Source organism: Danio rerio, chromosome 2 (assembly GCF_052040795.2).
Source record: "Danio rerio strain M-AB ecotype USA chromosome 2, GRCz13ab, whole genome shotgun sequence".
In the NCBI taxonomy this organism is placed as follows: domain Eukaryota; kingdom Metazoa; phylum Chordata; class Actinopteri; order Cypriniformes; family Danionidae; genus Danio; species Danio rerio.
In genome coordinates this window covers 63817008-63867598 of record NC_141022.1, presented here as the reverse complement: position 1 = coordinate 63867598, position 50591 = coordinate 63817008, and the positions used below count along the sequence as shown (strand labels likewise).

General features: G+C 45.8%; 1 protein-coding gene and 2 long non-coding RNA genes across 5 annotated transcripts; all 3 read right to left on the bottom strand.

Moving 5' to 3' along the window:
- Nucleotides 1–12370: 12370 nt before the first annotated feature.
- Nucleotides 12371–35370, bottom strand: LOC147846616 (uncharacterized). The gene is made up of 28 exons (XM_087240210.2): nucleotides 35121–35370; nucleotides 34293–34568; nucleotides 33465–33740; nucleotides 32637–32912; nucleotides 31809–32084; nucleotides 30981–31256; nucleotides 30153–30428; nucleotides 29325–29600; nucleotides 28497–28772; nucleotides 27669–27944; nucleotides 26841–27116; nucleotides 26013–26288; nucleotides 25185–25460; nucleotides 24357–24632; nucleotides 23529–23804; nucleotides 22701–22976; nucleotides 21873–22148; nucleotides 21045–21320; nucleotides 20217–20492; nucleotides 19389–19664; nucleotides 18561–18836; nucleotides 17733–18008; nucleotides 16905–17180; nucleotides 16077–16352; nucleotides 15249–15524; nucleotides 14421–14696; nucleotides 13593–13868; nucleotides 12371–13040 (listed from the first exon to the last, which is right to left on the bottom strand). The coding sequence occupies exons 1-28, from the start codon at nucleotides 35260–35262 to the stop codon at nucleotides 12730–12732; spliced, it is 7629 nt and encodes a 2542-aa protein (XP_087096336.1). The 5' UTR covers nucleotides 35263–35370; the 3' UTR covers nucleotides 12371–12729.
- A 1280-nt stretch (nucleotides 35371–36650) lies between these two features.
- LOC147846615 (uncharacterized) lies at nucleotides 36651–37407 on the bottom strand. 2 transcript variants are annotated; one of them, XR_015478013.1, is made up of 2 exons: nucleotides 37269–37407; nucleotides 36651–36934 (listed from the first exon to the last, which is right to left on the bottom strand). It is a non-coding gene; the product is annotated as an uncharacterized LOC147846615 (long non-coding RNA). The 2 variants fall into 2 exon arrangements; XR_015478014.1 differs by having other exon boundaries at nucleotides 36651–36920.
- A 6337-nt stretch (nucleotides 37408–43744) lies between these two features.
- LOC147846614 (uncharacterized) lies at nucleotides 43745–44515 on the bottom strand. Of its 2 annotated transcripts, none has more exons than XR_015478017.1 (2): nucleotides 44377–44515; nucleotides 43745–44042 (listed from the first exon to the last, which is right to left on the bottom strand). It is a non-coding gene; the product is annotated as an uncharacterized LOC147846614 (long non-coding RNA). The 2 variants fall into 2 exon arrangements; XR_015478018.1 differs by having other exon boundaries at nucleotides 43745–44028.
- Between the last annotated feature and the right edge of the window lie 6076 nt (nucleotides 44516–50591).

The following is a 50591-nucleotide window of genomic DNA, read 5'->3' as shown; positions in this document are numbered from 1 at the left end:
CCTCTAAACCCAACCCGGGTGACCTTTCACACCTAAAAACTTAACCCAAGTGCCTAGAGCCCTAAGACCAGGGACCCTAAGACCCCGAACCCTACCCAAACACTGAATTAGCGCTACACACATACCTAAAACTTGGTGGGTAATTTTTTCACAGCAACTTAGTTGTGTTGCGGGCTGACGCTGGCCTTTCTCGATGTCGTTCGGATCCGTTCGGCCGACTCGGACGCCGCGGGCGTGGCGGGCAGTTGATGTCGATGGACCGTGCATAACCGGGGATGGACTCAGTCCAACCTCTGGATTTTTCTTCACCCTAACCCAGCCAGTGCCTCCAGCTCTGCACCTCGCCTGCTGCGGACGGGAACGCCGGCGGATCCATCGATGTCGGGGAAATGAGTCTCCAACTCGGAGCATTTAACAAATTGATGTCAAAAAGTACACAACAAGACAATAGAAAATGTAACGCTAAGTTTATGACGCACCACAAAGTGCCGATATTCAGTTTTGGGAAACATCGAGAAAAACCGAAACATCGAGAAAGTGTGAAAACAGAGAGAGAGAGTGTTAGGAAGCCACGCCCACTGAGAAGTCTATATAAATGAGCTGATGTGAAGTATTCCAGCCATTCAGTTGCTCAAACTAGCCTGAGGAAGGAAAAGAAACTCCGAAACGTCGCGATAAGGTTTGAGCAGTACATTTAGGGCCTCCATTTCAAAACGCAAATGGGAGAGAGCCACATTATTTAATCTCAGGGGAAAATAAAATAAATGTATTAAGTCCACAAAGACAAAACTTTATTATTTACAGAAAATGACCGCACTCTTCAACACACCTCTAAACCCAACCCGGGTGACCTTTCACACCTAAAAACTTAACCCAAGTGCCTAGAGCCCTAAGACCAGGGACCCTAAGACCCCGAACCCTACCCAAACACTGAATTAGCGCTACACACATACCTAAAACTTGGTGGGTAATTTTTTCACAGCAACTTAGTTGTGTTGCGGGCTGACGCTGGCCTTTCTCGATGTCGTTCGGATCCGTTCGGCCGACTCGGACGCCGCGGGCGTGGCGGGCAGTTGATGTCGATGGACCGTGCATAACCGGGGATGGACTCAGTCCAACCTCTGGATTTTTCTTCACCCTAACCCAGCCAGTGCCTCCAGCTCTGCACCTCGCCTGCTGCGGACGGGAACGCCGGCGGATCCATCGATGTCGGGGAAATGAGTCTCCAACTCGGAGCATTTAACAAATTGATGTCAAAAAGTACACAACAAGACAATAGAAAATGTAACGCTAAGTTTATGACGCACCACAAAGTGCCGATATTCAGTTTTGGGAAACATCGAGAAAAACCGAAACATCGAGAAAGTGTGAAAACAGAGAGAGAGAGTGTTAGGAAGCCACGCCCACTGAGAAGTCTATATAAATGAGCTGATGTGAAGTATTCCAGCCATTCAGTTGCTCAAACTAGCCTGAGGAAGGAAAAGAAACTCCGAAACGTCGCGATAAGGTTTGAGCAGTACATTTAGGGCCTCCATTTCAAAACGCAAATGGGAGAGAGCCACATTATTTAATCTCAGGGGAAAATAAAATAAATGTATTAAGTCCACAAAGACAAAACTTTATTATTTACAGAAAATGACCGCACTCTTCAACACACCTCTAAACCCAACCCGGGTGACCTTTCACACCTAAAAACTTAACCCAAGTGCCTAGAGCCCTAAGACCAGGGACCCTAAGACCCCGAACCCTACCCAAACACTGAATTAGCGCTACACACATACCTAAAACTTGGTGGGTAATTTTTTCACAGCAACTTAGTTGTGTTGCGGGCTGACGCTGGCCTTTCTCGATGTCGTTCGGATCCGTTCGGCCGACTCGGACGCCGCGGGCGTGGCGGGCAGTTGATGTCGATGGACCGTGCATAACCGGGGATGGACTCAGTCCAACCTCTGGATTTTTCTTCACCCTAACCCAGCCAGTGCCTCCAGCTCTGCACCTCGCCTGCTGCGGACGGGAACGCCGGCGGATCCATCGATGTCGGGGAAATGAGTCTCCAACTCGGAGCATTTAACAAATTGATGTCAAAAAGTACACAACAAGACAATAGAAAATGTAACGCTAAGTTTATGACGCACCACAAAGTGCCGATATTCAGTTTTGGGAAACATCGAGAAAAACCGAAACATCGAGAAAGTGTGAAAACAGAGAGAGAGAGTGTTAGGAAGCCACGCCCACTGAGAAGTCTATATAAATGAGCTGATGTGAAGTATTCCAGCCATTCAGTTGCTCAAACTAGCCTGAGGAAGGAAAAGAAACTCCGAAACGTCGCGATAAGGTTTGAGCAGTACATTTAGGGCCTCCATTTCAAAACGCAAATGGGAGAGAGCCACATTATTTAATCTCAGGGGAAAATAAAATAAATGTATTAAGTCCACAAAGACAAAACTTTATTATTTACAGAAAATGACCGCACTCTTCAACACACCTCTAAACCCAACCCGGGTGACCTTTCACACCTAAAAACTTAACCCAAGTGCCTAGAGCCCTAAGACCAGGGACCCTAAGACCCCGAACCCTACCCAAACACTGAATTAGCGCTACACACATACCTAAAACTTGGTGGGTAATTTTTTCACAGCAACTTAGTTGTGTTGCGGGCTGACGCTGGCCTTTCTCGATGTCGTTCGGATCCGTTCGGCCGACTCGGACGCCGCGGGCGTGGCGGGCAGTTGATGTCGATGGACCGTGCATAACCGGGGATGGACTCAGTCCAACCTCTGGATTTTTCTTCACCCTAACCCAGCCAGTGCCTCCAGCTCTGCACCTCGCCTGCTGCGGACGGGAACGCCGGCGGATCCATCGATGTCGGGGAAATGAGTCTCCAACTCGGAGCATTTAACAAATTGATGTCAAAAAGTACACAACAAGACAATAGAAAATGTAACGCTAAGTTTATGACGCACCACAAAGTGCCGATATTCAGTTTTGGGAAACATCGAGAAAAACCGAAACATCGAGAAAGTGTGAAAACAGAGAGAGAGAGTGTTAGGAAGCCACGCCCACTGAGAAGTCTATATAAATGAGCTGATGTGAAGTATTCCAGCCATTCAGTTGCTCAAACTAGCCTGAGGAAGGAAAAGAAACTCCGAAACGTCGCGATAAGGTTTGAGCAGTACATTTAGGGCCTCCATTTCAAAACGCAAATGGGAGAGAGCCACATTATTTAATCTCAGGGGAAAATAAAATAAATGTATTAAGTCCACAAAGACAAAACTTTATTATTTACAGAAAATGACCGCACTCTTCAACACACCTCTAAACCCAACCCGGGTGACCTTTCACACCTAAAAACTTAACCCAAGTGCCTAGAGCCCTAAGACCAGGGACCCTAAGACCCCGAACCCTACCCAAACACTGAATTAGCGCTACACACATACCTAAAACTTGGTGGGTAATTTTTTCACAGCAACTTAGTTGTGTTGCGGGCTGACGCTGGCCTTTCTCGATGTCGTTCGGATCCGTTCGGCCGACTCGGACGCCGCGGGCGTGGCGGGCAGTTGATGTCGATGGACCGTGCATAACCGGGGATGGACTCAGTCCAACCTCTGGATTTTTCTTCACCCTAACCCAGCCAGTGCCTCCAGCTCTGCACCTCGCCTGCTGCGGACGGGAACGCCGGCGGATCCATCGATGTCGGGGAAATGAGTCTCCAACTCGGAGCATTTAACAAATTGATGTCAAAAAGTACACAACAAGACAATAGAAAATGTAACGCTAAGTTTATGACGCACCACAAAGTGCCGATATTCAGTTTTGGGAAACATCGAGAAAAACCGAAACATCGAGAAAGTGTGAAAACAGAGAGAGAGAGTGTTAGGAAGCCACGCCCACTGAGAAGTCTATATAAATGAGCTGATGTGAAGTATTCCAGCCATTCAGTTGCTCAAACTAGCCTGAGGAAGGAAAAGAAACTCCGAAACGTCGCGATAAGGTTTGAGCAGTACATTTAGGGCCTCCATTTCAAAACGCAAATGGGAGAGAGCCACATTATTTAATCTCAGGGGAAAATAAAATAAATGTATTAAGTCCACAAAGACAAAACTTTATTATTTACAGAAAATGACCGCACTCTTCAACACACCTCTAAACCCAACCCGGGTGACCTTTCACACCTAAAAACTTAACCCAAGTGCCTAGAGCCCTAAGACCAGGGACCCTAAGACCCCGAACCCTACCCAAACACTGAATTAGCGCTACACACATACCTAAAACTTGGTGGGTAATTTTTTCACAGCAACTTAGTTGTGTTGCGGGCTGACGCTGGCCTTTCTCGATGTCGTTCGGATCCGTTCGGCCGACTCGGACGCCGCGGGCGTGGCGGGCAGTTGATGTCGATGGACCGTGCATAACCGGGGATGGACTCAGTCCAACCTCTGGATTTTTCTTCACCCTAACCCAGCCAGTGCCTCCAGCTCTGCACCTCGCCTGCTGCGGACGGGAACGCCGGCGGATCCATCGATGTCGGGGAAATGAGTCTCCAACTCGGAGCATTTAACAAATTGATGTCAAAAAGTACACAACAAGACAATAGAAAATGTAACGCTAAGTTTATGACGCACCACAAAGTGCCGATATTCAGTTTTGGGAAACATCGAGAAAAACCGAAACATCGAGAAAGTGTGAAAACAGAGAGAGAGAGTGTTAGGAAGCCACGCCCACTGAGAAGTCTATATAAATGAGCTGATGTGAAGTATTCCAGCCATTCAGTTGCTCAAACTAGCCTGAGGAAGGAAAAGAAACTCCGAAACGTCGCGATAAGGTTTGAGCAGTACATTTAGGGCCTCCATTTCAAAACGCAAATGGGAGAGAGCCACATTATTTAATCTCAGGGGAAAATAAAATAAATGTATTAAGTCCACAAAGACAAAACTTTATTATTTACAGAAAATGACCGCACTCTTCAACACACCTCTAAACCCAACCCGGGTGACCTTTCACACCTAAAAACTTAACCCAAGTGCCTAGAGCCCTAAGACCAGGGACCCTAAGACCCCGAACCCTACCCAAACACTGAATTAGCGCTACACACATACCTAAAACTTGGTGGGTAATTTTTTCACAGCAACTTAGTTGTGTTGCGGGCTGACGCTGGCCTTTCTCGATGTCGTTCGGATCCGTTCGGCCGACTCGGACGCCGCGGGCGTGGCGGGCAGTTGATGTCGATGGACCGTGCATAACCGGGGATGGACTCAGTCCAACCTCTGGATTTTTCTTCACCCTAACCCAGCCAGTGCCTCCAGCTCTGCACCTCGCCTGCTGCGGACGGGAACGCCGGCGGATCCATCGATGTCGGGGAAATGAGTCTCCAACTCGGAGCATTTAACAAATTGATGTCAAAAAGTACACAACAAGACAATAGAAAATGTAACGCTAAGTTTATGACGCACCACAAAGTGCCGATATTCAGTTTTGGGAAACATCGAGAAAAACCGAAACATCGAGAAAGTGTGAAAACAGAGAGAGAGAGTGTTAGGAAGCCACGCCCACTGAGAAGTCTATATAAATGAGCTGATGTGAAGTATTCCAGCCATTCAGTTGCTCAAACTAGCCTGAGGAAGGAAAAGAAACTCCGAAACGTCGCGATAAGGTTTGAGCAGTACATTTAGGGCCTCCATTTCAAAACGCAAATGGGAGAGAGCCACATTATTTAATCTCAGGGGAAAATAAAATAAATGTATTAAGTCCACAAAGACAAAACTTTATTATTTACAGAAAATGACCGCACTCTTCAACACACCTCTAAACCCAACCCGGGTGACCTTTCACACCTAAAAACTTAACCCAAGTGCCTAGAGCCCTAAGACCAGGGACCCTAAGACCCCGAACCCTACCCAAACACTGAATTAGCGCTACACACATACCTAAAACTTGGTGGGTAATTTTTTCACAGCAACTTAGTTGTGTTGCGGGCTGACGCTGGCCTTTCTCGATGTCGTTCGGATCCGTTCGGCCGACTCGGACGCCGCGGGCGTGGCGGGCAGTTGATGTCGATGGACCGTGCATAACCGGGGATGGACTCAGTCCAACCTCTGGATTTTTCTTCACCCTAACCCAGCCAGTGCCTCCAGCTCTGCACCTCGCCTGCTGCGGACGGGAACGCCGGCGGATCCATCGATGTCGGGGAAATGAGTCTCCAACTCGGAGCATTTAACAAATTGATGTCAAAAAGTACACAACAAGACAATAGAAAATGTAACGCTAAGTTTATGACGCACCACAAAGTGCCGATATTCAGTTTTGGGAAACATCGAGAAAAACCGAAACATCGAGAAAGTGTGAAAACAGAGAGAGAGAGTGTTAGGAAGCCACGCCCACTGAGAAGTCTATATAAATGAGCTGATGTGAAGTATTCCAGCCATTCAGTTGCTCAAACTAGCCTGAGGAAGGAAAAGAAACTCCGAAACGTCGCGATAAGGTTTGAGCAGTACATTTAGGGCCTCCATTTCAAAACGCAAATGGGAGAGAGCCACATTATTTAATCTCAGGGGAAAATAAAATAAATGTATTAAGTCCACAAAGACAAAACTTTATTATTTACAGAAAATGACCGCACTCTTCAACACACCTCTAAACCCAACCCGGGTGACCTTTCACACCTAAAAACTTAACCCAAGTGCCTAGAGCCCTAAGACCAGGGACCCTAAGACCCCGAACCCTACCCAAACACTGAATTAGCGCTACACACATACCTAAAACTTGGTGGGTAATTTTTTCACAGCAACTTAGTTGTGTTGCGGGCTGACGCTGGCCTTTCTCGATGTCGTTCGGATCCGTTCGGCCGACTCGGACGCCGCGGGCGTGGCGGGCAGTTGATGTCGATGGACCGTGCATAACCGGGGATGGACTCAGTCCAACCTCTGGATTTTTCTTCACCCTAACCCAGCCAGTGCCTCCAGCTCTGCACCTCGCCTGCTGCGGACGGGAACGCCGGCGGATCCATCGATGTCGGGGAAATGAGTCTCCAACTCGGAGCATTTAACAAATTGATGTCAAAAAGTACACAACAAGACAATAGAAAATGTAACGCTAAGTTTATGACGCACCACAAAGTGCCGATATTCAGTTTTGGGAAACATCGAGAAAAACCGAAACATCGAGAAAGTGTGAAAACAGAGAGAGAGAGTGTTAGGAAGCCACGCCCACTGAGAAGTCTATATAAATGAGCTGATGTGAAGTATTCCAGCCATTCAGTTGCTCAAACTAGCCTGAGGAAGGAAAAGAAACTCCGAAACGTCGCGATAAGGTTTGAGCAGTACATTTAGGGCCTCCATTTCAAAACGCAAATGGGAGAGAGCCACATTATTTAATCTCAGGGGAAAATAAAATAAATGTATTAAGTCCACAAAGACAAAACTTTATTATTTACAGAAAATGACCGCACTCTTCAACACACCTCTAAACCCAACCCGGGTGACCTTTCACACCTAAAAACTTAACCCAAGTGCCTAGAGCCCTAAGACCAGGGACCCTAAGACCCCGAACCCTACCCAAACACTGAATTAGCGCTACACACATACCTAAAACTTGGTGGGTAATTTTTTCACAGCAACTTAGTTGTGTTGCGGGCTGACGCTGGCCTTTCTCGATGTCGTTCGGATCCGTTCGGCCGACTCGGACGCCGCGGGCGTGGCGGGCAGTTGATGTCGATGGACCGTGCATAACCGGGGATGGACTCAGTCCAACCTCTGGATTTTTCTTCACCCTAACCCAGCCAGTGCCTCCAGCTCTGCACCTCGCCTGCTGCGGACGGGAACGCCGGCGGATCCATCGATGTCGGGGAAATGAGTCTCCAACTCGGAGCATTTAACAAATTGATGTCAAAAAGTACACAACAAGACAATAGAAAATGTAACGCTAAGTTTATGACGCACCACAAAGTGCCGATATTCAGTTTTGGGAAACATCGAGAAAAACCGAAACATCGAGAAAGTGTGAAAACAGAGAGAGAGAGTGTTAGGAAGCCACGCCCACTGAGAAGTCTATATAAATGAGCTGATGTGAAGTATTCCAGCCATTCAGTTGCTCAAACTAGCCTGAGGAAGGAAAAGAAACTCCGAAACGTCGCGATAAGGTTTGAGCAGTACATTTAGGGCCTCCATTTCAAAACGCAAATGGGAGAGAGCCACATTATTTAATCTCAGGGGAAAATAAAATAAATGTATTAAGTCCACAAAGACAAAACTTTATTATTTACAGAAAATGACCGCACTCTTCAACACACCTCTAAACCCAACCCGGGTGACCTTTCACACCTAAAAACTTAACCCAAGTGCCTAGAGCCCTAAGACCAGGGACCCTAAGACCCCGAACCCTACCCAAACACTGAATTAGCGCTACACACATACCTAAAACTTGGTGGGTAATTTTTTCACAGCAACTTAGTTGTGTTGCGGGCTGACGCTGGCCTTTCTCGATGTCGTTCGGATCCGTTCGGCCGACTCGGACGCCGCGGGCGTGGCGGGCAGTTGATGTCGATGGACCGTGCATAACCGGGGATGGACTCAGTCCAACCTCTGGATTTTTCTTCACCCTAACCCAGCCAGTGCCTCCAGCTCTGCACCTCGCCTGCTGCGGACGGGAACGCCGGCGGATCCATCGATGTCGGGGAAATGAGTCTCCAACTCGGAGCATTTAACAAATTGATGTCAAAAAGTACACAACAAGACAATAGAAAATGTAACGCTAAGTTTATGACGCACCACAAAGTGCCGATATTCAGTTTTGGGAAACATCGAGAAAAACCGAAACATCGAGAAAGTGTGAAAACAGAGAGAGAGAGTGTTAGGAAGCCACGCCCACTGAGAAGTCTATATAAATGAGCTGATGTGAAGTATTCCAGCCATTCAGTTGCTCAAACTAGCCTGAGGAAGGAAAAGAAACTCCGAAACGTCGCGATAAGGTTTGAGCAGTACATTTAGGGCCTCCATTTCAAAACGCAAATGGGAGAGAGCCACATTATTTAATCTCAGGGGAAAATAAAATAAATGTATTAAGTCCACAAAGACAAAACTTTATTATTTACAGAAAATGACCGCACTCTTCAACACACCTCTAAACCCAACCCGGGTGACCTTTCACACCTAAAAACTTAACCCAAGTGCCTAGAGCCCTAAGACCAGGGACCCTAAGACCCCGAACCCTACCCAAACACTGAATTAGCGCTACACACATACCTAAAACTTGGTGGGTAATTTTTTCACAGCAACTTAGTTGTGTTGCGGGCTGACGCTGGCCTTTCTCGATGTCGTTCGGATCCGTTCGGCCGACTCGGACGCCGCGGGCGTGGCGGGCAGTTGATGTCGATGGACCGTGCATAACCGGGGATGGACTCAGTCCAACCTCTGGATTTTTCTTCACCCTAACCCAGCCAGTGCCTCCAGCTCTGCACCTCGCCTGCTGCGGACGGGAACGCCGGCGGATCCATCGATGTCGGGGAAATGAGTCTCCAACTCGGAGCATTTAACAAATTGATGTCAAAAAGTACACAACAAGACAATAGAAAATGTAACGCTAAGTTTATGACGCACCACAAAGTGCCGATATTCAGTTTTGGGAAACATCGAGAAAAACCGAAACATCGAGAAAGTGTGAAAACAGAGAGAGAGAGTGTTAGGAAGCCACGCCCACTGAGAAGTCTATATAAATGAGCTGATGTGAAGTATTCCAGCCATTCAGTTGCTCAAACTAGCCTGAGGAAGGAAAAGAAACTCCGAAACGTCGCGATAAGGTTTGAGCAGTACATTTAGGGCCTCCATTTCAAAACGCAAATGGGAGAGAGCCACATTATTTAATCTCAGGGGAAAATAAAATAAATGTATTAAGTCCACAAAGACAAAACTTTATTATTTACAGAAAATGACCGCACTCTTCAACACACCTCTAAACCCAACCCGGGTGACCTTTCACACCTAAAAACTTAACCCAAGTGCCTAGAGCCCTAAGACCAGGGACCCTAAGACCCCGAACCCTACCCAAACACTGAATTAGCGCTACACACATACCTAAAACTTGGTGGGTAATTTTTTCACAGCAACTTAGTTGTGTTGCGGGCTGACGCTGGCCTTTCTCGATGTCGTTCGGATCCGTTCGGCCGACTCGGACGCCGCGGGCGTGGCGGGCAGTTGATGTCGATGGACCGTGCATAACCGGGGATGGACTCAGTCCAACCTCTGGATTTTTCTTCACCCTAACCCAGCCAGTGCCTCCAGCTCTGCACCTCGCCTGCTGCGGACGGGAACGCCGGCGGATCCATCGATGTCGGGGAAATGAGTCTCCAACTCGGAGCATTTAACAAATTGATGTCAAAAAGTACACAACAAGACAATAGAAAATGTAACGCTAAGTTTATGACGCACCACAAAGTGCCGATATTCAGTTTTGGGAAACATCGAGAAAAACCGAAACATCGAGAAAGTGTGAAAACAGAGAGAGAGAGTGTTAGGAAGCCACGCCCACTGAGAAGTCTATATAAATGAGCTGATGTGAAGTATTCCAGCCATTCAGTTGCTCAAACTAGCCTGAGGAAGGAAAAGAAACTCCGAAACGTCGCGATAAGGTTTGAGCAGTACATTTAGGGCCTCCATTTCAAAACGCAAATGGGAGAGAGCCACATTATTTAATCTCAGGGGAAAATAAAATAAATGTATTAAGTCCACAAAGACAAAACTTTATTATTTACAGAAAATGACCGCACTCTTCAACACACCTCTAAACCCAACCCGGGTGACCTTTCACACCTAAAAACTTAACCCAAGTGCCTAGAGCCCTAAGACCAGGGACCCTAAGACCCCGAACCCTACCCAAACACTGAATTAGCGCTACACACATACCTAAAACTTGGTGGGTAATTTTTTCACAGCAACTTAGTTGTGTTGCGGGCTGACGCTGGCCTTTCTCGATGTCGTTCGGATCCGTTCGGCCGACTCGGACGCCGCGGGCGTGGCGGGCAGTTGATGTCGATGGACCGTGCATAACCGGGGATGGACTCAGTCCAACCTCTGGATTTTTCTTCACCCTAACCCAGCCAGTGCCTCCAGCTCTGCACCTCGCCTGCTGCGGACGGGAACGCCGGCGGATCCATCGATGTCGGGGAAATGAGTCTCCAACTCGGAGCATTTAACAAATTGATGTCAAAAAGTACACAACAAGACAATAGAAAATGTAACGCTAAGTTTATGACGCACCACAAAGTGCCGATATTCAGTTTTGGGAAACATCGAGAAAAACCGAAACATCGAGAAAGTGTGAAAACAGAGAGAGAGAGTGTTAGGAAGCCACGCCCACTGAGAAGTCTATATAAATGAGCTGATGTGAAGTATTCCAGCCATTCAGTTGCTCAAACTAGCCTGAGGAAGGAAAAGAAACTCCGAAACGTCGCGATAAGGTTTGAGCAGTACATTTAGGGCCTCCATTTCAAAACGCAAATGGGAGAGAGCCACATTATTTAATCTCAGGGGAAAATAAAATAAATGTATTAAGTCCACAAAGACAAAACTTTATTATTTACAGAAAATGACCGCACTCTTCAACACACCTCTAAACCCAACCCGGGTGACCTTTCACACCTAAAAACTTAACCCAAGTGCCTAGAGCCCTAAGACCAGGGACCCTAAGACCCCGAACCCTACCCAAACACTGAATTAGCGCTACACACATACCTAAAACTTGGTGGGTAATTTTTTCACAGCAACTTAGTTGTGTTGCGGGCTGACGCTGGCCTTTCTCGATGTCGTTCGGATCCGTTCGGCCGACTCGGACGCCGCGGGCGTGGCGGGCAGTTGATGTCGATGGACCGTGCATAACCGGGGATGGACTCAGTCCAACCTCTGGATTTTTCTTCACCTACCCCAAATGCTGAATTAGCGCTATACACATACCTAAAACTGGGTGGGTAATTTTTTCACAGCAATTTGGTTGTGTTGCGGGCTGACGCTGGCCTTTCTCGATGTCGTTCGGATCCGTTCGGCCGACCCGGACGCCGCGGGCGTGGCGGGCAGTTGATGTCGATGGACCGTGCATAACCGGGGATGGACTCAGTCCAACCTCTGGATTTTTCTTCACCCTAACCCAGCCAGTGCCTCCAGCTCTGCACCTCGCCTGCTGCGGACGGGAACGCCGGCGGATCCATCGATGTCGGGGAAATGAGTCTCCAGCTTGGAACATTTAATAAATTGGTGTCAAGAAGTACACAACAGGACAGCAGAAAGTGTAACGCTAAGTTTATGACGCACCACAAAGTGCCGATATTCAGTTTTGGGAAACATCGAGAAAAATCGAAACATCGAGAAAGTGTGAAAACAGAGAGAGAGAGTGTTAGGAAGCCACGCCCACTGAGAAGTCTATATAAATGAGCTGATGTGAAGTATTCCAGCCATTCAGTTGCTCAAACTAGCCTGAGGAAGGAAAAGAAACTCCGAAACGTCGCGATCAGGTTTGAGTAGTATATTTAGTGCCTCCATTTCAAAACGCAAATGGGAGAGAGCCGCATTATTTAATCTCATGGGAAAGTAAAATAAATGTATTAAGTCCACAAAAACAAAACTTTATTATTTACAAACATCGACTGCACTCTTCAACACACCTCTAAACCCAACCCGGGTGACCTTTCACACCTAAAACTTAACCCAAGTGCCTAGAGCCCTAAGATCAGGGACCCTAAGACCCCGAACCCTACCCCAAATGCTGAATTAGCGCTATACACATACCTAAAACTGGGTGGGTAATTTTTTCACAGCAATTTGGTTGTGTTGCGGGCTGACGCTGGCCTTTCTCGATGTCGTTCGGATCCGTTCGGCCGACCCGGACGCCGCGGGCGTGGCGGGCAGTTGATGTCGATGGACCGTGCATAACCGGGGATGGACTCAGTCCAACCTCTGGATTTTTCTTCACCCTAACCCAGCCAGTGCCTCCAGCTCTGCACCTCGCCTGCTGCGGACGGGAACGCCGGCGGATCCATCGATGTCGGGGAAATGAGTCTCCAGCTTGGAACATTTAATAAATTGGTGTCAAGAAGTACACAACAGGACAGCAGAAAGTGTAACGCTAAGTTTATGACGCACCACAAAGTGCCGATATTCAGTTTTGGGAAACATCGAGAAAAATCGAAACATCGAGAAAGTGTGAAAACAGAGAGAGAGAGTGTTAGGAAGCCACGCCCACTGAGAAGTCTATATAAATGAGCTGATGTGAAGTATTCCAGCCATTCAGTTGCTCAAACTAGCCTGAGGAAGGAAAAGAAACTCCGAAACGTCGCGATCAGGTTTGAGTAGTATATTTAGTGCCTCCATTTCAAAACGCAAATGGGAGAGAGCCGCATTATTTAATCTCATGGGAAAGTAAAATAAATGTATTAAGTCCACAAAAACAAAACTTTATTATTTACAAACATCGACTGCACTCTTCAACACACCTCTAAACCCAACCCGGGTGACCTTTCACACCTAAAACTTAACCCAAGTGCCTAGAGCCCTAAGATCAGGGACCCTAAGACCCCGAACCCTACCCCAAATGCTGAATTAGCGCTATACACATACCTAAAACTGGGTGGGTAATTTTTTCACAGCAATTTGGTTGTGTTGCGGGCTGACGCTGGCCTTTCTCGATGTCGTTCGGATCCGTTCGGCCGACCCGGACGCCGCGGGCGTGGCGGGCAGTTGATGTCGATGGACCGTGCATAACCGGGGATGGACTCAGTCCAACCTCTGGATTTTTCTTCACCCTAACCCAGCCAGTGCCTCCAGCTCTGCACCTCGCCTGCTGCGGACGGGAACGCCGGCGGATCCATCGATGTCGGGGAAATGAGTCTCCAGCTTGGAACATTTAATAAATTGGTGTCAAGAAGTACACAACAGGACAGCAGAAAGTGTAACGCTAAGTTTATGACGCACCACAAAGTGCCGATATTCAGTTTTGGGAAACATCGAGAAAAATCGAAACATCGAGAAAGTGTGAAAACAGAGAGAGAGAGTGTTAGGAAGCCACGCCCACTGAGAAGTCTATATAAATGAGCTGATGTGAAGTATTCCAGCCATTCAGTTGCTCAAACTAGCCTGAGGAAGGAAAAGAAACTCCGAAACGTCGCGATCAGGTTTGAGTAGTATATTTAGTGCCTCCATTTCAAAACGCAAATGGGAGAGAGCCGCATTATTTAATCTCATGGGAAAGTAAAATAAATGTATTAAGTCCACAAAAACAAAACTTTATTATTTACAAACATCGACTGCACTCTTCAACACACCTCTAAACCCAACCCGGGTGACCTTTCACACCTAAAACTTAACCCAAGTGCCTAGAGCCCTAAGATCAGGGACCCTAAGACCCCGAACCCTACCCCAAATGCTGAATTAGCGCTATACACATACCTAAAACTGGGTGGGTAATTTTTTCACAGCAATTTGGTTGTGTTGCGGGCTGACGCTGGCCTTTCTCGATGTCGTTCGGATCCGTTCGGCCGACCCGGACGCCGCGGGCGTGGCGGGCAGTTGATGTCGATGGACCGTGCATAACCGGGGATGGACTCAGTCCAACCTCTGGATTTTTCTTCACCCTAACCCAGCCAGTGCCTCCAGCTCTGCACCTCGCCTGCTGCGGACGGGAACGCCGGCGGATCCATCGATGTCGGGGAAATGAGTCTCCAGCTTGGAACATTTAATAAATTGGTGTCAAGAAGTACACAACAGGACAGCAGAAAGTGTAACGCTAAGTTTATGACGCACCACAAAGTGCCGATATTCAGTTTTGGGAAACATCGAGAAAAATCGAAACATCGAGAAAGTGTGAAAACAGAGAGAGAGAGTGTTAGGAAGCCACGCCCACTGAGAAGTCTATATAAATGAGCTGATGTGAAGTATTCCAGCCATTCAGTTGCTCAAACTAGCCTGAGGAAGGAAAAGAAACTCCGAAACGTCGCGATCAGGTTTGAGTAGTATATTTAGTGCCTCCATTTCAAAACGCAAATGGGAGAGAGCCGCATTATTTAATCTCATGGGAAAGTAAAATAAATGTATTAAGTCCACAAAAACAAAACTTTATTATTTACAAACATCGACTGCACTCTTCAACACACCTCTAAACCCAACCCGGGTGACCTTTCACACCTAAAACTTAACCCAAGTGCCTAGAGCCCTAAGATCAGGGACCCTAAGACCCCGAACCCTACCCCAAATGCTGAATTAGCGCTATACACATACCTAAAACTGGGTGGGTAATTTTTTCACAGCAATTTGGTTGTGTTGCGGGCTGACGCTGGCCTTTCTCGATGTCGTTCGGATCCGTTCGGCCGACCCGGACGCCGCGGGCGTGGCGGGCAGTTGATGTCGATGGACCGTGCATAACCGGGGATGGACTCAGTCCAACCTCTGGATTTTTCTTCACCCTAACCCAGCCAGTGCCTCCAGCTCTGCACCTCGCCTGCTGCGGACGGGAACGCCGGCGGATCCATCGATGTCGGGGAAATGAGTCTCCAGCTTGGAACATTTAATAAATTGGTGTCAAGAAGTACACAACAGGACAGCAGAAAGTGTAACGCTAAGTTTATGACGCACCACAAAGTGCCGATATTCAGTTTTGGGAAACATCGAGAAAAATCGAAACATCGAGAAAGTGTGAAAACAGAGAGAGAGAGTGTTAGGAAGCCACGCCCACTGAGAAGTCTATATAAATGAGCTGATGTGAAGTATTCCAGCCATTCAGTTGCTCAAACTAGCCTGAGGAAGGAAAAGAAACTCCGAAACGTCGCGATCAGGTTTGAGTAGTATATTTAGTGCCTCCATTTCAAAACGCAAATGGGAGAGAGCCGCATTATTTAATCTCATGGGAAAGTAAAATAAATGTATTAAGTCCACAAAAACAAAACTTTATTATTTACAAACATCGACTGCACTCTTCAACACACCTCTAAACCCAACCCGGGTGACCTTTCACACCTAAAACTTAACCCAAGTGCCTAGAGCCCTAAGATCAGGGACCCTAAGACCCCGAACCCTACCCCAAATGCTGAATTAGCGCTATACACATACCTAAAACTGGGTGGGTAATTTTTTCACAGCAATTTGGTTGTGTTGCGGGCTGACGCTGGCCTTTCTCGATGTCGTTCGGATCCGTTCGGCCGACCCGGACGCCGCGGGCGTGGCGGGCAGTTGATGTCGATGGACCGTGCATAACCGGGGATGGACTCAGTCCAACCTCTGGATTTTTCTTCACCCTAACCCAGCCAGTGCCTCCAGCTCTGCACCTCGCCTGCTGCGGACGGGAACGCCGGCGGATCCATCGATGTCGGGGAAATGAGTCTCCAGCTTGGAACATTTAATAAATTGGTGTCAAGAAGTACACAACAGGACAGCAGAAAGTGTAACGCTAAGTTTATGACGCACCACAAAGTGCCGATATTCAGTTTTGGGAAACATCGAGAAAAATCGAAACATCGAGAAAGTGTGAAAACAGAGAGAGAGAGTGTTAGGAAGCCACGCCCACTGAGAAGTCTATATAAATGAGCTGATGTGAAGTATTCCAGCCATTCAGTTGCTCAAACTAGCCTGAGGAAGGAAAAGAAACTCCGAAACGTCGCGATCAGGTTTGAGTAGTATATTTAGTGCCTCCATTTCAAAACGCAAATGGGAGAGAGCCGCATTATTTAATCTCATGGGAAAGTAAAATAAATGTATTAAGTCCACAAAAACAAAACTTTATTATTTACAAACATCGACTGCACTCTTCAACACACCTCTAAACCCAACCCGGGTGACCTTTCACACCTAAAACTTAACCCAAGTGCCTAGAGCCCTAAGATCAGGGACCCTAAGACCCCGAACCCTACCCCAAATGCTGAATTAGCGCTATACACATACCTAAAACTGGGTGGGTAATTTTTTCACAGCAATTTGGTTGTGTTGCGGGCTGACGCTGGCCTTTCTCGATGTCGTTCGGATCCGTTCGGCCGACCCGGACGCCGCGGGCGTGGCGGGCAGTTGATGTCGATGGACCGTGCATAACCGGGGATGGACTCAGTCCAACCTCTGGATTTTTCTTCACCCTAACCCAGCCAGTGCCTCCAGCTCTGCACCTCGCCTGCTGCGGACGGGAACGCCGGCGGATCCATCGATGTCGGGGAAATGAGTCTCCAGCTTGGAACATTTAATAAATTGGTGTCAAGAAGTACACAACAGGACAGCAGAAAGTGTAACGCTAAGTTTATGACGCACCACAAAGTGCCGATATTCAGTTTTGGGAAACATCGAGAAAAATCGAAACATCGAGAAAGTGTGAAAACAGAGAGAGAGAGTGTTAGGAAGCCACGCCCACTGAGAAGTCTATATAAATGAGCTGATGTGAAGTATTCCAGCCATTCAGTTGCTCAAACTAGCCTGAGGAAGGAAAAGAAACTCCGAAACGTCGCGATCAGGTTTGAGTAGTATATTTAGTGCCTCCATTTCAAAACGCAAATGGGAGAGAGCCGCATTATTTAATCTCATGGGAAAGTAAAATAAATGTATTAAGTCCACAAAAACAAAACTTTATTATTTACAAACATCGACTGCACTCTTCAACACACCTCTAAACCCAACCCGGGTGACCTTTCACACCTAAAACTTAACCCAAGTGCCTAGAGCCCTAAGATCAGGGACCCTAAGACCCCGAACCCTACCCCAAATGCTGAATTAGCGCTATACACATACCTAAAACTGGGTGGGTAATTTTTTCACAGCAATTTGGTTGTGTTGCGGGCTGACGCTGGCCTTTCTCGATGTCGTTCGGATCCGTTCGGCCGACCCGGACGCCGCGGGCGTGGCGGGCAGTTGATGTCGATGGACCGTGCATAACCGGGGATGGACTCAGTCCAACCTCTGGATTTTTCTTCACCCTAACCCAGCCAGTGCCTCCAGCTCTGCACCTCGCCTGCTGCGGACGGGAACGCCGGCGGATCCATCGATGTCGGGGAAATGAGTCTCCAGCTTGGAACATTTAATAAATTGGTGTCAAGAAGTACACAACAGGACAGCAGAAAGTGTAACGCTAAGTTTATGACGCACCACAAAGTGCCGATATTCAGTTTTGGGAAACATCGAGAAAAATCGAAACATCGAGAAAGTGTGAAAACAGAGAGAGAGAGTGTTAGGAAGCCACGCCCACTGAGAAGTCTATATAAATGAGCTGATGTGAAGTATTCCAGCCATTCAGTTGCTCAAACTAGCCTGAGGAAGGAAAAGAAACTCCGAAACGTCGCGATCAGGTTTGAGTAGTATATTTAGTGCCTCCATTTCAAAACGCAAATGGGAGAGAGCCGCATTATTTAATCTCATGGGAAAGTAAAATAAATGTATTAAGTCCACAAAAACAAAACTTTATTATTTACAAACATCGACTGCACTCTTCAACACACCTCTAAACCCAACCCGGGTGACCTTTCACACCTAAAACTTAACCCAAGTGCCTAGAGCCCTAAGATCAGGGACCCTAAGACCCCGAACCCTACCCCAAATGCTGAATTAGCGCTATACACATACCTAAAACTGGGTGGGTAATTTTTTCACAGCAATTTGGTTGTGTTGCGGGCTGACGCTGGCCTTTCTCGATGTCGTTCGGATCCGTTCGGCCGACCCGGACGCCGCGGGCGTGGCGGGCAGTTGATGTCGATGGACCGTGCATAACCGGGGATGGACTCAGTCCAACCTCTGGATTTTTCTTCACCCTAACCCAGCCAGTGCCTCCAGCTCTGCACCTCGCCTGCTGCGGACGGGAACGCCGGCGGATCCATCGATGTCGGGGAAATGAGTCTCCAGCTTGGAACATTTAATAAATTGGTGTCAAGAAGTACACAACAGGACAGCAGAAAGTGTAACGCTAAGTTTATGACGCACCACAAAGTGCCGATATTCAGTTTTGGGAAACATCGAGAAAAATCGAAACATCGAGAAAGTGTGAAAACAGAGAGAGAGAGTGTTAGGAAGCCACGCCCACTGAGAAGTCTATATAAATGAGCTGATGTGAAGTATTCCAGCCATTCAGTTGCTCAAACTAGCCTGAGGAAGGAAAAGAAACTCCGAAACGTCGCGATCAGGTTTGAGTAGTATATTTAGTGCCTCCATTTCAAAACGCAAATGGGAGAGAGCCGCATTATTTAATCTCATGGGAAAGTAAAATAAATGTATTAAGTCCACAAAAACAAAACTTTATTATTTACAAACATCGACTGCACTCTTCAACACACCTCTAAACCCAACCCGGGTGACCTTTCACACCTAAAACTTAACCCAAGTGCCTAGAGCCCTAAGATCAGGGACCCTAAGACCCCGAACCCTACCCCAAATGCTGAATTAGCGCTATACACATACCTAAAACTGGGTGGGTAATTTTTTCACAGCAATTTGGTTGTGTTGCGGGCTGACGCTGGCCTTTCTCGATGTCGTTCGGATCCGTTCGGCCGACCCGGACGCCGCGGGCGTGGCGGGCAGTTGATGTCGATGGACCGTGCATAACCGGGGATGGACTCAGTCCAACCTCTGGATTTTTCTTCACCCTAACCCAGCCAGTGCCTCCAGCTCTGCACCTCGCCTGCTGCGGACGGGAACGCCGGCGGATCCATCGATGTCGGGGAAATGAGTCTCCAGCTTGGAACATTTAATAAATTGGTGTCAAGAAGTACACAACAGGACAGCAGAAAGTGTAACGCTAAGTTTATGACGCACCACAAAGTGCCGATATTCAGTTTTGGGAAACATCGAGAAAAATCGAAACATCGAGAAAGTGTGAAAACAGAGAGAGAGAGTGTTAGGAAGCCACGCCCACTGAGAAGTCTATATAAATGAGCTGATGTGAAGTATTCCAGCCATTCAGTTGCTCAAACTAGCCTGAGGAAGGAAAAGAAACTCCGAAACGTCGCGATCAGGTTTGAGTAGTATATTTAGTGCCTCCATTTCAAAACGCAAATGGGAGAGAGCCGCATTATTTAATCTCATGGGAAAGTAAAATAAATGTATTAAGTCCACAAAAACAAAACTTTATTATTTACAAACATCGACTGCACTCTTCAACACACCTCTAAACCCAACCCGGGTGACCTTTCACACCTAAAACTTAACCCAAGTGCCTAGAGCCCTAAGATCAGGGACCCTAAGACCCCGAACCCTACCCCAAATGCTGAATTAGCGCTATACACATACCTAAAACTGGGTGGGTAATTTTTTCACAGCAATTTGGTTGTGTTGCGGGCTGACGCTGGCCTTTCTCGATGTCGTTCGGATCCGTTCGGCCGACCCGGACGCCGCGGGCGTGGCGGGCAGTTGATGTCGATGGACCGTGCATAACCGGGGATGGACTCAGTCCAACCTCTGGATTTTTCTTCACCCTAACCCAGCCAGTGCCTCCAGCTCTGCACCTCGCCTGCTGCGGACGGGAACGCCGGCGGATCCATCGATGTCGGGGAAATGAGTCTCCAGCTTGGAACATTTAATAAATTGGTGTCAAGAAGTACACAACAGGACAGCAGAAAGTGTAACGCTAAGTTTATGACGCACCACAAAGTGCCGATATTCAGTTTTGGGAAACATCGAGAAAAATCGAAACATCGAGAAAGTGTGAAAACAGAGAGAGAGAGTGTTAGGAAGCCACGCCCACTGAGAAGTCTATATAAATGAGCTGATGTGAAGTATTCCAGCCATTCAGTTGCTCAAACTAGCCTGAGGAAGGAAAAGAAATTCCGAAACGTCGCGATCAGGTTTGAGTAGTATATTTAGTGCCTCCATTTCAAAACGCAAATGGGAGAGAGCCGCATTATTTAATCTCATGGGAAAGTAAAATAAATGTATTAAGTCCACAAAAACAAAACTTTATTATTTACAAACATCGACTGCACTCTTCAACACACCTCTAAACCCAACCCGGGTGACCTTTCACACCTAAAACTTAACCCAAGTGCCTAGAGCCCTAAGATCAGGGACCCTAAGACCCCGAACCCTACCCCAAATGCTGAATTAGCGCTATACACATACCTAAAACTGGGTGGGTAATTTTTTCACAGCAATTTGGTTGTGTTGCGGGCTGACGCTGGCCTTTCTCGATGTCGTTCGGATCCGTTCGGCCGACCCGGACGCCGCGGGCGTGGCGGGCAGTTGATGTCGATGGACCGTGCATAACCGGGGATGGACTCAGTCCAACCTCTGGATTTTTCTTCACCCTAACCCAGCCAGTGCCTCCAGCTCTGCACCTCGCCTGCTGCGGACGGGAACGCCGGCGGATCCATCGATGTCGGGGAAATGAGTCTCCAGCTTGGAACATTTAATAAATTGGTGTCAAGAAGTACACAACAGGACAGCAGAAAGTGTAACGCTAAGTTTATGACGCACCACAAAGTGCCGATATTCAGTTTTGGGAAACATCGAGAAAAATCGAAACATCGAGAAAGTGTGAAAACAGAGAGAGAGAGTGTTAGGAAGCCACGCCCACTGAGAAGTCTATATAAATGAGCTGATGTGAAGTATTCCAGCCATTCAGTTGCTCAAACTAGCCTGAGGAAGGAAAAGAAACTCCGAAACGTCGCGATCAGGTTTGAGTAGTATATTTAGTGCCTCCATTTCAAAACGCAAATGGGAGAGAGCCGCATTATTTAATCTCATGGGAAAGTAAAATAAATGTATTAAGTCCACAAAAACAAAACTTTATTATTTACAAACATCGACTGCACTCTTCAACACACCTCTAAACCCAACCCGGGTGACCTTTCACACCTAAAACTTAACCCAAGTGCCTAGAGCCCTAAGATCAGGGACCCTAAGACCCCGAACCCTACCCCAAATGCTGAATTAGCGCTATACACATACCTAAAACTGGGTGGGTAATTTTTTCACAGCAATTTGGTTGTGTTGCGGGCTGACGCTGGCCTTTCTCGATGTCGTTCGGATCCGTTCGGCCGACCCGGACGCCGCGGGCGTGGCGGGCAGTTGATGTCGATGGACCGTGCATAACCGGGGATGGACTCAGTCCAACCTCTGGATTTTTCTTCACCCTAACCCAGCCAGTGCCTCCAGCTCTGCACCTCGCCTGCTGCGGACGGGAACGCCGGCGGATCCATCGATGTCGGGGAAATGAGTCTCCAGCTTGGAACATTTAATAAATTGGTGTCAAGAAGTACACAACAGGACAGCAGAAAGTGTAACGCTAAGTTTATGACGCACCACAAAGTGCCGATATTCAGTTTTGGGAAACATCGAGAAAAATCGAAACATCGAGAAAGTGTGAAAACAGAGAGAGAGAGTGTTAGGAAGCCACGCCCACTGAGAAGTCTATATAAATGAGCTGATGTGAAGTATTCCAGCCATTCAGTTGCTCAAACTAGCCTGAGGAAGGAAAAGAAACTCCGAAACGTCGCGATCAGGTTTGAGTAGTATATTTAGTGCCTCCATTTCAAAACGCAAATGGGAGAGAGCCGCATTATTTAATCTCATGGGAAAGTAAAATAAATGTATTAAGTCCACAAAAACAAAACTTTATTATTTACAAACATCGACTGCACTCTTCAACACACCTCTAAACCCAACCCGGGTGACCTTTCACACCTAAAACTTAACCCAAGTGCCTAGAGCCCTAAGATCAGGGACCCTAAGACCCCGAACCCTACCCCAAATGCTGAATTAGCGCTATACACATACCTAAAACTGGGTGGGTAATTTTTTCACAGCAATTTGGTTGTGTTGCGGGCTGACGCTGGCCTTTCTCGATGTCGTTCGGATCCGTTCGGCCGACCCGGACGCCGCGGGCGTGGCGGGCAGTTGATGTCGATGGACCGTGCATAACCGGGGATGGACTCAGTCCAACCTCTGGATTTTTCTTCACCCTAACCCAGCCAGTGCCTCCAGCTCTGCACCTCGCCTGCTGCGGACGGGAACGCCGGCGGATCCATCGATGTCGGGGAAATGAGTCTCCAGCTTGGAACATTTAATAAATTGGTGTCAAGAAGTACACAACAGGACAGCAGAAAGTGTAACGCTAAGTTTATGACGCACCACAAAGTGCCGATATTCAGTTTTGGGAAACATCGAGAAAAATCGAAACATCGAGAAAGTGTGAAAACAGAGAGAGAGAGTGTTAGGAAGCCACGCCCACTGAGAAGTCTATATAAATGAGCTGATGTGAAGTATTCCAGCCATTCAGTTGCTCAAACTAGCCTGAGGAAGGAAAAGAAACTCCGAAACGTCGCGATCAGGTTTGAGTAGTATATTTAGTGCCTCCATTTCAAAACGCAAATGGGAGAGAGCCGCATTATTTAATCTCATGGGAAAGTAAAATAAATGTATTAAGTCCACAAAAACAAAACTTTATTATTTACAAACATCGACTGCACTCTTCAACACACCTCTAAACCCAACCCGGGTGACCTTTCACACCTAAAACTTAACCCAAGTGCCTAGAGCCCTAAGATCAGGGACCCTAAGACCCCGAACCCTACCCCAAATGCTGAATTAGCGCTATACACATACCTAAAACTGGGTGGGTAATTTTTTCACAGCAATTTGGTTGTGTTGCGGGCTGACGCTGGCCTTTCTCGATGTCGTTCGGATCCGTTCGGCCGACCCGGACGCCGCGGGCGTGGCGGGCAGTTGATGTCGATGGACCGTGCATAACCGGGGATGGACTCAGTCCAACCTCTGGATTTTTCTTCACCCTAACCCAGCCAGTGCCTCCAGCTCTGCACCTCGCCTGCTGCGGACGGGAACGCCGGCGGATCCATCGATGTCGGGGAAATGAGTCTCCAGCTTGGAACATTTAATAAATTGGTGTCAAGAAGTACACAACAGGACAGCAGAAAGTGTAACGCTAAGTTTATGACGCACCACAAAGTGCCGATATTCAGTTTTGGGAAACATCGAGAAAAATCGAAACATCGAGAAAGTGTGAAAACAGAGAGAGAGAGTGTTAGGAAGCCACGCCCACTGAGAAGTCTATATAAATGAGCTGATGTGAAGTATTCCAGCCATTCAGTTGCTCAAACTAGCCTGAGGAAGGAAAAGAAACTCCGAAACGTCGCGATCAGGTTTGAGTAGTATATTTAGTGCCTCCATTTCAAAACGCAAATGGGAGAGAGCCGCATTATTTAATCTCATGGGAAAGTAAAATAAATGTATTAAGTCCACAAAAACAAAACTTTATTATTTACAAACATCGACTGCACTCTTCAACACACCTCTAAACCCAACCCGGGTGACCTTTCACACCTAAAACTTAACCCAAGTGCCTAGAGCCCTAAGATCAGGGACCCTAAGACCCCGAACCCTACCCCAAATGCTGAATTAGCGCTATACACATACCTAAAACTGGGTGGGTAATTTTTTCACAGCAATTTGGTTGTGTTGCGGGCTGACGCTGGCCTTTCTCGATGTCGTTCGGATCCGTTCGGCCGACCCGGACGCCGCGGGCGTGGCGGGCAGTTGATGTCGATGGACCGTGCATAACCGGGGATGGACTCAGTCCAACCTCTGGATTTTTCTTCACCCTAACCCAGCCAGTGCCTCCAGCTCTGCACCTCGCCTGCTGCGGACGGGAACGCCGGCGGATCCATCGATGTCGGGGAAATGAGTCTCCAGCTTGGAACATTTAATAAATTGGTGTCAAGAAGTACACAACAGGACAGCAGAAAGTGTAACGCTAAGTTTATGACGCACCACAAAGTGCCGATATTCAGTTTTGGGAAACATCGAGAAAAATCGAAACATCGAGAAAGTGTGAAAACAGAGAGAGAGAGTGTTAGGAAGCCACGCCCACTGAGAAGTCTATATAAATGAGCTGATGTGAAGTATTCCAGCCATTCAGTTGCTCAAACTAGCCTGAGGAAGGAAAAGAAACTCCGAAACGTCGCGATCAGGTTTGAGTAGTATATTTAGTGCCTCCATTTCAAAACGCAAATGGGAGAGAGCCGCATTATTTAATCTCATGGGAAAGTAAAATAAATGTATTAAGTCCACAAAAACAAAACTTTATTATTTACAAACATCGACTGCACTCTTCAACACACCTCTAAACCCAACCCGGGTGACCTTTCACACCTAAAACTTAACCCAAGTGCCTAGAGCCCTAAGATCAGGGACCCTAAGACCCCGAACCCTACCCCAAATGCTGAATTAGCGCTATACACATACCTAAAACTGGGTGGGTAATTTTTTCACAGCAATTTGGTTGTGTTGCGGGCTGACGCTGGCCTTTCTCGATGTCGTTCGGATCCGTTCGGCCGACCCGGACGCCGCGGGCGTGGCGGGCAGTTGATGTCGATGGACCGTGCATAACCGGGGATGGACTCAGTCCAACCTCTGGATTTTTCTTCACCCTAACCCAGCCAGTGCCTCCAGCTCTGCACCTCGCCTGCTGCGGACGGGAACGCCGGCGGATCCATCGATGTCGGGGAAATGAGTCTCCAGCTTGGAACATTTAATAAATTGGTGTCAAGAAGTACACAACAGGACAGCAGAAAGTGTAACGCTAAGTTTATGACGCACCACAAAGTGCCGATATTCAGTTTTGGGAAACATCGAGAAAAATCGAAACATCGAGAAAGTGTGAAAACAGAGAGAGAGAGTGTTAGGAAGCCACGCCCACTGAGAAGTCTATATAAATGAGCTGATGTGAAGTATTCCAGCCATTCAGTTGCTCAAACTAGCCTGAGGAAGGAAAAGAAACTCCGAAACGTCGCGATCAGGTTTGAGTAGTATATTTAGTGCCTCCATTTCAAAACGCAAATGGGAGAGAGCCGCATTATTTAATCTCATGGGAAAGTAAAATAAATGTATTAAGTCCACAAAAACAAAACTTTATTATTTACAAACATCGACTGCACTCTTCAACACACCTCTAAACCCAACCCGGGTGACCTTTCACACCTAAAACTTAACCCAAGTGCCTAGAGCCCTAAGATCAGGGACCCTAAGACCCCGAACCCTACCCCAAATGCTGAATTAGCGCTATACACATACCTAAAACTGGGTGGGTAATTTTTTCACAGCAATTTGGTTGTGTTGCGGGCTGACGCTGGCCTTTCTCGATGTCGTTCGGATCCGTTCGGCCGACCCGGACGCCGCGGGCGTGGCGGGCAGTTGATGTCGATGGACCGTGCATAACCGGGGATGGACTCAGTCCAACCTCTGGATTTTTCTTCACCCTAACCCAGCCAGTGCCTCCAGCTCTGCACCTCGCCTGCTGCGGACGGGAACGCCGGCGGATCCATCGATGTCGGGGAAATGAGTCTCCAGCTTGGAACATTTAATAAATTGGTGTCAAGAAGTACACAACAGGACAGCAGAAAGTGTAACGCTAAGTTTATGACGCACCACAAAGTGCCGATATTCAGTTTTGGGAAACATCGAGAAAAATCGAAACATCGAGAAAGTGTGAAAACAGAGAGAGAGAGTGTTAGGAAGCCACGCCCACTGAGAAGTCTATATAAATGAGCTGATGTGAAGTATTCCAGCCATTCAGTTGCTCAAACTAGCCTGAGGAAGGAAAAGAAACTCCGAAACGTCGCGATCAGGTTTGAGTAGTATATTTAGTGCCTCCATTTCAAAACGCAAATGGGAGAGAGCCGCATTATTTAATCTCATGGGAAAGTAAAATAAATGTATTAAGTCCACAAAAACAAAACTTTATTATTTACAAACATCGACTGCACTCTTCAACACACCTCTAAACCCAACCCGGGTGACCTTTCACACCTAAAACTTAACCCAAGTGCCTAGAGCCCTAAGATCAGGGACCCTAAGACCCCGAACCCTACCCCAAATGCTGAATTAGCGCTATACACATACCTAAAACTGGGTGGGTAATTTTTTCACAGCAATTTGGTTGTGTTGCGGGCTGACGCTGGCCTTTCTCGATGTCGTTCGGATCCGTTCGGCCGACCCGGACGCCGCGGGCGTGGCGGGCAGTTGATGTCGATGGACCGTGCATAACCGGGGATGGACTCAGTCCAACCTCTGGATTTTTCTTCACCCTAACCCAGCCAGTGCCTCCAGCTCTGCACCTCGCCTGCTGCGGACGGGAACGCCGGCGGATCCATCGATGTCGGGGAAATGAGTCTCCAGCTTGGAACATTTAATAAATTGGTGTCAAGAAGTACACAACAGGACAGCAGAAAGTGTAACGCTAAGTTTATGACGCACCACAAAGTGCCGATATTCAGTTTTGGGAAACATCGAGAAAAATCGAAACATCGAGAAAGTGTGAAAACAGAGAGAGAGAGTGTTAGGAAGCCACGCCCACTGAGAAGTCTATATAAATGAGCTGATGTGAAGTATTCCAGCCATTCAGTTGCTCAAACTAGCCTGAGGAAGGAAAAGAAACTCCGAAACGTCGCGATCAGGTTTGAGTAGTATATTTAGTGCCTCCATTTCAAAACGCAAATGGGAGAGAGCCGCATTATTTAATCTCATGGGAAAGTAAAATAAATGTATTAAGTCCACAAAAACAAAACTTTATTATTTACAAACATCGACTGCACTCTTCAACACACCTCTAAACCCAACCCGGGTGACCTTTCACACCTAAAACTTAACCCAAGTGCCTAGAGCCCTAAGATCAGGGACCCTAAGACCCCGAACCCTACCCCAAATGCTGAATTAGCGCTATACACATACCTAAAACTGGGTGGGTAATTTTTTCACAGCAATTTGGTTGTGTTGCGGGCTGACGCTGGCCTTTCTCGATGTCGTTCGGATCCGTTCGGCCGACCCGGACGCCGCGGGCGTGGCGGGCAGTTGATGTCGATGGACCGTGCATAACCGGGGATGGACTCAGTCCAACCTCTGGATTTTTCTTCACCCTAACCCAGCCAGTGCCTCCAGCTCTGCACCTCGCCTGCTGCGGACGGGAACGCCGGCGGATCCATCGATGTCGGGGAAATGAGTCTCCAGCTTGGAACATTTAATAAATTGGTGTCAAGAAGTACACAACAGGACAGCAGAAAGTGTAACGCTAAGTTTATGACGCACCACAAAGTGCCGATATTCAGTTTTGGGAAACATCGAGAAAAATCGAAACATCGAGAAAGTGTGAAAACAGAGAGAGAGAGTGTTAGGAAGCCACGCCCACTGAGAAGTCTATATAAATGAGCTGATGTGAAGTATTCCAGCCATTCAGTTGCTCAAACTAGCCTGAGGAAGGAAAAGAAACTCCGAAACGTCGCGATCAGGTTTGAGTAGTATATTTAGTGCCTCCATTTCAAAACGCAAATGGGAGAGAGCCGCATTATTTAATCTCATGGGAAAGTAAAATAAATGTATTAAGTCCACAAAAACAAAACTTTATTATTTACAAACATCGACTGCACTCTTCAACACACCTCTAAACCCAACCCGGGTGACCTTTCACACCTAAAACTTAACCCAAGTGCCTAGAGCCCTAAGATCAGGGACCCTAAGACCCCGAACCCTACCCCAAATGCTGAATTAGCGCTATACACATACCTAAAACTGGGTGGGTAATTTTTTCACAGCAATTTGGTTGTGTTGCGGGCTGACGCTGGCCTTTCTCGATGTCGTTCGGATCCGTTCGGCCGACCCGGACGCCGCGGGCGTGGCGGGCAGTTGATGTCGATGGACCGTGCATAACCGGGGATGGACTCAGTCCAACCTCTGGATTTTTCTTCACCCTAACCCAGCCAGTGCCTCCAGCTCTGCACCTCGCCTGCTGCGGACGGGAACGCCGGCGGATCCATCGATGTCGGGGAAATGAGTCTCCAGCTTGGAACATTTAATAAATTGGTGTCAAGAAGTACACAACAGGACAGCAGAAAGTGTAACGCTAAGTTTATGACGCACCACAAAGTGCCGATATTCAGTTTTGGGAAACATCGAGAAAAATCGAAACATCGAGAAAGTGTGAAAACAGAGAGAGAGAGTGTTAGGAAGCCACGCCCACTGAGAAGTCTATATAAATGAGCTGATGTGAAGTATTCCAGCCATTCAGTTGCTCAAACTAGCCTGAGGAAGGAAAAGAAACTCCGAAACGTCGCGATCAGGTTTGAGTAGTATATTTAGTGCCTCCATTTCAAAACGCAAATGGGAGAGAGCCGCATTATTTAATCTCATGGGAAAGTAAAATAAATGTATTAAGTCCACAAAAACAAAACTTTATTATTTACAAACATCGACTGCACTCTTCAACACACCTCTAAACCCAACCCGGGTGACCTTTCACACCTAAAACTTAACCCAAGTGCCTAGAGCCCTAAGATCAGGGACCCTAAGACCCCGAACCCTACCCCAAATGCTGAATTAGCGCTATACACATACCTAAAACTGGGTGGGTAATTTTTTCACAGCAATTTGGTTGTGTTGCGGGCTGACGCTGGCCTTTCTCGATGTCGTTCGGATCCGTTCGGCCGACCCGGACGCCGCGGGCGTGGCGGGCAGTTGATGTCGATGGACCGTGCATAACCGGGGATGGACTCAGTCCAACCTCTGGATTTTTCTTCACCCTAACCCAGCCAGTGCCTCCAGCTCTGCACCTCGCCTGCTGCGGACGGGAACGCCGGCGGATCCATCGATGTCGGGGAAATGAGTCTCCAGCTTGGAACATTTAATAAATTGGTGTCAAGAAGTACACAACAGGACAGCAGAAAGTGTAACGCTAAGTTTATGACGCACCACAAAGTGCCGATATTCAGTTTTGGGAAACATCGAGAAAAATCGAAACATCGAGAAAGTGTGAAAACAGAGAGAGAGAGTGTTAGGAAGCCACGCCCACTGAGAAGTCTATATAAATGAGCTGATGTGAAGTATTCCAGCCATTCAGTTGCTCAAACTAGCCTGAGGAAGGAAAAGAAACTCCGAAACGTCGCGATCAGGTTTGAGTAGTATATTTAGTGCCTCCATTTCAAAACGCAAATGGGAGAGAGCCGCATTATTTAATCTCATGGGAAAGTAAAATAAATGTATTAAGTCCACAAAAACAAAACTTTATTATTTACAAACATCGACTGCACTCTTCAACACACCTCTAAACCCAACCCGGGTGACCTTTCACACCTAAAACTTAACCCAAGTGCCTAGAGCCCTAAGATCAGGGACCCTAAGACCCCGAACCCTACCCCAAATGCTGAATTAGCGCTATACACATACCTAAAACTGGGTGGGTAATTTTTTCACAGCAATTTGGTTGTGTTGCGGGCTGACGCTGGCCTTTCTCGATGTCGTTCGGATCCGTTCGGCCGACCCGGACGCCGCGGGCGTGGCGGGCAGTTGATGTCGATGGACCGTGCATAACCGGGGATGGACTCAGTCCAACCTCTGGATTTTTCTTCACCCTAACCCAGCCAGTGCCTCCAGCTCTGCACCTCGCCTGCTGCGGACGGGAACGCCGGCGGATCCATCGATGTCGGGGAAATGAGTCTCCAGCTTGGAACATTTAATAAATTGGTGTCAAGAAGTACACAACAGGACAGCAGAAAGTGTAACGCTAAGTTTATGACGCACCACAAAGTGCCGATATTCAGTTTTGGGAAACATCGAGAAAAATCGAAACATCGAGAAAGTGTGAAAACAGAGAGAGAGAGTGTTAGGAAGCCACGCCCACTGAGAAGTCTATATAAATGAGCTGATGTGAAGTATTCCAGCCATTCAGTTGCTCAAACTAGCCTGAGGAAGGAAAAGAAACTCCGAAACGTCGCGATCAGGTTTGAGTAGTATATTTAGTGCCTCCATTTCAAAACGCAAATGGGAGAGAGCCGCATTATTTAATCTCATGGGAAAGTAAAATAAATGTATTAAGTCCACAAAAACAAAACTTTATTATTTACAAACATCGACTGCACTCTTCAACACACCTCTAAACCCAACCCGGGTGACCTTTCACACCTAAAACTTAACCCAAGTGCCTAGAGCCCTAAGATCAGGGACCCTAAGACCCCGAACCCTACCCCAAATGCTGAATTAGCGCTATACACATACCTAAAACTGGGTGGGTAATTTTTTCACAGCAATTTGGTTGTGTTGCGGGCTGACGCTGGCCTTTCTCGATGTCGTTCGGATCCGTTCGGCCGACCCGGACGCCGCGGGCGTGGCGGGCAGTTGATGTCGATGGACCGTGCATAACCGGGGATGGACTCAGTCCAACCTCTGGATTTTTCTTCACCCTAACCCAGCCAGTGCCTCCAGCTCTGCACCTCGCCTGCTGCGGACGGGAACGCCGGCGGATCCATCGATGTCGGGGAAATGAGTCTCCAGCTTGGAACATTTAATAAATTGGTGTCAAGAAGTACACAACAGGACAGCAGAAAGTGTAACGCTAAGTTTATGACGCACCACAAAGTGCCGATATTCAGTTTTGGGAAACATCGAGAAAAATCGAAACATCGAGAAAGTGTGAAAACAGAGAGAGAGAGTGTTAGGAAGCCACGCCCACTGAGAAGTCTATATAAATGAGCTGATGTGAAGTATTCCAGCCATTCAGTTGCTCAAACTAGCCTGAGGAAGGAAAAGAAACTCCGAAACGTCGCGATCAGGTTTGAGTAGTATATTTAGTGCCTCCATTTCAAAACGCAAATGGGAGAGAGCCGCATTATTTAATCTCATGGGAAAGTAAAATAAATGTATTAAGTCCACAAAAACAAAACTTTATTATTTACAAACATCGACTGCACTCTTCAACACACCTCTAAACCCAACCCGGGTGACCTTTCACACCTAAAACTTAACCCAAGTGCCTAGAGCCCTAAGATCAGGGACCCTAAGACCCCGAACCCTACCCCAAATGCTGAATTAGCGCTATACACATACCTAAAACTGGGTGGGTAATTTTTTCACAGCAATTTGGTTGTGTTGCGGGCTGACGCTGGCCTTTCTCGATGTCGTTCGGATCCGTTCGGCCGACCCGGACGCCGCGGGCGTGGCGGGCAGTTGATGTCGATGGACCGTGCATAACCGGGGATGGACTCAGTCCAACCTCTGGATTTTTCTTCACCCTAACCCAGCCAGTGCCTCCAGCTCTGCACCTCGCCTGCTGCGGACGGGAACGCCGGCGGATCCATCGATGTCGGGGAAATGAGTCTCCAGCTTGGAACATTTAATAAATTGGTGTCAAGAAGTACACAACAGGACAGCAGAAAGTGTAACGCTAAGTTTATGACGCACCACAAAGTGCCGATATTCAGTTTTGGGAAACATCGAGAAAAATCGAAACATCGAGAAAGTGTGAAAACAGAGAGAGAGAGTGTTAGGAAGCCACGCCCACTGAGAAGTCTATATAAATGAGCTGATGTGAAGTATTCCAGCCATTCAGTTGCTCAAACTAGCCTGAGGAAGGAAAAGAAACTCCGAAACGTCGCGATCAGGTTTGAGTAGTATATTTAGTGCCTCCATTTCAAAACGCAAATGGGAGAGAGCCGCATTATTTAATCTCATGGGAAAGTAAAATAAATGTATTAAGTCCACAAAAACAAAACTTTATTATTTACAAACATCGACTGCACTCTTCAACACACCTCTAAACCCAACCCGGGTGACCTTTCACACCTAAAACTTAACCCAAGTGCCTAGAGCCCTAAGATCAGGGACCCTAAGACCCCGAACCCTACCCCAAATGCTGAATTAGCGCTATACACATACCTAAAACTGGGTGGGTAATTTTTTCACAGCAATTTGGTTGTGTTGCGGGCTGACGCTGGCCTTTCTCGATGTCGTTCGGATCCGTTCGGCCGACCCGGACGCCGCGGGCGTGGCGGGCAGTTGATGTCGATGGACCGTGCATAACCGGGGATGGACTCAGTCCAACCTCTGGATTTTTCTTCACCCTAACCCAGCCAGTGCCTCCAGCTCTGCACCTCGCCTGCTGCGGACGGGAACGCCGGCGGATCCATCGATGTCGGGGAAATGAGTCTCCAGCTTGGAACATTTAATAAATTGGTGTCAAGAAGTACACAACAGGACAGCAGAAAGTGTAACGCTAAGTTTATGACGCACCACAAAGTGCCGATATTCAGTTTTGGGAAACATCGAGAAAAATCGAAACATCGAGAAAGTGTGAAAACAGAGAGAGAGAGTGTTAGGAAGCCACGCCCACTGAGAAGTCTATATAAATGAGCTGATGTGAAGTATTCCAGCCATTCAGTTGCTCAAACTAGCCTGAGGAAGGAAAAGAAACTCCGAAACGTCGCGATCAGGTTTGAGTAGTATATTTAGTGCCTCCATTTCAAAACGCAAATGGGAGAGAGCCGCATTATTTAATCTCATGGGAAAGTAAAATAAATGTATTAAGTCCACAAAAACAAAACTTTATTATTTACAAACATCGACTGCACTCTTCAACACACCTCTAAACCCAACCCGGGTGACCTTTCACACCTAAAACTTAACCCAAGTGCCTAGAGCCCTAAGATCAGGGACCCTAAGACCCCGAACCCTACCCCAAATGCTGAATTAGCGCTATACACATACCTAAAACTGGGTGGGTAATTTTTTCACAGCAATTTGGTTGTGTTGCGGGCTGACGCTGGCCTTTCTCGATGTCGTTCGGATCCGTTCGGCCGACCCGGACGCCGCGGGCGTGGCGGGCAGTTGATGTCGATGGACCGTGCATAACCGGGGATGGACTCAGTCCAACCTCTGGATTTTTCTTCACCCTAACCCAGCCAGTGCCTCCAGCTCTGCACCTCGCCTGCTGCGGACGGGAACGCCGGCGGATCCATCGATGTCGGGGAAATGAGTCTCCAGCTTGGAACATTTAATAAATTGGTGTCAAGAAGTACACAACAGGACAGCAGAAAGTGTAACGCTAAGTTTATGACGCACCACAAAGTGCCGATATTCAGTTTTGGGAAACATCGAGAAAAATCGAAACATCGAGAAAGTGTGAAAACAGAGAGAGAGAGTGTTAGGAAGCCACGCCCACTGAGAAGTCTATATAAATGAGCTGATGTGAAGTATTCCAGCCATTCAGTTGCTCAAACTAGCCTGAGGAAGGAAAAGAAACTCCGAAACGTCGCGATCAGGTTTGAGTAGTATATTTAGTGCCTCCATTTCAAAACGCAAATGGGAGAGAGCCGCATTATTTAATCTCATGGGAAAGTAAAATAAATGTATTAAGTCCACAAAAACAAAACTTTATTATTTACAAACATCGACTGCACTCTTCAACACACCTCTAAACCCAACCCGGGTGACCTTTCACACCTAAAACTTAACCCAAGTGCCTAGAGCCCTAAGATCAGGGACCCTAAGACCCCGAACCCTACCCCAAATGCTGAATTAGCGCTATACACATACCTAAAACTGGGTGGGTAATTTTTTCACAGCAATTTGGTTGTGTTGCGGGCTGACGCTGGCCTTTCTCGATGTCGTTCGGATCCGTTCGGCCGACCCGGACGCCGCGGGCGTGGCGGGCAGTTGATGTCGATGGACCGTGCATAACCGGGGATGGACTCAGTCCAACCTCTGGATTTTTCTTCACCCTAACCCAGCCAGTGCCTCCAGCTCTGCACCTCGCCTGCTGCGGACGGGAACGCCGGCGGATCCATCGATGTCGGGGAAATGAGTCTCCAGCTTGGAACATTTAATAAATTGGTGTCAAGAAGTACACAACAGGACAGCAGAAAGTGTAACGCTAAGTTTATGACGCACCACAAAGTGCCGATATTCAGTTTTGGGAAACATCGAGAAAAATCGAAACATCGAGAAAGTGTGAAAACAGAGAGAGAGAGTGTTAGGAAGCCACGCCCACTGAGAAGTCTATATAAATGAGCTGATGTGAAGTATTCCAGCCATTCAGTTGCTCAAACTAGCCTGAGGAAGGAAAAGAAACTCCGAAACGTCGCGATCAGGTTTGAGTAGTATATTTAGTGCCTCCATTTCAAAACGCAAATGGGAGAGAGCCGCATTATTTAATCTCATGGGAAAGTAAAATAAATGTATTAAGTCCACAAAAACAAAACTTTATTATTTACAAACATCGACTGCACTCTTCAACACACCTCTAAACCCAACCCGGGTGACCTTTCACACCTAAAACTTAACCCAAGTGCCTAGAGCCCTAAGATCAGGGACCCTAAGACCCCGAACCCTACCCCAAATGCTGAATTAGCGCTATACACATACCTAAAACTGGGTGGGTAATTTTTTCACAGCAATTTGGTTGTGTTGCGGGCTGACGCTGGCCTTTCTCGATGTCGTTCGGATCCGTTCGGCCGACCCGGACGCCGCGGGCGTGGCGGGCAGTTGATGTCGATGGACCGTGCATAACCGGGGATGGACTCAGTCCAACCTCTGGATTTTTCTTCACCCTAACCCTAACCCTAACCCTAACCCTAACCCTAACCCTAACCCTAACCCTAACCCTAACCCTAACCCTAACCCTAACCCTAACCCTAACCCAACAACAACAACAAACACACGCAACAAAATAATCCCCCTCGTCACATTTTACTCACAACAGAGTAAACAACTTAATAGAGCAACAAAAGAAAACTTCAACAAATTCATCGAACCCACACGTTTTATACAGAAACACAGACCAATCGCGGCCTTTAAGAGAAACAAAAACTTACTAGACACACTGGTCAGTAGCAAAACCAGCCAACAACAAAAACCGACAAGAGCGGAAGCGCACAAACACTACACGGTGAGACGGTGGGTCCAGAACAAAACAAACAAAAACATTTACGAAACACAACGCAACACATCGGCGGGGGTATGCAACTGCATCTACTTAATTTATTGTACGAAATGCCACAAACAATACGTTGGACAAACTAAGAATCAACTCTCATTACGAACATATCAACACACATACAACATACGTAACAAAATCGAAAAACGCAAATTATTAGTTAAGCATTTTGTAATGCATGGACTCTCAGCCCTCAGGGTTACCGCCTTACAGTCAAGCCCCTTTTGGTCATTACGGGAGAGGTTAAGGTTTGAAAGAATATGGATCAAGCGATTGGACACGGTGTATCCAAGGGGCCTAAATGAAAACTAAAAACAAACAGCAAAACCTAAAACACGGAGAGCTCCGGGATGAACCCTAATTTCCGATTACGACAACCCAACACCAACACTCACCCCAACCCCATAGACGGTAACCCTGACGCAACCACTAACCCTATTCCCATAAACCAAAACGCAACCCCAACACTCACCCCAACCCTACGGCCAGGAACCCTACGGTCAGTAACCCTACGGTCAGTAACCCTAACATTAAAATTAAAATTCATTTTTATGCAGCTCTGAACATTAAAATTATAATTCATTTTTAAGCAGCCCTGAACTACGTGAATCATACCTAAAAACACAGCGACTCAGGGGACTACGCGACTAACCCTAAGTTTCAAAAATTAAAATGCAACCCCAACCCCTACACTCACCCTAACCCTAAAGTCAGTAACCCTGACACTAAAACCCCTCTTAATACGACCTGAAATCACAGGAACCATACCCCAAACACGGGGGACGGCGCGACAAACCCTAACTCGAATCTTAACACAAAAGTAAATATACGAAGGGACACAAAAAAGCACACACACGCACACATAAAACAATAAAAACACAAATAAAAAACACACACCTAATTTTAAACAAATAAACAAATTAAATAAACAAAGTAATCAAAAAATAAAAAACAAAAAATAAAACAATTATTTATTTATTCACAAAAAATACATAAAACAGCATGATATTCAACAATGAGAAACAGGAGTGGAGGAGGGTCTGGACGAAGGAGGAAGTCGAAATGGAATCCGAAGCGGTCAGTTGAAATGTAGGACAATGCACAACCAAGGCCGGACACAGTCTGGCCTTTGGATTTTTCGTTCCCCTAACCAAGCTCGTGCCACGTCTCTGAACTTTGGGTCCGATGAGATGAAATCCCGAAATCCGACTCTCCACCACGACACAGTCCTGTAAATACACAACTAATAACATAATTTTTATGCTTAATACAGTCCCCATCACATAAAACCTAATTAAAAGTAAGCCCAGACTATATCTACACACTCATACATACATACAAGATCCTCTCAACACAGATATAAATCCCCCACAGAGAGTGGAGTGAATAATGATACAAAAAAGGAAAACTCGATACAAACTTAGAGAATATTTGATACATAATAGCTCCCCTCCTCTCTCATCACTCTAACATTAGTTACAAAGACTCAAAGGACGATTTGTAAACAAAGGGGCACACTTATCCACAACTTTACATGATTCTCAGACTAACATCCAAAACAAACACACAATACTTACCTAACATCCTATCCCAACACCTCTGGATCAACAGGGGAATTCACAGGGCTGCATACCAGTTAATTCAATCACTCCAGCTCGAAAAACAAAGCAGAGAGACGGAGTTTGCCGAGATGATGACGTCACCGGAGCCACGAACAAAACAGGAAGTAAATCGCGGAAGCACCGCGACGATGACGTCACACACCCTCGCGTTTAAAACTACTTCAAACACAGCCAATTCATTTCTAACATTTATCTAAAGCAGGATCAAAGGAATCCATACAAACACAACTTAAAAACCAGGATTATCTGACAATTAATAACATTACTAACATTATTTGAGGCTTAAGACGATTCAACACACTGATTTATCTTACAGAAATAATCCAACTCATTCAATAAGAGGATTAAAAATGAGGAATACAATTTATCTCGAATAACACAGCCTGTCATAACATTTTAGACCCAAAATGACTCAGCAAAATAACAAACACTCCATAAGGACACCAACAATTACTCCTTACACACTTATAAAAATAATAAACCCACGCAGATATGACTTAAATAGTTACTTATAAAACAACTTGAACAAACACACTTGAAGTAACATCCAAACCACATAGGAAGTCAAATAAATAAGTTTGATAATAAATACTCATAACAAATAATTTTTCTAACAAAACAAACGCTTAATTATTTCAACAGGATGATTAAATATATTAAAAGCAAAAAATACACATTAAAATACGATTAAAACACCATTTGAACAAACCAGCTCACACACTGATCATAGCCACTCCCCCACTCCCCCCTCCCCTCTCCCTCACAGCAGGACTATAAATAGGGAGGGAACACTCACCAGCTCACCATTTGTGAAGCTGCTCTCTTTGGACACTCACAGACACTGATCTTCTATACAAATCCGACGTTCTTGCACACAGCCTGAGGAAGAAATATACACTTCGAAACGTAGCTACGCATTGAACGTCGATTTTTAGGAATTCCTTATAGATTTAGAAAATAGAATTAGGAAAAAATATTTAGAAAAAAATAGAAAACTACAAAGCTTTCAAAAAACAAAAAAAGATGTACAGATACTTTAATGAATACAGAGCCAGACTAACTCCAAGAGAACGAGTTAGGATCTGGGATTATCCCACTAACACAGCACACCAATATATTTCTAGGAACAATGCAGTACAACAAAGTACTCGAAATCAAAGTCACGAGCAACGGAGTGAGAACACCAACCGCTTGCGGTGGGACGTTCACGCCGGCCCGCACCGTGTTCATGACAATGATTTCCACCCAACAGTCCGTTTCCGGACTACTAGAGATACTAGATGGATAAACGATGGGGCCCAAGACGAGCACCATCGTTTCAACAATTTCACATATCAGTACAGACAATACAACAACACCCAACCTAGACAAGACATCAGACCACGTGCACTGATCACACGTGAAGACGACGACACATGGAGATACACAAGAAGTGACACACATCACTACAAAAACGCAGAACTCCCATACAGAGAAAGACAATTTATAAATTCCCAATACAAAAGACAAGAAAATAGAGTAGAATTAGACAACGATACGTGGAGATACAGAAATAATAACACGCACTCTAAAAACACAAACTTCCCACAGAGACAAAGACAATTCAGAAACGTTCAATACGACACACAGGGGGTTCCCTACAACAGAAACGCCCAACCGCCTCGCCCGGTCTTCACGAGACGCGAAACTCCACATAACATAAACAGACAAAGAACGACTTACTATCACGATGACACTCCACGCACAGACGGTCCCCTTCAACGCAAACATTACTCCAGGGACGGTAACGGGACAGAATATACACCAAGGTGGCGTAACGAACAAAACAACAAGAGAGAACGGCCACAAAAGGGACCGCGAACAAGACCCCAGAGATATTTTACACAACCGAGCGATCCTACCCCATCTGCATATACGCCCGCAACACCGAAGCTCAAAAACACGATTAAACTGGTTTACGATCTCCTTCGCTTGGAACACCAATTAAAAAACATTGACGTACAAAAAGAAAGCGACACACCCATCACATTTAAAAGACTGCAAACACACCTGATCACCACGATTAAACCATTACTACCCAACGAAAGAGTAAACGAGAGATTGACGGGCAACGCACGCAATTGGATGTACACGACACAACTTATCCTACGAGAACATTACCAGCTCCTCATCCAACAGAAGAAGCGTGAGCTCATAGCGCACACCGACAGAGCGGATTGGCCACACGCACTCGACATAGCGACCAGATGGGCCAACAAAAACCTACAAAATAAAATACAACCCACAACATTCGAAAAAATAGAAACATTCCTTACCGAAACTAACGAACGCAACACATCGAGAGACACCGAAAACGGAGATCCACCAGCCCCAAACACAAATCAAACGCACGCACGAACACACAAACGTAAAGATGATCCGCCAGCGACAAGGGCAAAATCAGGGGCACAACACGTACATGTACAGACTTCGCCAGCCGCCCCTCCTCCCAGCAGGGGCGACTGGTCTTTCGACGAAGAATTCCCACCACTCGCACCCCCAGCAGGCATTACGCCTACAATCATACACACAACAAAACCACTACCACAAAGAACAGCACGCAGACTTAACACTGACCTCTTGGTGGACATCGAAACACCACAAAACAAACAGACCGCCGAACAAAAAGCCCCCACCGAACAGCCAAAAACAACCCACGAACAACTTAGCACACACACAATTGTCGAGAAGAACAAAACGAACGAAAAGGAAGACACAACTGGGCAGTCTAGACACACCTCAGACACGACGGCGACTACAAGACCTCCCACTACACATGTAGACAGAGCCACCTCCCCCAGTTTATACTCGGAGGACTCAACGGATGACGACTACGCCACATATACAGTCAACGCAGCACATAGAACATCCCCTACATTGGAGACCGAAAACGAACAGAGAGACAGTACACGAACCGAAGAAACCGAAAATACCACACACGACACTGAGAACACATCGACAGCGCTCGCCACACCAAGAAAGGACACACACACACTCGTGACCCCCTCCACACCAAAATCGGTGGGCAGACCTTACAAACACATCAAGACAGACAAAAAACACATAGACTGGAGCCTCAACCTAAAAAAGAGATGTGTGATAATCGGCGACTCTAACGTAGCAAGGATCCCGTCTTTTGATATAGTAGAGCTCCAGGTGGATAGCTTCCCGGGAGCCAAATTCCAACACGCCGGTTATTTGGTGGAAAAAGCAACGATCGCAATGGAACCCGAAGTACTGATGCTCTCGTTCGGTATCAATAATCGTACACAAAGGTGCATCTCAACCACAGAAAAGGAAATACTCAGAACATACAAAACAGCACGCGCTCGCTTACCACACACGGAGATCATCGTACCACTCATTAACTTTAGCCAAACACTACCAGAAGAAGAAAAAGCACATCTCACGGCCATGAACAAATACATCAGGGACAATCTTCATCATGTATCAGCATTACCATCCAGGGATTTCAGGGTAGAGAACGACATGATCCACTGGACCGCCGGTACGGCCCGAGCACTTTTAGAACACTGGATGTATTTTTTAGACTTGGAAGGCCAAATATCCCAACAGGGGACTCAGACAAACGCATAGTCAATTTATCGACGGTAATACTAACCCAAGATCAAACGGAAACATTACGGAAAGGCCTTTCGTTCATTCCCTCAACTAAAAGAACCACACAAAAGATCGAATTATTACATAGCTTACAGACTTATCACAGACGAATAAAATTAGAAGTATACTTTGAGGGCAAAAAAAGACAAAAACAGAAACTACCATTCACGCACAACTCCGATTGGACTCCAGCACTATCCAGTTTACCCCCGCAAATCAACTCATTGATCAAAGCAGACTATTACGCGTACAAACATCTCGATTGGGGCCGGTCAGAAGAAGAAAATCTCACAAAGAATGAAAGAATAGCTATTAAAAACCTACACGGCAATCACCAGTTGGTAATCAAACCTGCGGACAAAGGAAACGCGGTCGTACTCATGGACAAAACGGACTATTTATGGGAGGGGCATCGACAACTTAACAAACAAGAACACTATAGCCCCTTGAACGAACCCATATACCCCCAAACGAGACTAGAAATCAAAGAAATACTTGAAGAAATGTGCGAAAAAAAGATTATCAGCGGGGACCAAAAAACTTATTTAATGGGATCGGGCACTCCCAGGCCAAGGAGATTTTATCTACTGCCCAAAATTCACAAAGACCCGAAAGACTGGAGTAGGCCACATAAGATACCACCAGGCCGTCCAATAGTATCGGACTGTGATAGCGAATCATACTATACAGCCGAATATATAGAATATTTTTTAAACCCCATCTCACAGCGACACGACAGTTATTTACGAGACACATACGATTTCATACAAAAGACCAAAAATCTAACAATCCCCACGGACGCCCTCCTTTTTACTATCGACATAGACAGTCTCTACACAAACATCGAAACACAGGCCGGAATATCGGCTGTGCAAGATTGCTTCAAGCGTTTTCCGGACCCCAAAAGACCCGATGAGTATATAATCAAACTATTAGAAATCAATCTCACCAAAAACGACTTTGAATTTAACTCGAAATTCTATCTGCAAACAAAGGGCACCGCCATGGGCAAAAAATTCGCACCCTCTTACGCAAACATATTCATGGCAGCTTGGGAGCACTCCGCACTAACTAATTTTCCCTTAAAACCATTCGCATATTACAGATTCCTAGACGATATTTGGGGAGTATGGACATACGGCCGAGAGGAATTTCAAAGATTCACAACACACTTGAACAATCATCAAAGTTCCATCACAATCAAGTTTGAGATCAACGACCAACAAGTGAACTTCTTGGACGTAGTCACATACAAAGGACCAAAATTTGAGAAACAAAACCAATTGGACTACAAAGTTTACTTCAAACCCACAGACACACACTCGCTACTACACAAGTCTAGCTTTCACCCTAAGCACACATTTCGGGGAGTAATCAAGTCACAAATCCTTAGATTTTACAGAATATCTTCTCAAGAGACAGACTTTAAAATGGCAGTTAAAACCCTCTTTAAGGCACTTAAAAAACGGGGATACGGACGCACATACCTTCGGAAAATTTTCAAAACATTTCAACAATCTATCGCAAACCCAACAACAACAACAAACACACGCAACAAAATAATCCCCCTCGTCACATTTTACTCACAACAGAGTAAACAACTTAATAGAGCAACAAAAGAAAACTTCAACAAATTCATCGAACCCACACGTTTTATACAGAAACACAGACCAATCGCGGCCTTTAAGAGAAACAAAAACTTACTAGACACACTGGTCAGTAGCAAAACCAGCCAACAACAAAAACCGACAAGAGCGGAAGCGCACAAACACTACACGGTGAGACGGTGGGTCCAGAACAAAACAAACAAAAACATTTACGAAACACAACGCAACACATCGGCGGGGGTATGCAACTGCATCTACTTAATTTATTGTACGAAATGCCACAAACAATACGTTGGACAAACTAAGAATCAACTCTCATTACGAACATATCAACACACATACAACATACGTAACAAAATCGAAAAACGCAAATTATTAGTTAAGCATTTTGTAATGCATGGACTCTCAGCCCTCAGGGTTACCGCCTTACAGTCAAGCCCCTTTTGGTCATTACGGGAGAGGTTAAGGTTTGAAAGAATATGGATCAAGCGATTGGACACGGTGTATCCAAGGGGCCTAAATGAAAACTAAAAACAAACAGCAAAACCTAAAACACGGAGAGCTCCGGGATGAACCCTAATTTCCGATTACGACAACCCAACACCAACACTCACCCCAACCCCATAGACGGTAACCCTGACGCAACCACTAACCCTATTCCCATAAACCAAAACGCAACCCCAACACTCACCCCAACCCTACGGCCAGGAACCCTACGGTCAGTAACCCTACGGTCAGTAACCCTAACATTAAAATTAAAATTCATTTTTATGCAGCTCTGAACATTAAAATTATAATTCATTTTTAAGCAGCCCTGAACTACGTGAATCATACCTAAAAACACAGCGACTCAGGGGACTACGCGACTAACCCTAAGTTTCAAAAATTAAAATGCAACCCCAACCCCTACACTCACCCTAACCCTAAAGTCAGTAACCCTGACACTAAAACCCCTCTTAATACGACCTGAAATCACAGGAACCATACCCCAAACACGGGGGACGGCGCGACAAACCCTAACTCGAATCTTAACACAAAAGTAAATATACGAAGGGACACAAAAAAGCACACACACGCACACATAAAACAATAAAAACACAAATAAAAAACACACACCTAATTTTAAACAAATAAACAAATTAAATAAACAAAGTAATCAAAAAATAAAAAACAAAAAATAAAACAATTATTTATTTATTCACAAAAAATACATAAAACAGCATGATATTCAACAATGAGAAACAGGAGTGGAGGAGGGTCTGGACGAAGGAGGAAGTCGAAATGGAATCCGAAGCGGTCAGTTGAAATGTAGGACAATGCACAACCAAGGCCGGACACAGTCTGGCCTTTGGATTTTTCGTTCCCCTAACCAAGCTCGTGCCACGTCTCTGAACTTTGGGTCCGATGAGATGAAATCCCGAAATCCGACTCTCCACCACGACACAGTCCTGTAAATACACAACTAATAACATAATTTTTATGCTTAATACAGTCCCCATCACATAAAACCTAATTAAAAGTAAGCCCAGACTATATCTACACACTCATACATACATACAAGATCCTCTCAACACAGATATAAATCCCCCACAGAGAGTGGAGTGAATAATGATACAAAAAAGGAAAACTCGATACAAACTTAGAGAATATTTGATACATAATAGCTCCCCTCCTCTCTCATCACTCTAACATTAGTTACAAAGACTCAAAGGACGATTTGTAAACAAAGGGGCACACTTATCCACAACTTTACATGATTCTCAGACTAACATCCAAAACAAACACACAATACTTACCTAACATCCTATCCCAACACCTCTGGATCAACAGGGGAATTCACAGGGCTGCATACCAGTTAATTCAATCACTCCAGCTCGAAAAACAAAGCAGAGAGACGGAGTTTGCCGAGATGATGACGTCACCGGAGCCACGAACAAAACAGGAAGTAAATCGCGGAAGCACCGCGACGATGACGTCACACACCCTCGCGTTTAAAACTACTTCAAACACAGCCAATTCATTTCTAACATTTATCTAAAGCAGGATCAAAGGAATCCATACAAACACAACTTAAAAACCAGGATTATCTGACAATTAATAACATTACTAACATTATTTGAGGCTTAAGACGATTCAACACACTGATTTATCTTACAGAAATAATCCAACTCATTCAATAAGAGGATTAAAAATGAGGAATACAATTTATCTCGAATAACACAGCCTGTCATAACATTTTAGACCCAAAATGACTCAGCAAAATAACAAACACTCCATAAGGACACCAACAATTACTCCTTACACACTTATAAAAATAATAAACCCACGCAGATATGACTTAAATAGTTACTTATAAAACAACTTGAACAAACACACTTGAAGTAACATCCAAACCACATAGGAAGTCAAATAAATAAGTTTGATAATAAATACTCATAACAAATAATTTTTCTAACAAAACAAACGCTTAATTATTTCAACAGGATGATTAAATATATTAAAAGCAAAAAATACACATTAAAATACGATTAAAACACCATTTGAACAAACCAGCTCACACACTGATCATAGCCACTCCCCCACTCCCCCCTCCCCTCTCCCTCACAGCAGGACTATAAATAGGGAGGGAACACTCACCAGCTCACCATTTGTGAAGCTGCTCTCTTTGGACACTCACAGACACTGATCTTCTATACAAATCCGACGTTCTTGCACACAGCCTGAGGAAGAAATATACACTTCGAAACGTAGCTACGCATTGAACGTCGATTTTTAGGAATTCCTTATAGATTTAGAAAATAGAATTAGGAAAAAATATTTAGAAAAAAATAGAAAACTACAAAGCTTTCAAAAAACAAAAAAAGATGTACAGATACTTTAATGAATACAGAGCCAGACTAACTCCAAGAGAACGAGTTAGGATCTGGGATTATCCCACTAACACAGCACACCAATATATTTCTAGGAACAATGCAGTACAACAAAGTACTCGAAATCAAAGTCACGAGCAACGGAGTGAGAACACCAACCGCTTGCGGTGGGACGTTCACGCCGGCCCGCACCGTGTTCATGACAATGATTTCCACCCAACAGTCCGTTTCCGGACTACTAGAGATACTAGATGGATAAACGATGGGGCCCAAGACGAGCACCATCGTTTCAACAATTTCACATATCAGTACAGACAATACAACAACACCCAACCTAGACAAGACATCAGACCACGTGCACTGATCACACGTGAAGACGACGACACATGGAGATACACAAGAAGTGACACACATCACTACAAAAACGCAGAACTCCCATACAGAGAAAGACAATTTATAAATTCCCAATACAAAAGACAAGAAAATAGAGTAGAATTAGACAACGATACGTGGAGATACAGAAATAATAACACGCACTCTAAAAACACAAACTTCCCACAGAGACAAAGACAATTCAGAAACGTTCAATACGACACACAGGGGGTTCCCTACAACAGAAACGCCCAACCGCCTCGCCCGGTCTTCACGAGACGCGAAACTCCACATAACATAAACAGACAAAGAACGACTTACTATCACGATGACACTCCACGCACAGACGGTCCCCTTCAACGCAAACATTACTCCAGGGACGGTAACGGGACAGAATATACACCAAGGTGGCGTAACGAACAAAACAACAAGAGAGAACGGCCACAAAAGGGACCGCGAACAAGACCCCAGAGATATTTTACACAACCGAGCGATCCTACCCCATCTGCATATACGCCCGCAACACCGAAGCTCAAAAACACGATTAAACTGGTTTACGATCTCCTTCGCTTGGAACACCAATTAAAAAACATTGACGTACAAAAAGAAAGCGACACACCCATCACATTTAAAAGACTGCAAACACACCTGATCACCACGATTAAACCATTACTACCCAACGAAAGAGTAAACGAGAGATTGACGGGCAACGCACGCAATTGGATGTACACGACACAACTTATCCTACGAGAACATTACCAGCTCCTCATCCAACAGAAGAAGCGTGAGCTCATAGCGCACACCGACAGAGCGGATTGGCCACACGCACTCGACATAGCGACCAGATGGGCCAACAAAAACCTACAAAATAAAATACAACCCACAACATTCGAAAAAATAGAAACATTCCTTACCGAAACTAACGAACGCAACACATCGAGAGACACCGAAAACGGAGATCCACCAGCCCCAAACACAAATCAAACGCACGCACGAACACACAAACGTAAAGATGATCCGCCAGCGACAAGGGCAAAATCAGGGGCACAACACGTACATGTACAGACTTCGCCAGCCGCCCCTCCTCCCAGCAGGGGCGACTGGTCTTTCGACGAAGAATTCCCACCACTCGCACCCCCAGCAGGCATTACGCCTACAATCATACACACAACAAAACCACTACCACAAAGAACAGCACGCAGACTTAACACTGACCTCTTGGTGGACATCGAAACACCACAAAACAAACAGACCGCCGAACAAAAAGCCCCCACCGAACAGCCAAAAACAACCCACGAACAACTTAGCACACACACAATTGTCGAGAAGAACAAAACGAACGAAAAGGAAGACACAACTGGGCAGTCTAGACACACCTCAGACACGACGGCGACTACAAGACCTCCCACTACACATGTAGACAGAGCCACCTCCCCCAGTTTATACTCGGAGGACTCAACGGATGACGACTACGCCACATATACAGTCAACGCAGCACATAGAACATCCCCTACATTGGAGACCGAAAACGAACAGAGAGACAGTACACGAACCGAAGAAACCGAAAATACCACACACGACACTGAGAACACATCGACAGCGCTCGCCACACCAAGAAAGGACACACACACACTCGTGACCCCCTCCACACCAAAATCGGTGGGCAGACCTTACAAACACATCAAGACAGACAAAAAACACATAGACTGGAGCCTCAACCTAAAAAAGAGATGTGTGATAATCGGCGACTCTAACGTAGCAAGGATCCCGTCTTTTGATATAGTAGAGCTCCAGGTGGATAGCTTCCCGGGAGCCAAATTCCAACACGCCGGTTATTTGGTGGAAAAAGCAACGATCGCAATGGAACCCGAAGTACTGATGCTCTCGTTCGGTATCAATAATCGTACACAAAGGTGCATCTCAACCACAGAAAAGGAAATACTCAGAACATACAAAACAGCACGCGCTCGCTTACCACACACGGAGATCATCGTACCACTCATTAACTTTAGCCAAACACTACCAGAAGAAGAAAAAGCACATCTCACGGCCATGAACAAATACATCAGGGACAATCTTCATCATGTATCAGCATTACCATCCAGGGATTTCAGGGTAGAGAACGACATGATCCACTGGACCGCCGGTACGGCCCGAGCACTTTTAGAACACTGGATGTATTTTTTAGACTTGGAAGGCCAAATATCCCAACAGGGGACTCAGACAAACGCATAGTCAATTTATCGACGGTAATACTAACCCAAGATCAAACGGAAACATTACGGAAAGGCCTTTCGTTCATTCCCTCAACTAAAAGAACCACACAAAAGATCGAATTATTACATAGCTTACAGACTTATCACAGACGAATAAAATTAGAAGTATACTTTGAGGGCAAAAAAAGACAAAAACAGAAACTACCATTCACGCACAACTCCGATTGGACTCCAGCACTATCCAGTTTACCCCCGCAAATCAACTCATTGATCAAAGCAGACTATTACGCGTACAAACATCTCGATTGGGGCCGGTCAGAAGAAGAAAATCTCACAAAGAATGAAAGAATAGCTATTAAAAACCTACACGGCAATCACCAGTTGGTAATCAAACCTGCGGACAAAGGAAACGCGGTCGTACTCATGGACAAAACGGACTATTTATGGGAGGGGCATCGACAACTTAACAAACAAGAACACTATAGCCCCTTGAACGAACCCATATACCCCCAAACGAGACTAGAAATCAAAGAAATACTTGAAGAAATGTGCGAAAAAAAGATTATCAGCGGGGACCAAAAAACTTATTTAATGGGATCGGGCACTCCCAGGCCAAGGAGATTTTATCTACTGCCCAAAATTCACAAAGACCCGAAAGACTGGAGTAGGCCACATAAGATACCACCAGGCCGTCCAATAGTATCGGACTGTGATAGCGAATCATACTATACAGCCGAATATATAGAATATTTTTTAAACCCCATCTCACAGCGACACGACAGTTATTTACGAGACACATACGATTTCATACAAAAGACCAAAAATCTAACAATCCCCACGGACGCCCTCCTTTTTACTATCGACATAGACAGTCTCTACACAAACATCGAAACACAGGCCGGAATATCGGCTGTGCAAGATTGCTTCAAGCGTTTTCCGGACCCCAAAAGACCCGATGAGTATATAATCAAACTATTAGAAATCAATCTCACCAAAAACGACTTTGAATTTAACTCGAAATTCTATCTGCAAACAAAGGGCACCGCCATGGGCAAAAAATTCGCACCCTCTTACGCAAACATATTCATGGCAGCTTGGGAGCACTCCGCACTAACTAATTTTCCCTTAAAACCATTCGCATATTACAGATTCCTAGACGATATTTGGGGAGTATGGACATACGGCCGAGAGGAATTTCAAAGATTCACAACACACTTGAACAATCATCAAAGTTCCATCACAATCAAGTTTGAGATCAACGACCAACAAGTGAACTTCTTGGACGTAGTCACATACAAAGGACCAAAATTTGAGAAACAAAACCAATTGGACTACAAAGTTTACTTCAAACCCACAGACACACACTCGCTACTACACAAGTCTAGCTTTCACCCTAAGCACACATTTCGGGGAGTAATCAAGTCACAAATCCTTAGATTTTACAGAATATCTTCTCAAGAGACAGACTTTAAAATGGCAGTTAAAACCCTCTTTAAGGCACTTAAAAAACGGGGATACGGACGCACATACCTTCGGAAAATTTTCAAAACATTTCAACAATCTATCGCAAACCCAACAACAACAACAAACACACGCAACAAAATAATCCCCCTCGTCACATTTTACTCACAACAGAGTAAACAACTTAATAGAGCAACAAAAGAAAACTTCAACAAATTCATCGAACCCACACGTTTTATACAGAAACACAGACCAATCGCGGCCTTTAAGAGAAACAAAAACTTACTAGACACACTGGTCAGTAGCAAAACCAGCCAACAACAAAAACCGACAAGAGCGGAAGCGCACAAACACTACACGGTGAGACGGTGGGTCCAGAACAAAACAAACAAAAACATTTACGAAACACAACGCAACACATCGGCGGGGGTATGCAACTGCATCTACTTAATTTATTGTACGAAATGCCACAAACAATACGTTGGACAAACTAAGAATCAACTCTCATTACGAACATATCAACACACATACAACATACGTAACAAAATCGAAAAACGCAAATTATTAGTTAAGCATTTTGTAATGCATGGACTCTCAGCCCTCAGGGTTACCGCCTTACAGTCAAGCCCCTTTTGGTCATTACGGGAGAGGTTAAGGTTTGAAAGAATATGGATCAAGCGATTGGACACGGTGTATCCAAGGGGCCTAAATGAAAACTAAAAACAAACAGCAAAACCTAAAACACGGAGAGCTCCGGGATGAACCCTAATTTCCGATTACGACAACCCAACACCAACACTCACCCCAACCCCATAGACGGTAACCCTGACGCAACCACTAACCCTATTCCCATAAACCAAAACGCAACCCCAACACTCACCCCAACCCTACGGCCAGGAACCCTACGGTCAGTAACCCTACGGTCAGTAACCCTAACATTAAAATTAAAATTCATTTTTATGCAGCTCTGAACATTAAAATTATAATTCATTTTTAAGCAGCCCTGAACTACGTGAATCATACCTAAAAACACAGCGACTCAGGGGACTACGCGACTAACCCTAAGTTTCAAAAATTAAAATGCAACCCCAA

Excerpts from the sequence above, each read along its gene's own strand:
- LOC147846616 (XM_087240210.2), bottom strand. The coding sequence starts at position 35,262 with ATGCACGGTCCATCGACATCAACTGCCCGCCACGCCCGCGGCGTCCGG. Across the intron at positions 30,429-30,980 it reads AATTACCCACCCAGTTTTAG|CTGGAGACTCATTTCCCCGA; the intron begins GTATGTGTATAG and ends AAATGTTCCAAG. Across the intron at positions 21,321-21,872 it reads AATTACCCACCCAGTTTTAG|CTGGAGACTCATTTCCCCGA; the intron begins GTATGTGTATAG and ends AAATGTTCCAAG.